Source organism: Lissotriton helveticus, chromosome 5_1, assembly GCF_964261635.1.
Source record: "Lissotriton helveticus chromosome 5_1, aLisHel1.1, whole genome shotgun sequence".
Classification (NCBI taxonomy): domain Eukaryota; kingdom Metazoa; phylum Chordata; class Amphibia; order Caudata; family Salamandridae; genus Lissotriton; species Lissotriton helveticus.
The window spans coordinates 1,335,608,434-1,335,680,522 of NC_136065.1; the positions used below are offsets into that span (position 1 = coordinate 1,335,608,434).

The 72,089-nt window shown below is 44.7% G+C and overlaps 1 pseudogene; it reads right to left on the minus strand.

Moving 5' to 3' along the window:
- Positions 1-37,021: 37,021 nt before the first annotated feature.
- Positions 37,022-37,955, minus strand: LOC144752658 (2',5'-phosphodiesterase 12 pseudogene; annotated as a pseudogene).
- Between the last annotated feature and the right edge of the window lie 34,134 nt (positions 37,956-72,089).

The following is a 72,089-nucleotide window of genomic DNA, read 5'->3' on the forward strand; positions in this document are numbered from 1 at the left end:
CTGCGCATCAGAGGTGGTGTCCGCCGTGTTGTACAATCCCCGGGTACTGCGGAGGATTGTTCTCACTCCCCCTGGTCGGCGTGGTAGGTTGGTCGCTCTGCCGGAAGTCTGATGCCGCCAAAGACCCTCCACTGGCCCATGGGCTCCTTCGTTTTGCCCCTTTGTGCTTCTCAGGCCTCCGTTATGGGGGCGAGGGGGGGGGGGGAACCCAAGCTGCACAGCGCCGAGCACCGTCCCCTGTGAACCCCCTCTCCAGGCGGCCCCCGCTCACCTGTTGGCTCGTGTGGCGCTCAGGGCTGGGTCGAAGCCCCGGATCCAACCCTCTCGGCAATGGAGGCTGGCCGTGAGGCTCTCCCGCAGCGGCGCACCCGGGTGGCCTTCACCTCTCACCTCCGCGGCCGCTGCTCACCGCCGCCGGGGTCCAAGGATCGTCCCACGCTGTGTGGGGTTCGTCGCTGGCGGAGACCGCGCCTCCCCTGTGCGCGCCGGCAGTGTGTTCTGCGGCACAGCCCTCCGTCCTTCAGTGCTCCGCCGTGGCAGCCATCTTGCGTGGCGCCCCTCCTCTCCAGCGGCCACAACGATCGGCTGCCGTTCTCGGCGCTGTGATGCCGCCGGCCGCCCAAACCTCGTCCAGGTGGTCTCCGCCGGTCACTCTATCGGCGCCGGGGCACACCCGGGCTCTCCGGCCCTTATTTCAGGATTCTGGTGGGGAAGAGGCACGGAGCTCCGAGCTCACGCCGCCATCTCCCTCGGCGCTCAAGCCACGCCCCCTTGTCTGTGTGAGCCATATCGGAATATTCCAGAATAGGTATAAAAATCTAGGTAGGACTATCATTTTCTGGAGTGCAATTCTATCCGCTAGTGATTAAGGTACGTTAATCCATCTTTCAACCTGTTCTTCCAGTTTGTTCATGGCTTTTCCATAATTTTCCCTGATTGGGTCACCATGGACCCAGATTCAGAGATATTTTACCGGTTCGGTATGCCATTGTAATGGATAGTCTAAATGAGCTGTGAGGGTCTCTAATGTTAGTGGAGCTACTACTGATTTATCCCAATTTATACTAAGCCCGGAGTATTTTTCGAATCTAATATATTCACTTATGAGTGGATTTAAATTGGTATCCGGATATCTGGTGTATATTACCATGTTGTCTGCATATAAAGAAATTCCGATAGGACGAAGGTTAAACTGTAGGGCCGCTTTCAGGTCCTTTAGTCTGAGTTTACAGGCTAGTGGTTCAAACGTGAGAGCAAATAGAATAGGGGACAAGGGCATCCTTGTCTCGTCCCGCGGCTTATCTCTATATGTTGTGAGTTGTTGCCATTTATTCGTACTCTGGCTCTGGGTTCAGTGTACAGCGAGAGATCCATTTTAGGAAAGGTGGTGGAAACCCCATTCTGGTCAGGACTGTAAACATGAACACCCACTCCACCGAATCGAAGGCTCTTGTCACATCCAGGAGGGAGGCTGCTGCAGGTAGTTCTGGGTTTAAGCTATGATACATTGCAAATATGGTGCATATGTTTTGTGTTGTGGATCTAGTGGGGATGAAGCCAACTTGGTCCGGCAGGACTAGGGATCACAGTAGTGGTTGTATCCTATTCGCTATTATCTTGGCTAAGATTTTGACATCAATGTTTATGAGTGATAATGGGTGCTATGAGTCGCATTTTTTCGGGTCTTTACCAGGTTTGGGAAGAGCTATTAGAAGGGTCTCACGCAGTGACAATGGAAGGAGGCCTTCCTCGTATGCTTCCTCATACATCTCAGCTAAGTGAGGCACCAGGAGGTCCCTGAATTCTTTATAAAATTCGCCCGACAGGCCATCCAGGCCAGGCGCTTTGTTGCTTGGCAGCGAATTAATCGCTTCTTTAAATTAATCTTCCGTTATATGGTGGCCAAAGTATTCCCGTTGCATGTCAGATAGCCATGCTAAGCCAATATAATCTTGATAATTGTGTATTTCTGGCTGGGAGGTTGTAGACTGCGTGGTATATAGATTAGAGTAGTAAGACATGAAGCTATCCAGGATGGAGGGAATGTCGTAAATTGGCATATCATGTTCATTCGTGAGTTGTGTTAAATGTGCTTCCGTGTGCATAGGTTTAATTTTATGCGATAATGCTCTACCTGGTTGTCCCCCTTCACCATAATTCCTAGCTGTGTATTTTCGTGATAAATATTTGATCTCAGTGTCAGCAAACTCATGGAATGTGTCTGTTTTGTGCCTTATGTCTGCCAAAATTGAGGTATCTATTGTAGCGGTGTATTCAGCCTCTAGATTTCAAATTTCCCTTTCCGCCATGGCCAGTTGCTGCTGTATATCCCTAAGTATTCCTGCATGTTTACTAATGCAATGTCTCCTTATAGTTACTTTGAATGCTTCCCAGAGCGTTCTTGAGCTTTTTACAGAGCCAGGGTTGTGTTGAAAGAAGTCTATGATCGCTTGATGTAATTCGCAGCAAAACACTTGATCTTGCAGTTCAGAGTGTTGGAGTCTCCATGTGAACTGTCTAAGGGTGTGAGTGGGGATGGCGAGCTCCAGGCGCACAGGGGAGTGATCTGACAATGTGTTAGGTAAGTGTTCCTCTGACTTAGTCCAAGTGCTAATTTCCTGGGTGGTAAACCAGTAATCCAATCTGGACCAGGAATTGTGCATCGATGAGGTACAGGTGCCCTCTTTGCGCCCTGGGTGCCTCAGCCTCCAGATGTCTATCAAGGGCCAGTCTTCCATGCCCTCCCTTAGAGATTTGGCTGAACGTCTGCCGTATTTGTCATTATCTGATAATCTGTCCAGTGTCGGATCCAGACAGGTATTAAAATCCCTCCCCACAGAATAGCTGTGGATTGTGAGTCTCGAAGTTTGGCCCAGATGTGGTCATAAAATGTTGGATCGTCTATGTTCGGACCGTATACCGTAACTATCATGAGAACGGTGCCCCCAAGGTTACCTTGTAAAATAACATATCTACCTTGGTCATCTGTGATCGTATTAATGAGTGTGAAAGAGGTGTTGCGTTTGATCAGTATCACCACCCCACAAGCATAGTTTGGATAAGAGGATACTATACGGAACATTGCCCACCTATGTCCAACTCTACACTCTCGGCGGAGTGTAAGGTGTGTTTTTTGGAGACAGACAACGTCTACTTTGTGCCTGTCCAAGTAGGCTAGCACTTTCCGGATTTTCTGCGGATTTTGGAGTCTCCTAACGTTCCAGGTCATGAAAGTCAGTGTACGAACATGTCTCAGGTCAGTCGCCATGTGGTATATAAAGGAGAGAAGAGTGCCACTGATAATGTAGCCATCTTGCAAGCACAGAATACAGAAGCAAACTATCCGTACATTTGTAGCTGCTAGGTGATTTTCTCATTTCCTCCCATACCCACCCCCTCCCACTCCACTGTGCCCTTGTCAGCGAAGACAATCCCTTGTGAGTGAACCATGACCCTATCCCCCCACCCTCCACATAGAACTAACAAAGAACTAAAAAGTTAAACAGGTGAGGTGCACACAAGTGGGCGGAAGCTGCTGAGTCCTTATCCCTTCACGAGATCTCTCGAAGGGGGGGGCGCCACTTAACAATATATCTATGCACCTTTACAGCGAACACCACTACATTCCTATGAACATTTACATTGACTACAATCGAGCTATCTAGATGAGAGCCGCCTTCAGCTCCATAACAAGGAAGTCTGTGCTGTATGATATGGTGTTGATATTTCCGATTTACTTATCTGTATGACGTATTCGTGTTGTGGCCTCAGTCCAGCCGAAGTGTCTCTGCTTGACATTAGCACAAGGTAACCACATACCTCGCTCTTCCCAAGGAGTGTCCAAATATCTGCAGTGTATTTGCTGCCAAACCACTAGTCTTAATTGGCAGGGTAAGAATGTTCTTCCCAGCAGGATCTTGGCCTATTATGATCTAGTCAAGTGCTGTCATTTCACATCAGACATATTTTCCCGATCTGGCAATCTTCTCTTGGTGATCTTCTGCACTTTCCTTGGGGTTTCCTCAGTTGCAGGTATTTTATGACATCTTTAGGTTCATTGAAGATCTTTGTTGACCCCTCGTTGGTGATTTTGAGTCTGGCAGGATACAGCATAGCGTAAGCAATTTGTAGATCCCGAAGTTTCTGTTTTGCCAGTCCGAATTTCTTGCTTGCCTCCTGGACAGATTGTATGAAGTCTGGATACAGGGCTATTTCCATGCCCTCATGTCGCAAAGTGCCCAGTTCATAAGCCTTATGCAGCGCCGCATCTCTATCCCTATAATTCAGTAGCTTAGCAATGATGGGTCTCGGCCTGGTGCCCAGCGGAGTCTTAGGAGCTAGGGATCTGTGTGCTCTTTCTATTATGCAGACGTCCGAGAAAATGTCTCTGCCCAGCAGCGTGATTAAAAGTTGTTCCACATATTTCTCCATGGGGCCCGTATTTGTAGTTTCCGCTATGCCCATTAAGCGAATATTGCTTCTTCTGGACCTCGCTTCTAAATCTTCGGCCTTAGCTGTTAACGCTATCAGTTATTTGTCCATTTTGGTTTGTTTGGTGTTAGCTTGGTTATTGGCATCTTCTACTTCTGAGATTCGCTGTTCAGCCATGTCGATCCTCTCAGTATGGCGATCTAGTCTCTCCGACATTCGATCCACTCTATGCGTCAAGGAGTCGATTTTGCCGTCTATTTTTGTCAATGCAGTTTGTATTGTGATGAACATCGACTGGATATTATCGTGCGTAACGCCACCGGTGGACGTCGCTGTAGGCGGAGGCGCTTGTTGATCATCTGTAGATTGTTCCGACTTTTTTTTGGACTGGTCAAAGTTTAGTTTTTGGTTGATTTTTATCAGCTTTGCCCATGGTAGCCCCAGAGCCTGTGCCCCGACGTGAGTGCTTATTATGGAGATGGGCGGCACTTTAAGGATGTTATCCTGTGGCGTGAACGGTCAGCATTTTCGTGTGCTCCACTGGGGTATTCTATGAGTGGTTGCACCATCAAGATTGCGGGCAGAGACGCTCCGTGGCTTGGATTTGTAGTGCGGCTTTCTCCTCACAAGACCGGCAGTGTTGTGTGCCACCCACTGAGCAGCTATGTGTCTCTTGCGGCTTGCTTGCTCACCAGTGTCGCCTTCGCAGGCGCCTTGAGACGTTGGGGTAAAATGCGGGTTGGAGCCTTTTGCAGGTTACCTTGGATAATTCAGTAGTTGCTGGGGAGATTCCGTGTCCTCTCGCAGGCGCCTGGTGTCAGATTCCCACAGCGCTACACGAGGCAGGGACCAAGAGCGGTGACCCTCTGATGGGTTTAGTGTCCTGGAGTGAGCAGATGCGCTTACAATGTAGTGGCCGCCTATGTCACCGGGTCCTCAGCGTCAGATCTTCTCCCTAGCTCGGGGACCGTGCTTAAGACCACAAAGGGGTCCCAACACCCGGCCTACCCTAAGCCAACAGGGGTCCGCTTCCTCCATCAATGTCGGTCCAGCCGGGCCCGGCCGCGTGATCTACTGGGCCGCGCCAATAACACCAGGGTATTTTGCCGTAAGTTGAAAGACATGCACCGAGCTCCCCTTCTCCTCCCCGGGCCTCGCGGTGCGCTCGGGTAGCACAGGCCCCCACCTCTGGCACAAATGAGTGCCGCTCGCGGCTTCCAATGGCTCGTCTCTGTCGCGCTGTACGTGCAGGCCCAGGCCGTGTCAGTGATCAGGAGGGGAGCCCGCAACAAAGCCTCTACGGGTGATTTCGGTGTGGTTACTTCAGTATGGCAGAGGGCGCAGGTGGTTTGGCGGCGTCCGGGGGCAGATCGGTATTCCGGTCGTGGTCTCTGTCACCGTACAGGATCCAGGGCTTCCTCCGCCCGAGCGACGTGCTGTGCGTCACGGCCTGCTGGTGTACTCTAGTCCGGTGCACGATCGGCTTTGTCCTGCTGTAGGCCTTACCGGCTTCCTTGCCTATTGTCACCAGTTCAAGGCACCAGATCACTCGGGAATTTCTGGTTTCCAAAGACGCTGTGGTTGTAGTCAAATATCAACACATCTGGCAGGTAAATTAGCTATTTGTCATGCAGGATAGACATTATTTATAAGGCATCCATGAGGAGCCCGCTCAAAGCGCTGCCATCTCATGGCTCGGCAAGCTCCACCCCCCTAGTCCCACTGAAAGAGTTACTTTTAAAAGGCCCAGTGTGACGATTTCTGTTCCTGGTGAATTGGGCTGTAAGGCGCAGGGAGAGCATCATGAATTGTAGTTGATGTAGCGAGAGGTGCAGGCTGGGCATCATGGACGGTCATCACTGTAGCATGAAGATCCTGTTGCTGGAGCTTTCCGTCGGTGGTCACCACGAGCTGTAAATGCTGTAGTGTGTTGTAGCATTACACTGGGCCCCTACATTTATTATCAATCTAGGTGCTATTATTTAATTACACTTCTTTACCTCTCTAGCTACCAGATTCAACCTCTTGGTCCTCTGATGGATCTTGTTCTGTGCTGATGGGGACAGGAATATTCAGAGGATGGACAATTATCCATTGAGGAACAGGAATGGGATCATTGTTATCACCATCCTATATTTCTTATAAGTCAAAAGGGTTCTTTAGTTCAAACCCATAGTTTTACCCTCAATGAAATGAGGAGACAAATCAACAGAAAGTTTGTTAATATTCAACTTTAGTGATTTGGGGACATCATCAAAGCAATAATAATATTCAGCCCTGATATCAGGTTAATTTAAAGTTTAATAATATAATTATCGAGCATATGAGAATAATTAAGAAAATATCCACCTCATTAGAGACAAATCATGGGTCAACTCCAGGTGTGAGTTGATTAGGGAAAGTAAGAAAAATCATATGGGCCTCATGAAGACCCTTTAGGAAGTTCAGGAAAAGTTCAGAGTGACCAGTTCTGGTTCTTCAAGTCTGCAACAACAAAGTCATAGTAGCTTATTGTGAAACCCTTCAACCGAAAGGTTCAGTTCAGCACTAGCACACCAGATGGTAGCAAATTGCAGTGTTGCGTCATAAGTAGCTGATATGCTCGGATATCCAAAATGAGCCGTCTCCAATCCAAGAATGGGTACCAACGCATTTATACTACCTAAGTTTCAGGGGTGACACCCCTTGGCATCACCAGAAATATCAGACAACTCTGTCCTATTGGTCAGTCTTGATGGGATTAGGGTGATGGATCAGGTAAAAAGAATACAATCCGGTAAAATCAAGTTAATCAATTATGGAGCTTCTTTAAGTCATGTAAGCTTTAGTTGTATTGAACAATGAGATGTTTCAGAGAAAAAGAGCAAAAAACGCTATGATTCATCGATACTCCTTTTCCAAGCAGCTGTTCTAGTATGTTACAGAAATTGTTGCAACTGTAGTTGAGCTGTACTGAGGATGTCAAAGGAAATATTTAGGAGTTGAAATACAAATGGTAACTTTGATGAATTTTCCCTCAGACTTCAGAACACTCAGTTCACAAGTTCACGTTACAATAGGAAAAGAGAGTAAGAAATTAGGCCAATATGAAATACAGCTCATACATAAGATATGTTGAATTAAAGATCTCACATTAATAATAAGTGACATTATTGATTTCATAAGTGAACAGATTATTAGACATTTCAATCAATTATAATAAATTCATATAAGTATAAGGTACTCCTAAAAAAATAATTTTGTGAGTGTCAACAGTACACATATAGGAAAATACATATAAATCTCTTTATGTGAATGTTATTCAACGCACACATATAAAAAAAGCATGTCAGAGGAAGTTTAATTTGAATACATCTTTAACACATCTTGTGTAGAACCCACTTTTCCTTGAGAATTTTCAGTGCACACGTTTTAACATGAATGGTTTAATATATTCTATTTTTCACATGTAACTTTTCATATTACGCATCTCAAAATCATTCATATTTGTTAATAATCGCATCTATAGAAATTTAACATAGCATATAGCATAAAGCATTCTCCCATCTGCATGCTTTTATGATGCGGTGTATGAATCAACTTTCGTATCAGGTTTCAAATAATATGGAATATCTGAGCACATATTTTTCATTATTTGCCTAACATTTGCCATAATCATTTTTTTGTCATAAATGTGTTAAGTAAAATCTCTGCTCTATAAATTCCCCCTTTGATGGCGAATCAAGCCATCACACTTTTATCTTTTATCTTTTCTGATCTCACCCCTACAAGGCTGATGTTTTCAAAAGCTTTAATCTAGATTTTTCTAGAGCCTTTAATTCATCATAAAAGCTACATTGTCTCTCCTCTAGTTCTATTTCAGTCTTCTTTCTTTTCAATCCTATTCTTTCTTTTTTTGGTTACACGTGTTTAAAAAATTAAATAAACTATATTAATGTTAGTATGCAGAATGCAATAGTTAGTAAGGGTGTTAATATTTTTTCCACTAGTTTACCTCCCAAGGTTGCAAACCATCTCACCACAGAGGAACACCCTTTCTCAATTGATGCCCATGCTCCATCAGCCTTAAGTTCACCAAAATCTTTTCCTAAATGGGTAATGTTGTTAATATACCCCTCTAAATATTTACTTTTGTCAGGGATATACGTACAACACTGTTGAACTTTCAGCATCCGGGACCCCACCCTCGTTTGCAAGAAGGACATCTAATGCAAGTTGATTTTGTAACACCATGGATCTGACATCAACCATTTCAGCATCTATAGCAGGAAATCTTCCAGCTGTATCAGCTGATAATTGATCAACTACAGTGGAAGGTTTTCGAATTATGTGAGAATTTAGAATCACCCCCAACTGATGGTATTATTGCACCAAATATATCCCCAATTACTTCAGCAGCATTATCTCCCCTTCTAAGCGTGTGTGTTTTAATTTTGGTTCCATCTGTTTCTCCCACATGAAATATTTTAGGAACTACTATTCCTAAATCAACAGCATCCATACCAAAGTTTTGGTAACCTGTAATAGCTATTTTTCCCACATGTATAATATATTCCAGGAAAAAAAGGATCTACTCCCCAAGGTACAATTTGGGCAGGCAGTTGTAATGCCCCAGTTACTTACCAGTAATCTGCATTACTCTGAGTATTGCCTTCCTTGCCACATGAGACACAAAGTGAGCTTCAGCTCCACATCAGAACCCTCCAAAGCAAAGGTCAGCATCCCATGCCTCCCACCCCTCCCAACATTGCCGACCCGCGTTACCCCTGAAAAGAGGAGAGTCGCCCCATCATACTACCTGTAGAACTACCAAGCCCCAAAAACAAATGAAGCCAACAGCACACCAGGGATGGAGGGATGGGTAATGAAGATTACCAGTAAGTAACCAGACATTACCTCCTCGTGAGTCTTCCTCACCACATGAGACACAAAGTGAGCATATACCCAAGCCAAGCGGCTTCATAGCAAACAAAGAAACCAACAACAAGGAGTAGAAGCAACAGATTCAGGTTTAATGCAGAATAGTAATATCAAATGGACTAAACCACATAGGATACATGACAAAAAAAAACCAATCATGAGCGAGGGTCAGGGAACTAAACAAAATGATCCAGGTGGACCCGCAAGATCAGAGGAGACTGCAGAAAGGAGCCCAGCTCCCCAATCCTACCAGCCAAAACGATTGCTACCAAGAACACTACCGCGAAGGTGTGAAAGTTGAAATCCACTGAACCCAAGGGTGCATAGGGAGCACCCTGAAGTGCCCGTAAGACCAACTGAAAATCCCAGGAAAGAGCAAGGCAAACAGCCAGAGGCCGCTGCAAAAAATAACTCTGAAACAAGCGAGCTACAAGAGGATTTGGCCCGTCCAGCACTGAATGGCGAAAAGCCCGCCATGCCGCCCATTGAGCCCACAGGGTGGAAGGAGCCAGCCCCAAGGAAAATCCCTCAGCAAGAAAATCGAAGACCTTTAGGAGATTCACAGACACAGGGTCACCCCCTTTAACCTACACAGTGAGAGAAGGACAACCAATAGCGGGAGAAAGAAAGCAGAATATAAGACCAGTGGGAACCTTGTAGCAAATCCACCACCTGCACATAACAACCCTGCTCCAGCAAGTTCACCCTCTCAAGAACCATGCCTGAAGGTGCAGCAGACGCAACACCCCCACCTGGAGTGGGGGTCCAATAAGGGGTAAGGAAGATCCAGAATTGCCCAGCACTTTTGGACAGTCAACTCGCTCAGAAGAGTCAGTCAAGTCAAGTCAAATTACTTTATTCGTATTTCATTTATGAAAAACATAAAAGCACAGATAAGATTACATTTCCTGGAAATAAATAAGGCAATACAATTTGATTACATTTAGGTCCCGAAGGGAAAAACTACAATCTTACTTAATTTACATCCTAATTGTCTTTCTTAGTCTGATCACACATTTTAAGTAGTTTGCTACAATCCCCACTGTCATTTCATCTTCCATACATTATAACTTTAAATATGCAGCTCTACATTGTCTTAACCCATGCTGCCTTAGAATCGGTAGTAGAGAAAATCATCTCAGCAGCGTGTAGAACCTACAGAAGAGAGTTACATGCAATGTTGATTGTACCGAAATACAGTCACAAGGACAAGGTACTAAAGTGCGTGACCAGTCATTCATCTTAGGAAATGTGGTAAGCCTGTGCATGATACCTAAGCAAAAGCAAGTCAAAAACACCAAGTCTTGGGTCCGTAACAGGTGAGACTTCTAGAGGTTGATCATGAACCCATGGATGGATAGGACTTTGCAGACCCTCTTGAAATTAAGACTCCCCTTAGAAAAAGAAGAGGCAGAGATCAGCCAGTCATCCAGATAAGGAAAATTCCTGATCCCCTCCCTGTGGAGGATCCCAACCAAGGGGGCCAATAACTTTGTGAAGACCCTTGGGGCAGCAGGCAAACCAAAGCAAAGTACCTGGAAATGAAAGTGGTGGCCCCAATGCAAAACTGGAGGAATTACTGGGAGGACGGGTACATGGATAACCCTGAGCGTAGTTTGCATAGTAGCGCTATGTGTAGCTACGCAAAGTGCACTTTGCACTACGAACTGGGTAGTGCACTGTGCAAAATGTTGTTCGCACTGATTGCACAGTGACAGATGCTTGTCCGCACTGTGCAATCAGTGCAAACCGCATCTTGCACAATGCAATCGGTCATTTTCTGCCACTCGAGTATATTTCTATTCGAGCGGCAGCTTTCTCAACGCAGACTGGTAGTTTCTCACCGTGAGCGATTGCGAGCATACGCCACCACTGGCAATGAGAAACCTGACCACCCCGGGTTGAGAATCTCAGCGGGAGGTTTATTTTCCACGCTCGCGATCGACAACTTGATGGAAACTTTGTGAAGACCCTTGCGACAGCGGGCAAACCAAAGCAAAGTACCTGGAACTGAAAGTGGCGGCCCCAAAGCAAAACCGGAGGAATCTCTGGGAGGATGGGTGGATGGGCACATGGATAGTTTGCGTATTAGCGCTACACGTAGCTACATGAAGTGCACTTCACACTACGTGAGCTACACGTAGCTTTGCGTAGCTACGCGAACTGGGTAGTGCACGGTGCAAAATGCTGTTCACACTGATTGCACAGTGTCAGATGCTTGTCTGCACTGTGCAATCAGTGCAAACCTCATCTTGCACAGTGCAATCAGTCGTTTTCTGCCACTCGAGTAGATTTCTACTCGAGCTGCAGCTTTCTCAACGCAGGCTGGTAGTTTCTCACCATGAGCGGTTGCGAGCATACGCCACAACTGGCAATGAGAAACCTCCCCGTGTTGAGAATCTCAGTGGGAGGTTTATTTTCCATTCTTGCGATTGTCAACTTGATGGAACACGTCCAATTCGTGTAGTGCAAAGTAGCGTAAACTTCGCAAACTACACGAGCGCAGCGTAGTACTTCACCAAGGGGTACACATGGAGGTAGGCATCAAGAAGATCCAGAGAAGCAATTTCCTCTCCCTGAACCAGCAGCAAGAGGATCTCTTGGAATTTGGGGAATGAACGAATTAAACCGCTTCAAATCCAGAACTGTACGAAAATCCCCAGACACCTTCCTCACCAGAAAAAGGATGGAATAGTCGCCCCTTCCCCTCTGAGAAGCAGGAACCGGCCAAATAGCCCCTTTTTCTGAGGAGGTCTTGAACACCGGCTAGCAGGGCCTCCCGCTTTCCTGACGTCGAAGGCAGCGGGGTGGAACGGAAAGCCTCCGTAAGAGAGGATCTGAACACAATAGTGAAGCCTTCCCAGAAAATGCGGAGGACCCACTGGTCCGAAACGGATGATTCCCACGCAGTGACAAAATTCCGCAGACGTCCACCCACCGAAACCTCGACAGGAGAGAACTGAGGATAGTCAGGATTTAAATGCGGGGGATAAGGCGGCAGGCTGAGATCGGGATTTGTTGAAGAAGGGGTGCCCTGGCTACAACTCCGACCTCAAAAGGGTAGGCTGCCCCTGGACGTAGAATTGGGAGTAAAGACACATTTAGGACCAAAGAAACAAGCCATGAGAGGAAAAGACAGGAGCCAAAAGCTTCCTGTCCTCTGCGGACTTCTTAACCATTCCCTTCAGGGAAGCGTCAAAATGTTTTGTTCCTGAAAAAGGAATTTTCATCAGGATAGCCTTTTAGGCAGCATCAGCCTTCCAGTGGCGGAGCTATACCTGGTCACGGGCTTAAATCACAGTGCCCCAGCCACGGTGGCGGCCCACAGGTGTGGTCGAAAGATATATATGACAAAAGTCTTATCTGTTGTTCCATAACTGTCAAGGTAGGAAGACTATCAGCCTCTGTTCCAGCAGCTCAGCCCAAGATTAGAAGTCCTTCAATAAAGACTGAACTGTGTATGACAAATAGGCGGAAGCTCGGATGGAAAAGTTGGCAGCCACATAAGAACGTTAGTCAGCAGCTTCCACTCTTTTGTTGACCGGGTCTGAAGGAGATGCATCCTCAGAAATGATGATTCCCTGAGAGGCCAGACGAGCTATGAGAGAGTCGACCTTTAAGGAGGGTGGGAAATCCTTTGCGAAGTGTTGGATGGCGTAGTGTTTGGACAGATAACACGGAAAAGCCTGTTTATCTATCTCTTGCCATTCATTATCAATAACCTTATTCACCAAAGAATGCAATGGTAGGGACTCGGGCTCCTTGCGCTGATACTGCATGAAGAAATCATCAGACAGTTAATCGATCGGGGGAAACGGGAACAGCATGTTATCCTTGATGTGCTGCAGGACATCACGCAATCCCTGGCCTGGCACATAACAACCCCTGAGGTCCTCCTCCTCACCATCCCCTTAATTGCCTGGAGGTGGGTCCAGTCTTTGTCTTTTGGGGCAAGCGGGACCCTGCTCCCCATCACGCTCCTCAAAAGCCACTGCCACAGCCGCCTGAATAATAGCCTGGAAGGCCTGCATAGATAGGGCCTCAGCGGGTGGCTGAAAGCTGGAACCTGCCACTACCGGAGGATCAGCCCCTGTTCCATGATGAACTGGTAATAACAGAATAAATGACAAGATGCCTGGAGATTAACCACTGCAGGCAACAATTTCATCAGTATGCCGAGGGACAGAAAACACCACTTTAAAATAGTGCCTTCTGTCGTAACCGTGAGGAGAATTGACAAAAACCTCATGGTCACCTTGTTTCTAGGCAACCCTGGGACCTGGCTAAGCTCGGCCTGCCCCCCCAGAGGCCGGATAGGCCCGGGCGGCGTGCCTTTGTAAAAGCCCCCAGATGTTGCCTTCAAGAGAGGCTGTGTTCTCCCCCCTCCTGCTGACGGAGTTAACTGGATTGGGTCGGGAGAGGAGGGGAGCTGAAGAACCGCAGGGCGACAGGACTCATTACCACCCTGTGAATCCCCGCTAATGGCGGGAACGGCCACCTGTGCCAGAAAGACTCAATTACCACTATGGGCCAGAGCCGAGACCCGAATGCGAACACCCTGTCTGGCCCCTGCTCCAAAGTGCCACTGGGGCCCTGGCACAGGTAATCAGGCACCGCATGGTCTGCACCGGCCATTATAGTTGAACCAGTGCCTATTAAGCCACAGGGGGAAGGAAGATCACATTCCTTCACGACTGAACGAGCGTCTCGCCCCTTATTAACTCTGGCTCGCTATAGCAGAGCCTAACCGAAACCCTCCATTAGGGGAAATGGGGGAGGGAAAGGGGAAGACCCCCACGTACACTTGCCTGCTAGGGCAGAGACTCCAACCAGGGGTCGTGAATCTTGCTTGAGCAGGACCCCGAACTTACCTCACAGCGCACTTGGAGAGTCCAGCGCAGAACGAAAAATACAGGTAGTGGGAGGGGCAGACTCTCCTCTAATTGGGATCAGGGGTGACGAGGGTCAGCCATGTTGAGAAGGGATGGGAGGCAGAGGATGCTGACTTTTGCTTTGGAGAGTTCTGGTGTGAAGCTGAAGCTGACTTTGTGTCTCATGTGGCGAGGAAGACTTACGAGGAGGTAATGACACCAGTAGATTTCTTACACTCTCTCAGTTGCAGATGAATGAATCCACGCTGCAACCACAACTGTCCAAAATCATGGACAAGACCAAAATCATACTGGCTGTCTGTGAAAATGGTAACCCTTAACTGTTCAGTAATGCTGCAAGCCCATGTCAGAGCTATTAACTCTGCAACCAGGGCAGAATACACTCCTTGCAGCCAAGAAGCTTCCACCACTCCCATTACAGTACAAGTGGCATATGCAGCTCTCATGTTTCCTTCTGCATCTCGCAAACATGACCCATCCACAACCAGGACATGATCTGATTCAGGTAATGGAACATGCAGAATGTTCGATTGAGTCTTTGTACACAACTCAGTCACATCCAGGCAATCATGATCTGCTTGATCAATCACATCTTCGTTTCCTGGCAAAAGCATCAGTGTTGCCGGATTTAAACTCGTGCACCACACTAGTGATACATTCTCAGCAACCAAAATCACCTGTTTATACTTCATCAATCTACTACTAGTGAGATGCTGCATTTGAGTATGAGTAAGCAAACTCTAAACAGAATGTGGCACATGCACTTTGGATGGATGACCCATCACAATGCTTTCATACTGTTCCTTTCTCACATATGTTGCTGCAACGACTTTTAGACATCCAGGTAAAGCTGCAGCTACAGGTTCTAAAGTAGCTGGACAATATGCAACAGGCCTGCATGCAGTACCATTCATCTGCAATAATACTTTGCGCTCATTGAGGAACAGAGTGAAACTTTTGTTAAAGTCTGGCATTCCCAATGCTGGAGCTCAAAAAAGACTCTCTCGCAGTTAATTAAAAGAGTGCATGCATTCGTTATTCCATGGAATTGGATCTCTGAATTGGCTTGGCTGTCAATGAAAAATTTTGAATCCATTGTCGACAATAGCCAACCATTCCCAGGAACATGCAAACTTCCTTTTATGTGCTAGGAGAATTCATCTACAGAATCGCAGTAATCCAATCCTCCGACACCATTCTGTCTCCCTTTTCAATGTGATGTCCCAAGTAAAAGACTCCTCTCCTGCAAAATTGTAATTTAGCTGGTGATACCTTATGTCCATTTACTGCCAAATGATTTAATAATGCAATGGTGTCACATATGCAACCTTCCTGTGTACCTGACGCTACTAACAAGTCGTCAATGTACAGATCCAACACAGAGTGATTTGGCATTACCAATGATTCTAGATTCTTTTTCAAAACCTGACTGAAAATAGAATGACTTTCTGTATACCCTTGTGCAACTCTGCACCTTACCAAGTCACGGTTTCTGAACTAGAAAGCAAATCAAAATTGGCTATCCGGGTACAATGGAATGGAAAAGAAAGCTTGACATAAATTAATGACAGAAAACCATTCAGCTTCACGTGGAATCTGGTATAGTATCACAGCTGGATTTGGCACAATTGGACACCATGGGATCACAATCTGGTTAACCCTGTGCAAATCCTGCATGATCCGATACTTTCCATTTGGTTTCTGAATTCCCATAATAGATTAATTGCATGGGCTTCCCATAATCTCTCAGAAAATTCTCTGTTCAATCAACGACTCAATTAGGGGTGTTATACGTGCAATTGTTTCTGGGCTCAAATTACATGGAGGAATTCTGCATTTGGTTTCAAGGTAATGTGGATTGATCATCCCAATATCCTTTCCTGTGAAATTCTAAACTTCAGGTAACACTGTGTATCTTATTACCAAAGGTAAATCATCTCTTGTCATTAGAGGAAATAAACCTTCAGCTTCTGCTTTTTGCTTTGCCATGTTGAATACAATGTCTTCGTCATTTGAAAGAAATTCAATTCCTTTTGGGGTACAATAAATGGAACAATTGAGTTTGCATAACAAATCTCGTCCCAATAGGTTTACCAGACTGGAATCACACATTATGAATGTGTGCAGGTCCGCAAACTACCCAATTTGCATGGTAACAAGTTTACTTACGGGATTTAACATTAATCAATTTGAGATTCCTACAACTTGGATTCTTTCTACTGACAGGGGTAGATTTGGAACTTCACAATTGATTGATTGATTGATTTATTTTAAACGTATATAGCGCATACTGTCACCCCACGGGTATCCTGGTGCTTCAGACTAATAAACAAAACCAGGATGGAACAGGTCACAACAGAAAGAGCAGGGAGAAGGGACACGGACTAAACCTTAGGAAAGAGCCAGGTTTTTAGGTTCCTGCGAAACTCTAGCAGGGAGCTTATCTGTCTAAGGCTCTGGGGAAGTACATTCCCCAACCGAGCACCAGCCACACTAAATGCCCTTCCTCCTAACCTAGACCGTTTGAATCTAGGAACCGTCAGTAGACCAGCACTAGAGGAACGGAGCTGCCTTGTAGGTCGATACCATGAAAACCTTTCCTGCATAGGAACAGGACCTAACTCATGCACTGCTTTAAAAACCAGGCAGAGGGATTTAAAATGAACCCTTTCCATTACAGGCAGCCAATGCAGCTCTCTCAAAGCCAATGTTGTAAAGGAGCCACGTTGCCTGCCAAGGGCCAATTTAGCTGCTGCAGACTGGATTTTTTGAAGACCCTGAAGAATGTATAATGGGGCCCCCAAATACAGGGAGTTACAATAGTCCAGCCTGCTTCCCACTGTACTGCTTACTACCAGTGATTGCTACTCTTTAGGCTGTAAAGGAAGTATTTTACACAGCATGCGTATTATGGCAAAACAGACACTGGCGGTCTTACTTGCCTGTGATTCCATCTGGAGATCATCATCAATCAGCGCCCCCAGATTGCGTACCTTACTAACTGGGATTAGTGGTTCCTCCTCTGGGGTAAGCCTAAATTCAGAAGGAAATTGTCTAGGCAGCCTACCAGAGGAGCAGTATACCACCTTGGTCTTTCACCGTTAAATTGTAGGGAATTCCTTCTAAGCCAGTCAATTGTCTGCCGCATGCATTGCTGGAACAAGTCCAGGGATACTGCATTATCACCTTCTAAAGAAAATGCCAGTTGCGTATCATCGCCATAGTTGACTAGGCAGACTCCGGAGGACTTTATGATGGGGAGCAGGGGCTGCAGATAAATATTAAATAGAATAGGACTGATCGCAGAACCCTGCGGCACCCCATGGATGACTAGTGTTTTACTAGAAAAGAATGGAGCTAGTGTTACCACCTGATGTCGTCCTGCTAAGTAAGATTGTAACCATTGCAGTGCCCGACCTTTCACTCCTATCTTCTTAAGTCTTTCCAGTAGCATGAGATGGTTCACCGCATCGAATGCGGCCGACATATCGAGAAGCACTAGAACAGTGGCATTCCCATTGTCGGCACGCATAAGCAGGTTATCCAGCATTGTGACCAGAGCCGTCTCCGTTCCATGACCTGGGCTGAAACCAAACTGATCTTTGTCAAGCAGGGAATTCTCCTCCAGAAAACACGACAATTCCCTACTGACTGTTTTTTCTAAGATTTTCACCGGGTAGGGTAGGAGTTGACTATGGACAATGGAATGGGTAGCACCAGTGACAACAAAGAATTAAACAGGTGTTTCTTTTACTTTGACATCCACATAGAGACCACACTGGTCTACCTCTATGGATTCGCCAAGCATGCATTCCACCTCCCCTCTCAGGCACTGTGACAAATCAGAATCCCTGTCATCAATCTGAATTAAGTATTGTGGGGTGAAATTTGAATTTGAATCAATCTGGTCATTGGTATAAAATCCCTTGTTTACATTATAATTTTGAACTTGGCCATTCATGTGTGGCATAGGGACTTGTAGCATGTTTAGGTTTACATTCTTCTATCTTTGAGTCTGTTGTTTCTGCATCATTTCAATTGTATGAGGTTGTACATTCCCACCCTGTGATATATGTTCAATTCATTTGGTTTAATGGAATAAACCGACACTTGCGCTTACAATGCCCGAACTTGCTGCAAATGTTACAAGCATTTGTCTTTTTCAACTTCTCTATAGGTGTCCCTCTACCTTGATTTGGCATACCCTGTTGTTGCACTCCTGCTACTCCTAGCACTCCCGAATTTGCTTGACCATTTCCCTGCACGACAACTGCACAATCTTCATCAACTTCCATGTAAACTTTCATTGCTGCTCTTATTTGAGCCAACATCAACTTCTCTTTCGATCTTTTGTGCTTAGAACCCAATTTGCTCCCCAATATTTTGTATATCGGAGAATTTCATCTAACGGTTTGCTCTGCCAACAAATCAAAGACTGTTGTATCATGGCACTTATTTTATGTTTCAATCCATACACACATTGTTACATAACATGCTCCATATCCTTTCCTGACACATTTTCCATTCCACTGTATTGTTTAAATGCATGCAAAAGTCGTTCATAATACGTATGTACTGTTTCCTTTAATTCCCTCATTGCTCTGTCAATCTTTAGCCAATCAATTTCTTTTGGAACAACCTTTCTTTTCAAATAGGTAATGGTTTTGTTATATTATTGTATTACCTCAGCTGATGGAGCACCAGTGCTGGGATCTCTAGCAGAGTCAGATTCAGGCCAATCTATAGCAATTTTATATTTAGTCCACTAATGCCTAGGGACTTCAATATCAAATAATGTATCCAAATCTTTAATCAAACCTTTGAAACCTTAACACATTTTTCAACCTATTAATACCTCTCAACAGGTTTTTCTCTTAGTTTTGGGAAATCCTTTGTAAAGGATAATATGTCTGGCCTTGTCCAAGGAATATGAACATAACCTCCTCAAGGCACCTCCATCACTGGAAGTATTTTAATTTCTGATTTTTCTACTTACCCTTCAAACATTGGATGCATGGGCAAAACATTAACATTGTTTCCTTCTTTGTAGCCCATCTGTCTTCCAATTCTCCAATTCGCTCCATTTCCAGAGTATAGATAATAACTCCTTAATCTGCAATCTTTTCCCTGACGGTTTTACATGTTTTAGGTCTTTGTCACTGAAATCTAATCGATGTCTTTTGTAATGTTTTTGATTTTTGTATGTCCCCCCAATATTTCTGTGCAACTTCAGCTAGCTTCTCAAGAGTAATTCTAGCTCGTCGAGTAATATCCCTACATATGAATAACAATTCATCATCCGGATAATGACTTATTCTACCAGGACTGTGTACCCAAAAGCATTTCTTCCAATTCTACTTTAAGCCTTGCTACATCAAGTAATTTGTCATTTCAATTTCTCAATGCAGTTGTACCTTGACATTTTGTGCCTTTATCAAATGTTGATGAAGCTATATCTCTAATCCAATCATCAAGTACCTGTGGGGTAGGACCTATCTGTCGGTCTACTACATCCTCTTGCGTCCCTCCACTAGCTCCCTCATTATGGGGTCTAAAATGTGTTTCAGAATCTTGAGTTCCCATTTGTAAGGACCTTCCTGCCATGGCTTGTGTTCCTCCTTTGGGGGTCTCTATATTTCTCTCAGTTGTACCTGGTAATGGGGTCAGTCTCATTTGATGGTGTGATACATTAGGTTGAACTGTTTGTGTACTAACTCCTGAGTCATTTCCTCGAGGGAATTATCACAATTTGGATTTATCGGATTGGCATTCATTTGTTCCGTACTCGATCTTTGTGGAATAATATTTGTTCCTCCTGTTCCAGTGGGAATAGTCAACAAACGTACCTGCTGTCCTTCACTTCCTGATTGATATAGAGGAACATCCGGTCCTATGGTTACTGGACCTGAAAGAGCATCAGGAGCATTCGATATCATGATGTTATTAAGCCCTGCTACTCTAAGCATTTGTTCTTCAGTCAAAAAAGGATTATGTATATTTGAACTGGTGAGCATTGAAGATGCATCTGGTAAAGTTCTTACAAAAGGATTTAACCCTGTTTGAGATTGATCTTCATTATATTGAGGAGGTCAATTTAGCTATAATTCATTTAAAAATTCATCATCTATTTAATTCTCACTCTCATCAGTTAATGCTAATTTCTGAGAATTTTCAAGACTTTTTTTCTTCTTTAAATTTTTCTCGTTGATCCTTTACTGCAATCAATATGGGATACATTTGTGTTCCCTCCACTATATCTGTTCTCCATGCTTTCTGTTGGGCATTCCATCTAGCCTCCACATACCTATGTATGGTTTTCTTAGATCTTCCCTGCTATTTCTGTTTCTCTTTCTGATGGATAACATGTTCCCATTCTCCGAGGGCTTCAAACTGCATAGGTCCAGGTCCTGGAGGTGGTTTAATATCGTCTAGCTGTCTCCTTAAATATTTGAGAATTTGTATATTAAATGCTCTATATCATGGAAAAGCTAAAGGTTCATCATTCTCTGCATACTTTATCCAATTCTCTAACCATGTACAAGTATGATAACCTTTCTCTTGGGTCATATACAAATCAGGTGTTCTTTCAGGTGGTATTGGTACCCCCTTTCTATTAGGCATGAGCACATCTCCCTGTATAATGTTTTTATATTCTTCAAAATTTTAATTTCTCTTAATACATTTCCCAATTGTCCTTTGTAAATATTTCTAGTAAATACTTCCTTGTTGTCATCCAAGCTTCCAATTTCTGCGTAGCTCTCTATGACGCTATCAACCAATCCCGGCGCGGTTTCACGCTAACCAACCAATCACTGCGCAAAATTCTATGAGCATATTCAATTGACATTGTTTTAGCACAAACTGTTACAAAGCAGTATTATTAGAAAATGTTTTTCTCAAATAAACTTGTCTGCTGCACTAAAAGAAAATATTGATCTTCACTTACTCAAAAGAGACATTTAATCATACACTCCAAGTGAAATCTCGACCAGCGCGACTCCACCTAAATCCTTAAGATTGTTCTCTGTGCACTTGAGAAAAATCCTAACGATTAAAACTTCACACTCTCACAAAATTTGCTTCTCTGGTGGTACTGCCGACAACATCTCATGCAAGGCACCTTCGAATCATAGCAGACAAACTTACTCAGCGTATGCCACACAGAGAACACCCTTAGTTGTATATCCCGGGATTTTAGGCCACTTAGGACCTGATAACAACTTTAATCCAACAACTGCAATAGAGAAATCTTATTCAAGCATAAGTGCTAAACAATATTTTTCAATTAACTTCTGCAAATTATATTCTGAGCAACTTCAAGGAGCAAACCCTATTAATACTCACACCATGTTTCGCCATTCTCGTTGTCTTCTCCAGAAGTGCTACCTGGTGAACTCTTTCTCTGAACTTGAGTTTAAGATAAAACTTTAGAGACCTCAATATTCCTCCCCCTTATTATAGACCGTAAACCATGCGTCACACTACCAGAAAAACTGTTGTAGCGTTACACTGTTCCTCTAAATTTATTGTTATCTATCTTGGTGTTATTATTTTATTAAATGTATTTACCTCTCTAGTACCAGTTTCAACCTCTTGGTCCTCCGATGGATATTTTTCTGTACTGATAGGGACTGGAATGTTCGGTGAATGGACAATTATCCAATGAGGACCAGGAATGGGATAATTGTCATCACCAACCTATATTTCTTATACGTGAAAACGTTTTCTAAACTCTTCAATTAGTTCAGACCAATAAATTTACGCTCAATGAAATGAGGAGACAGATTCAATAGAAATTTAGTTACAATTTGAGTTTAGTGGTTTTGGGACGTCATCAAAGCAATAATAACATTCAGCCCTAATATCAGGTTAAATAAAGGTTTCATACTCTGAGAATAATCAATGAAATGGGGAAAAAGGGTTCATCAAGACTGCAACAACAAAGTCGCAGTAGTGTATCGTGAAACCCTTCAGCCAAATGGTTCAGTTCTGCACTAGCACACCAGTCGGTAGCAAATTACAACATTGCATCGTAAGTATCTTATATCCTTAGATGTCCAAAATGAGCAGTCTCCAATCCAAGAATGGGTGCCTCCGCACCGGTCCCAAAATCTGAGCCATTATACTCCATAAGTTTCCAGGGTGACACCCCTTGGCATCACCAGAAATGTCAGACCACTCTGTTGTATTGGTCAGTCTTGATGGGATGAGTGTGATGTAGCAGGTAAAAAGAATACAATCCGGAAAAATCAAGTAACTCAATTACATAGCTACCTTCAGTCATGTAATCTGAACAATGAAATGCTTCATAGAAAAAAGGGAAAACGCTATGAATTGCTGATACTCTATTCCCAAGCAGCTGTTCTAATGTTACAGAAATTGCTCGAACTTGAGTTGAACTGTACTGAGGATGAGGATGCTGCACTCTGCGTGTGCAATCAGGAAATACCAGGATATGAGCTGACTAAAAGTGTGAGGGGCCTGGTAGCGGGCTGAGTGAGAAACCCCATCTCTATCTTTGAAGTTCAGTATCTTCGCAATGATTGGGTGTTGGGGGACCGCCGCCAAGCATCTGTGGGCCCATACCATCATAAAACCGAGGAAAGGTGCCCCTCAGGGACCCATGACAAGATCCATTTCTTGAAAAAGTCCTCAGGAGCTGCTCACACAACCCCTTCAGTGAAGCCCGCAAACCGGAGGTTGTGCCACCAGCCACGGCTTTCCATGTCGTCAGCCCAGATCTTCAGGATGCTATGTTCAGGCGAGTCACCTCCACCTTCAAGGTTGATACAGAGTCCTCTAGGTCTGATATCCGGCACTCGGTGATGCGCTCTGAGACTTTGTCGAGATCCTGGCATAGAAGTATGACATCCATACCACCCTCCCCAATCCTGGACTGCAGCGCAGAATGGGTCCTGGATGGCAAGAAGAATGTTGGTAGTGTTAGGCTGTTCTGCTTGTGATGGGGAAGGGGCTTCAGCAGAGTCTTGTTTGGCCAGAGTTGCCTTCAGAGCTGTGAATGTGTCGATCATCAATTGCACCTAAGCAGAGTGGGAGCCCCCTCGCCTCATTATGGAACTGGGACACAGTTCAGTTGCAAAGGCCCGTCCTGGAGTCCCCCGAGCTGACTCTTGGGAGAGACGCAAAACACAGCGAAGAAGAGCAGCCAAAGCATGATGTAGTGGCCGAGGATAAGGAGGAGAGGAGAAGAGCCCTAACCCGCTTGTGCACGGGGAGTTCCCCTCCCTGGCAGCACAAGCAGTCGGATCCCCCCGCCAGGCACAACAAATGGTGTCTTGTGGAGCAAAGTCCCGCTGGGGCAGTTGGGGTGACCCGTGGGCCCTAGCCTTCCAGGGAGAGAAGAGCAGCACTGCTTAATCCTTAGAGCTCACAGCAACCGGTTCTAGTCCCATCACAGGGGTCTTCCAACATGTGGGGTGTGGAAAAGCAGAGTAGAGCCCACTCAGGCTGTTCTGACTACTGCAAGTCCCCCGGGCTGGCTCAGTGCCGTGCACCACCATTTGCCTTGTACTCTGGAGGTCTCACCCTCAGAGGATTATCGCCTAGGTTGTGCCATATACAGGGGCCCACAGAACCGAGCCTCTCAGGAGGCTGTTCCTCGCCACTCAGCCACCAACAGTCAATCCTGGATGGGGCCATAGTAGTGAGTGCTGCACCCGTTCGTTGGTACAGGCCATGCTTCTAACCACACCCCGGAGCACAGGGAGTCAAATGCCAGGGTCCCGCGAATTGGCGCCTCCTCTCTGCGCACCATGGGTATCACAGCATTCCGAGGCCACGAAGGTTGGGCACAAGTACAGGATACAGAAGTCGCTCTCAGTCACTGCCAAGGCCCTCCAAGTAGCACTTCAAGCCAAGTATCATTCACCCCATCGAGGTGGCCAGGAGGAGTGAAGGACGGCGTCCTGGGGTCCTTGGGTGAATGTAGAGGTGAGACGGTCACCGGGCAAAACAGCTAGTCAGAGCCAGCAGCAGCATGGGGATGGAGTCTCATTTGGAGAACAATGATCTCACAGAGAGACACCCGTCAGGCCATGCACATCTAGTTTTTTCCATTTTGATTGTTGTTGCTCTAAGTGCACTGCCTAAACAACATCTTCAGAAATTCTGGGCCCGATTCACAGAACTAACTTAAGACAAAATCCTAAATGTACTACTTTTGGTATTCACAGAATGCACTTACTACTTTTGGTATTCACAGAATGCACTTACTACTTTTGACATTCAAAGAATGGATTTCCGACTACTAATTTTATGTCCGCACTTGGGCCAGAGATTCCGGCCCGGAGGCGGAGATTCCGGCCCAAAAGTGAGACTTCCGGCCCAGAGGTGGGACTTCTGGCCCGGAGGTGGGGATTTCGGCCAGTGGAGGAGATTTAGCCATGGCTGAAATGTGCGGATGTAAAGTTAGTAGTCGTAAATCCATTCTGTGAATATCAAAAGTAGTAAGTGCATTCTGTGAATACCAAAAGTAGTACGTTTAGGATTTTGTCTTAAGTTAGTTCTGTGAATCGGGCCCAGAGTTCTTCAAAAAACACACTTATAATTTTGAACTGGTGTTGTCCTCAATTGCTAAATCTTATATGAAAATATTCAGTTGATTAATATACTAATTGCTTGCTGGCCTGTTAATTTGCAATTTGATTCTATATAGATTCTGAAATTTTGAGTCAATGCTTCTTGCTGGATAGGCTGAGCCCTCTTCTATGATCTGTCTCTGTTTTTGAATATTATCATTAATTTTCAGCGCATATTACTTTTTGCCTGATCAGGAATATTATTAACTTGTTGTTGGTACTATATTCATGAAGCCTGTGAGGTTTTCATGGGTCTGAAAAGCCACTACCCCGATCCCTAGCAAGTTACATATTGTTTTATCCCTGCTTTAAAATAACTTTGATAGATTCTTTATTATGTCGGTTCTGGCAGGACTAAGATTCCCTAGCATTTCTTAAGCACTTTTTATAATTGGTTCTGACCATGCTATATTATGCTGATAACATATTCCAAGAGACTAATGGTTGTTTCATGGTGCCACCTAAGAAATCCACTAATGCAGATGCTGTTGACCGAAGGGCACACCCAGCAAAGACCATAAATCATGTGTCGGGTGAGGATAGGGCTAAGATAAAAGATGGTCCACAAAGGAAACAGCTCCTATTTTGGCGATGCATGTCACCTCCTAGGTGGTGCCAGCATTTGAGCTTTACACACACCCAGCCTTGGTAGTTAAAGGCTGTACCCCACACCCGTTTGTGTATTAACAGTTTCTAGGTGCACACACTGTTCTGTACTATTACTGTATCTGGAAATATTCTCTGTAGTCAGTTCACTGCCTGATGGAACACCATTCCTATGTATAGACCACATAAGTGTGAGAAAGTTCCTCTTTTGACATGGTTAGCCACCTTGTTAGTGCCTGAAAAATGATGTGTTTTCGACTGTAGTGCAAAAAGGTCCCTGCCAACCTCTGTGCCAGTACTACTTCCCTAAAACTGTTCCACAATTTGCCCTTCAGGTCTCCTGTAAGCCCCTAGTAAATGGTATCTGGGTTCCCTAGGGCTTTGGGGCTGAAGAGGCTCCCCTGGGGACCCCTCGCCTAGGCCATCTAGACTGCCACTGAAACATGCATGCCATGGTGCAGACAAAAACTACAAAGTCGACATGGCACACTACCTGTGTGCAATGCCAACCAGCACTGCCTAAGGTATAGGTAAGTGACCCCTCTAGCAGTCCCTACAAGCCCTATATCTCAGGTGTGGGCATATCTGCATGAGCAGATATCCCCTACAATTTTGAGGTGTATTCCTTAATATTGCAGGTGGCAGGTAAAGCCATAGAGAGTACATAGGCTTGTAACTCCTCAACTTGAGTTCCACAGCCCCATGCTAGCCTCCCTGAACACAGTAGTATTTGGTACCAAACTACTCCTGTGCCAGTGTGGGAATTAGTGCTTCATGTACTCAGTGGGCACCTCAGAGGTGTTCCCTGCAAACCTAACAATCCTGGTGTGGTTTTAGGCTGGCTCTAGGCAGCCTGCCACCACCAGACAATTTCTGGATCTCTGGGTTGAGAGCCCCTGCTCTCTGGGACCAGAAACAAAGCACATCCTGGGTGGAGGTGCCACACCTTCTCACCCAGGATGGGCCAGTGATCAAGAGGAAAGCTTCAAAGGTTTGCCACCTTTGTAAGGCAACCCCCAGCCTCTGCTACTAGCAGCAGATGGCAGCCGCTGGTTTAAACCCCCAATTCTGGTGGGAAAACACAGAATTGGAGGCATGCCCACCTTTGCCAACTCCACCATATTTATCAGTGCCCACCATCTTGAAGATGGTGGTACTTATCCAATCAGGGCTAGGGCTGTGCCCCTCCCACAGGATGGTGAGAATATAGTGGGTGTAATCACCCCAAGTAAGAAACCCATTCGTCCCTACCTGCTACTCCCCTGTAACAACCCCAAAGCTAGTATTTAGGGGGCTTCCCAGACCCTGAAACTAGTTCCTGCCGACCTAATAAGAAGGACGAAGAAAACACCGTGCAGAGAAGAAAGCCGACACCCACTGACCTGGCCTCATACCTACCGCCTGTCTGCAGCTTCAAACACCCTGTGAAAATAACGACACCTATCCTTCAGCCAGCGACCTCCACAACCCCTGGGAGGACTGCCTGCCTTTGAGAAAGAGCAGAACCCTGAGGAGAGCAGCTCTGTTCACAAGAAACCAACACAAAGGACCCTGGTGCACTCTGGATCCTTGATCACTGACCACTCTGGCCTGTGCCCAGGTGGCCCACCAATCCACAAAAGGTTCCTCAGCAATCCCGAGCCCAAGTCCAGTGTTGGCTGACCCCTCGTGGACTCCATGATGGTGCCTGCAGTGTTAATCTGAAGGCTCCCCCTGGCAACACCCTGCTCCGGTAAGAGAAACCCACCGTCAACGGACCCTACCATACCCAAAACCCTTTGGCCTTGTAGAGCTCAAACAGTGTTCCCTTGACCTACTGCAACTCAACTTAAGTCTGCTGTTGCTAGTTTCCTCATACAGCCTCTAGTTTGTCACCTGCAGCCTGTTTCCAAATCCAAGTTTCACCATTTACTTGCATTGGGCGCCCAACACCGTGTTTTACACCCGTCCACCCCTATGCTGCTGGTGGTGGTGTATGTCTGGTGCTGCCTTGTGGCCCCATGCTAATTTCAACCTCTGAAGCGTGACCCCAGCAGCTGCTTTACCTACCTGCAAGCAGCCTGTCTTCAAGCACCTCCAGTCTCCAGTAGGTAACATTGGACCTAATCTCCAACTTTGGCCTCTGCACCCAGCCAACCCTGTGCCACTGGTGGTGCAGTGTTTGTGCTTACCTGAAACTTGCCCTCTGCTGACCCTGAAACCCAAAGACTGGAACTGTAAGTATGTTACTTACCTGCATTATTGTTTTTTTCCATGTGGTAACATTGCAAAGACTGAAAATTGCACTGTGTCTACTTTTGAAACTGAAAATAACTTTTATTTAAAATCATACATATGTTTTTGCTAAATTTTGAAGTAAATCTTGAGCAAATCGTATTTTTATAAAAAATTGGCGTGGATCTTCTTTTTGAGTCGTGTGTCATTTATTAGTCATTGTGTGCACAACAAATATCTTACATTCCCCTGTTAGGCCTAAGGGTGCTCGCCCACAATACCACAAATAGAGCACTTTGGGTTTCTATAGACCCCACTGGGGGAATCACTGGACTCTGTGAACGATATTACGACCTAGTGGTATACCATGTTTAGAGCCAGCTTCCTACCGGTAGTCAAATCACTGGCTGAGGGAACACCATTCCTATGGATAGACCACATAAGTAGTTTTCTGTCGTGCCTCCTGCACAGGGTGAGAGGGGCCAACAAAATGTGCCCTTGCAAAAGTTCACAGTGGACACGAGAGCTCAGAGAATAAGCACAAAGACGAGATGAGCCTACATCACTAAAATACATTAAAATACCCTGTTGACCTATATGGGATAGGGGAAGGGTGTGGGGAGGGGGCGGTGATGGAGACAGGCAAAGGCCATTGATGGAAGCTTAGATTCTCACTTCCTGCAACCTCTGCTCAGGTCCGTTTTTCTCCTCCATCTCATATCCTATTCCCCTTTTTCAAAGCTTCCTTTCCCCTCCTTAACTTTGGCTTCATTATAAAAACGGTTCTAATGTAAAGTGCTCTAATGCCCTTGGGACAAGTTAGCGCTATAAACCTGCAAAAAGGTAGCTCTTCCACCAAGTATCGACTCTGTTTCAACAATCCAACCATCCAACATGAAAGTTACCCACATCATTTTCACAAGGTTTGCCTGGTAAAAGATCTTGTGCACAAAAATACTTTGGATGCCCAATTTGTGCCCGATTTATAATTCTGTGTAATACCATTTCAGGTGCAACCTCGTCCACCCGAAAATTAAATTGAGCTCCATCCGGAACCAGGGCCTAATAAGGACAAAATAACGTTTGGTATTCAAAGTGGTTAGAAACGGGAGAATTGTGGTTGAAGCCCTATTTAGAAAAAAAAGGTGCTGATTTTGTTAGCATTGACTCTCATTGTTTGTTTACCATGCTCTGTACCCTTTTCCTACCTCTAGTCCTCCAAGACACTGGGCTAAGAAATGCTCTGCCCCTCCATTCTCATGCTGCTTACATCGCTAAGGTAAACTTTCTTCTGAAAGAGGCCTTCCCTACTCCTCTTTAATTGTTCTCCATAGCCATTTTAATGACGTTTTATGGTCTCATACATTAGTTATTGCAATATAATATGACCTCCGTTCAGCCATATACCTACATCACCGAAATTGTAGCTGCCCCCAGTTCATCTGGAGTAGGTGACATCTTCAAAGAGACTCTGAACTACAACAATTGTAAAATAATGACGCATACAAACAAAAATAAAAAAAATAAAAACACTGCAATTGTTTCATTATTATTCAAAGGAGTAAAACCCGTAAGAAAAAAATCAAAGTAGATTGCCGCTCATTTCACACTCCGTTTACATCCAACTCTAGCATCTTTCCCTACAGTGAGCTGGAAAAGAAAACGGTCAGTTTCTGTGACAAATTCATTCACATTTCTGCATGTGAGTTTTTTCGGTCTCGCCTACTATACAGCGCATGTCGAGAGTCTTATCTTAGTCTGTCAGATGCCCTCTGACAGTGATGAGTTTTTGGATACCGAGACAGTAGCCTCCTTACTCCACATTCATTTTGAGTTTTTTAGGCTCTGTTTCGATTTTCTTATTGATGTGTGACACTTTGTCACAGTTGAAGTTCAGCACTGTGATGAGCTGCGAGTAGCGGTCTAGTGGGTTTGCAGAAATCTCAGCAAGTTTTATCCCAGAGTCTTGTCTTTGTCTTTCAAGATGCCTTCTGGCGGTGATGAGTTTTGGATGCCTGCCGAGGCGATAGCCTTCTGACAGTGATGAGTTTTAGATTCCTGCCGAGGCGGTAGCCTTCTGATAGTGATGAGTGTTGGATGCCTGCCGAGGTGGTAGCCTTCTGACAGTGATGAGTTTTAGATGCCTGCGGAGGCAGTAGCCTTCTGGCAGTGACGAGTTATGAGTTTTGGATGCCGAGTCGCAATTACAGTTTCTCATGGTCAGCGCTGTGATGCCCCGCGGGTAGCGGTCAAATGGGTTTGCAGAAATGTCAGCAAGTTTCCTGATCAGAGGGTTTTCTTTTTGATCCAATCCTTTGTAAAAATATCTTGCTGAGTTTACAGAGATGGTCGGCTAACATTTCAACGCCTAGGTCTCTGTGGAGGTCTGCTATTCTTGTGAAGATAGAACCTGCTGCAATCCGTAAGGCCTTGCTCTGTAGTCTCTGTTGGTCCTTCTGATACTGTGGGCAGCAGCCACTCCAAACTGGTGAAGCATACGTCATTGTTGGTCGAATTATTGTGGTGCTTGCCCATACCTTGCTCTGCATAGGCATTGACTTGGTCCTCAGGAGTGGGTACAATGTGACCAGTTATGTTGTTGCTTTCTTGCAAGTCTTCTCCATGTGGTTTTTCCAGTTGAGTTTGGAGTCTAGAGTCACCATCAGGTAGGAGAGGCTGTTTTCCCATTTGATCTCCTCTCCATTGAGGAGGATCTGGGGATGCTTCCTGTTCAGCTTTCTGGTGAATAATGTTGCTGTGGTTTTGCTTGTGTTTAGGGTGATCTGCCTGTACCATTTGGAGTCTGCTGAGCAATGTGTCAAGGCTCTTAGCCACTTCCTTTTCGCTGAAGGATTGGGAGATGACTGCAACATCATTGGCGTAAAGAGCAAGATCAGTCTTGTTTAAGTCCATGGGGATATCGTAGGTGAATATATTAAAGAGGAATGGTCCAAGAATTGATCCCTGAGGCACTACAGCAAGAATAGGGCGTGATGTTGAACATTCTTCTTGTACCGCCACATGAAAGGTTCATTCTGAAAAGTAGCTAAACAGCAGCTTGACCTGGTAGCTTGGAAACTTGAGCTTGATAAGCTTGAAAAGCAGTCCGTTGTGCCATACTCGGTCGAATGATTTGGCTACATCCAGGAAGACTACTCCAGTAGACTTGTTGATGTAGAATCCATGGCTAATGATGTCCAGAACTCTGAGAAGTTGGTGATTTGTGGAGTGATCTTTCCGGAACCCAAACTGTTCTTTGGTGAGGAGGTTTTCGCTTGTCGCAAAGTCCATGAGACGTGTGAGGATAACTTTCTCAAAGAGCTTCGATAGGCTAGATAACAGATTTATGGGGCAGTAATTTGCAGCATCTCATAGTGGTTTCCCAGCATTAGGGAAAACGATGACTCTTGCTTCTTTTCAGGCATTAAGGAAGTACTGGTGCTGCATACACGCATTGAAGATCTCAGCAAGATGATCCACTGTGGCATCTGTGAGCATCTTGATGGCCTGGGTGGCTATTCTGTCCTTGCCTGGTGCTTTGCCGTATTTCAATGTCTTTGCCAGGGTCAGTACTTCGTCCGTTGAGCATTCCCCAATGGTTGCAGCTTCTGTTTCTGGGGGGTGCTCCAGGTGGTGCTTAGCATCCTCTTGCTCGACTTCTGCTGCCAGTTTGCTGGCCTGTTTAGGCCTGAAGGATGCCTCCGGCGTGTCATCGAAGACCTCAGCCTTATCCCTGTTGCTGCATGCTAGATGAGCCTTTCCTTGTATCAGTGGGTTTGGTTCCTTCTTCCCAGTCAAGCGTCGGGTCATTCTCCAGAGAGAGTTGTCAGAGTCCTACAAGTTAGCCACACCTGCCTCCCATTTCTCACCTCTGTGCCCGTTTATTTGCATCTTCAGCGGTCTTATCAGCTCATTGTTTTTCTTCAGCAGGTCAGGGGTGCGATTCCTTTGCCACTCTCTCTGGGCTCTGTTCTTGTCAGCTTTCGACTTCTTGATGCTGTACAGCACATGTTGTGAGACTATTATCCATGTATAGTGGGCTTAGAACCCGCAAATTGCTTTCCATTGCTTGGCTTCATTGTCACTAATAGGTGCTGGAAGTAGGTAGGTATGTGTGTGGTGGGGTGCTGAAGCACACCCCACATAAACATGTTGGAGTTCAGAATGGGAATGAGCAATAAAGATGCCTTTACATTTTGTTTTTATCTTTTCATATTTGCTATGTGTTCAAAGACAGTGGGCAAAGGACAAGCTATGTCTTCTCTCAAATTGCTGCTTATTTGTTTAAAATGTAGGTTGGTGTTTAATTTTCTTCCTCTGACTGCAACTTTTAGGGATTTTGTAAAATGAACTATCTGACAATCTTGCGTTTTTCTGCAATAAACAACATTTAAATACTTGTCAATCAAATGTAAAATAGTTCAAAATATATCAGTTGGTAAAACAAAAAGGAAGCACGTTTTTGTAATTCTGAAATGTGATGGAAAAAATATTTTAATAGGATGAAAACAAATAATGGCACTTTACTTTGAGATAATAGATGTTTGCTAAAACCCAATTTCCAAACATTATCGTTCCTGTGCTGCATCATTTTATTAGTAAAACTGCATGCATGTGCAAATGTTGTTACTATGTTAACAGCAAATATGCAGACTGTAAATGACAGTGTGCTACCACACTATTCTTTAGTAATGTATTTGCAACAATGTGCTCCAAAATGCAAAACCGACTATATACCACACTCTTACCATGCTCCTGCTGCATGGGCATGACTCATTTGCTATACTTATTGTGTTGTGAAGTTAAGATTTTTCAAAACCCCTATGAGATAAATAATGCAACATTGGTGTCAGGTCCTCACTCCAAAAATTGTTCCAGCTCCACTGTTGTCACCCACCTTCATTTGTTTGCTTCCTTATCTTGTGAGGGCTTTATTTGCGGTTTGTGCATTTGTCCCCGCCCTGTAGCATGGATGCATTACTTGTGTCCTCCCACTGCTTACTTTACAGGTGCTACTTTTTCGTTTTTTGTTTTAAGCACTCTTAGAAAGTGCATGATTTTTCTGCTGTCTATCTTGTGTATGTTCCCTCACAAGCACGATGTATTACCCTTTCTCTGAATGATGTCATTGACCCCGTTCGCGGCGCACTTCTCCTCATTTGCTTCTCCTGCCCCCCTATTTTATTGCTCATGTGCTTCTCTCCCAGCTACATGTTGCATGCCCTTCACATGCCCTCCATGTCGGTTCCCCACCCATGTTGCATCCTATGTTTCCAATAATGGTTGGATTGGTAAATACAGGACACTCTGTAGGTGGGCGCATGGTTCGTGCATGTGCTAGGGTGACCAACTGGCATGGGTGCAAATTCAGGATGGTGAGTGTAAAAATTCAGGACAGGAGGTCAAAATTCAGGACAGGCGGTCAAAATTCAGGACAAAACTTCGGGACAAAGGATAAGTTTTGCAGACACATTAGAGGAGGTCGCACAATAGTATATAAGTAAGCCCATCCATATCCAAACATATTCAACAATGTGCAAACCTATCCATCATGTATCCTACCATCCATCATTTCACTCATCCATCCCTCCATCCACCCTTTCATTCATCCATCCATCCACCCTTTCATTCATCCATCCATCCAACCTTTCACTCTATCCATCTGTACACTCACCCATCCACTCTTCCACCTATCCATCCATCCATTCACTCATCCTTCAAGCCATTTACCCTTTCATCCATCCAGCCATCCTTTCACTTACTCATCCATCCACAGTCACTCATCCTTCCACCCAGTCACCCTTTCAGTCATCCATCCATCCCCCCTTTCTCTCCCCATCGACCCACTTAGCCAAAGTTCCTTCCATCCAACCATCCACCCATCCATCTGCTCATGAATACATCCATTGACCCTAGCACTCATCCATCCTTTCTCTCATCCTTCCACCCTTTCAATCCTTCACTCATCTGTCCATCCTTTTGTCCATCTACCCACCCTTTCACTCACTCAATCATCCTTATGTCCATCCTTTCACTCATCCGTCCATTCATTAACCCTTTCACTTATCAATTTATCAACCCATCCATCATTTCACTCATCCATCCACCCATTCACTCACACATCATCCAACCTTTCACTCATTCGTCCATCCTTACACTCATCCATTCTTCCTTTAACCCATCCATCTACCCATCCACACATACATTCTCTATTTATCTTTTCTCTCATCCATCCTTCTGCTCACTCATCCATCCATCCTTTCTCTCATTATCCATCCACCCTTTAATTTATCCATTCAACCTTTGACTAATCCATCCATCCAGCCGTCCCTTCACTTACTAACTAGCCCACTTTTTCACATTAATTATGAGCTGAGCCTATGTCTGCAGAGTTACTGACAGAAGAAGCCCATCCAGAATTTCACCCTTGCTGTAGTTCCTAAAACAAGGGGTGGGGTGGGGTGGGGGAGAGTTCACTATGCCCCTGTACATAGGCAATCTGAAAAAGTGGAAGTTGTGAGTCATGCATGATGCACAGTGGCAGGCCATGAGGTGACTGTGACATGGTGGTGTTTCCAGGGCTTTAAGTGGGATGAAAATACTGGGGGTCTCTCAAAAGGGGGTGTTCGATGTAAATATGGGTGTGGCTTAAAACACCTAAGCTAAAAATCTGTGCTTAGTATAGTGTACAGCCCGACTGGTATTTTGCCTCTTCTGTCATTGTATCCAGATATATAACACAACGGGTCACGTTACACCTGTAACAAACCGGACCTATTGCCTTTATCAATGGTTGTTAGTTGCATAAAATACAAAAGCAGCAACCATGACTTTGTTGAATATAATATTGAAAATGCATCAGTTCTAAAATGATGATACTGTAAAAGAACTCTAGTCCCTTCTTGTTAACTCTTTCACCAGCGTCTTTTCTTAAACTGGATTTTTACCTAGCAGCATTTGCGTTTTTGCACATTTCTTCCATCGGACAGAATGCCCTCCCCTAGATGGAGGCTGGGGGAGGCCTACCATCACATGCTTTGCATCCCAGACTGGCCCATTGTCATTCTGTATGTGGCAATCAGCCAGCATACAGAATGACAAATGGCAGGGTGGGTCTGCTCTTGTTCTCCAAGGAGGAGTGCAAGGCGGCCCCATCAGGGAATTGAGGCTACATGTAGGGGAACAGTGCTGTTCTCTGCAATGCCCAAAATTATGGACAAAAGGCTTCCATTAAAGGGATCATCATGGACAACGGATGTGAGATCTAAATTACGGACGGTCCATGAAATTTACGGACAGTTGGTCACTCTAGCATGTGCCTGCAAAATTACTTTTCTAGCCACGTTGCAATGGATAAGCTCGCAAAGGCAAAACCTATTGGCTTTGCTAATGCTCGTTTTCACTGGCAGGGTCATTCTGATAGGAAAAACTATAAGTCCAATCACCTTTTCCTTGGCACAAGATCGGCAAGTGCCAGTTTTCTGCTTAATATAAACGCCCCCTCTCTGGTATGTAGGAGCAAGTTGGCAGAGACAGACACTTAATTCTGATGCGTGTGAGGTATTTTACTGAAGAGTGGAGTGCATGCATCAACAGGTTGCCCATGCAACAAGTCCAAAACTGCCCGCTTGGCATCCTCTGCTCCTTTTCATAATAATGCCTCATTGACTTCACCTATCCAAGTCAAGCAGAGATACACTTATACAAGTAACCTTTATTAATTGTCTCGGCCTGGGTGGGGCTTTTGGCATCAGAGCAAGTCCTCTCTCAAACCATCCACTTCATTAACACTCTTAAGGGTGGGTCACTGTACTAGACTGTCACCCCTGTAGATGATGTAAACAGTGGTCCAGCTTCTGCTCCTGGTGCAAGGTGGTAATACGGGCGGGATAAAATGTCATCTAATAATCTCTGCCAATTATCCATTTGAAAACTCTCTACATTATGATTTGTTTTGCCTTTGACTGGTGCCAGCGTCTGAATCTTGTTTCCAAATACTAGTCAGTCGGGTTATTTGCAAAGCTCAGCTTCTGAGAATCAGCTTAGTGACAGCTGCTGGAGCTGATGGCATGCCAGGAAGCACACAAAGTGTCACTGCAATTCGAATTCTAAATATGACGAGGACAGGCAAACAGCAGAATCTCATATAACATTTTTAGGTGTAGCATTGTTCAAGATGTTAAGTTTTAAATATATATATATTCACTGAAAAAAACAAAGGTTACAAGGATGTTATAGTCAGGCATTTTAGCATTTAGAAAATCTTAGAATTTACTCCAAAAAACCAAAGGTTACAGGGACGTTATAGTTAGGAATTGGAATTTTAAGAGAACTTAGAACTTCCTTGGAAAAAAATGTTACAGAGACGTTATAGTTAGGCTCAGGGGTCATTCAAAACCAGAGAATTTCAGCTGTTATAGTTAGCGAGCTAACTATAACTCGTGCCCCCGCAATGCACCTCTTATGACCTCACATATAACATCACTCATAACATGGTCAGTGACATAACTGATGACATCTCAAATGTCCCCTTACCTGGGCCATTTTGGGCCCCAGGGCCATATAGGGCTCCATAAGGGGGCCATGCCCCCCCTCTTTTTTAAGTAAGCTCCAGCGAGGTGTTGGTCCCCGGGCCCGAGGTCCTCAACAGACCCCCTTCATTTTTGTTTTTGTGCCCTGGCGAGGTGGTGGTCCCCAGGACTACGGAGGAGACTGTATGGCGTCCCCCATTGTTTTTTCAATAATGCATGTACCCTGGGGAGGTGGCAGTCCCTAGGGCGCATGGGCTGCCACAAGGGCGACCCCCGCATAAATATAGGAAGATGCCCTGGGGAGATGGTGGCTTTAGGTATTCTAGAAGGAGGTACCTGTGTGCACCCCCCTCCTACTTATTTACATGTACCCCTGGGACCTGGCCCACCCAGGGGCCTATATTTTAAATGAAGCATGTGAAACTTTAATCCGGAGTTGCGGATCCAAAGCTACTCCAGATGAAAATATTAAAAAAATGCTTTTTGGGCCCTGGGTGTTCCCACCACCCTCAAGAGGCCTAGGGAGTCAGGGTGTTTCTTCCCTGCTCACTTCTCTTTTTTTAATGTTTTTTCTTGTGACTCAGTTCAACACGGTTGGCTGACAACACTTTCCCTTATCAAGTGTTGGCAGTCAATCAGAACTCTGGCACGAAATCTGGAGGGATCACAGATCCACTGTGGCCTCAGTTGTTTAACTCAAATATTTGTACATTTCCTAGCAACTACTGAACGGATTGACACCATTTAACAACAAGCATTTGCAATGCAAATTGGTCTTGCAATTGTGAGATTTAGAGCTACTGGCGTTGTAAATTACAATATCTTTTACCTATGTGTTTTGGTTTGTAGTGGGAGGAAACAAAAACAAGCAGAAAGCATCCAGGACTGGGCAGAGACTATCCGTGAAGACATGGCAGTCCGCCTCTTGCAGAAAGAGCAGGACTGCGTTGTAGCCACTGAGCTCCTTGCACAGTAAGGTCTCCCTGTAGTCCATTTCCTGGGCATAGGGTGCACCGTAGGGGTAGAGCATGACCCAGGAGGGCTTGGTCTGCATGTATGTGTCTGCCAAGATGTCGTAGGAGACTGTGCGGAGGAGCGACTCAGCGCTCGCCCGCTGTGTGCAAGGGGCCACTGTTCAAAGCCGCACACCCCGGGCCCAGCCTCCACCATGCAGCTGGCCTCTATCTCCCAGGTGGTGCCGTACTGCAGGGGTCCACACTACCCGGGGTGCAGTGCAGCTTCAGCCGCAGCCCGATGTCCACGTTGGTCGGTGTGTTGACCCGCTGGCTACCAATGGGGGCCAATCTCCTGGCTCCTCTGGTGCCTCCTTGAACAAGCTGAAAATTGAGGCCTCCTGCTGCCCAAACTTTATGTGCAGAGCAGGCCAGAAGGGGAAGCCGGCTATAATGTGGTGGGGAAGCTGCACCTGGCGGAAGGAGGGCGGGTTGTGCTCCACCGTATAGCGTGCATCACCCATGTGCAGAATGGCGCCAAGCCTCGGCATTGAGCACCTCATTGGGCAGCAGTTGCTCCTGGCAGTAGAGGCACACAGATTACTCTGCAGGAGAGGCAGATGGGGAGGCCTTTCCACCGCGCTTGCATTGCTTGGCCTTAATGCTCTGGGCTGCCTTCACAGCGTTGGTTGCTACGCAACCCAGCGGCTCCGACTGGTCCTCTTGCGTGTGCTTTTGAGTGCCATCAAGAGTGAAGGAGAGGGTCAGCTTTGGCTCCTAAGGCACACAGCATACTACAGCCTTCTCCATCCCGCGAGGTGTGCTACAGGTGCTGGAGCAGGTGTAGGACCGGAGCAGGTAACCCGGGATACACCGCAATAGCTTCCAGGTCGAGGGCCTCAGCATCAACCAGGCGCCCAGTATAATACCGGGCGGTGTAGATTCTAGCTAACGGGACACGTCAGGAAAGCCATTCATTACATGCTTCCGGGAATCACAGTTCACACCGGCATAGACACAGAAAAAAGACAAAATCTACACCAGTGGGAACGACAAGTCGGCTGGTGATATCCTATGACCAAGACCAGTTTGGTACGGTGTCAGCCTGCCTTCTGTTCACTTTCAATATGGAGAAATAGAAATAGCCAGGATATGTAGATTGCTTTGAAAGCGAAGCACAATTTCGTTGAAGAAAAAAGAATATATATATTTCTATATTCACTGAAAAAACCATGGCTTTTACAGATGTTATAGTTATGAATTAGCATTTAAAAAACCTTAGAAATTCATTGAAAAAACCATAGGTTTCAGGGACGTTATAGTTAGTTGGACATTTGACTCGTATAAAACCAGAGAAATTCGCCTGTTATAGTTAGTTGAGCTAACTATAACTTGCGTGCCTGCAATGCACTGCTGATGATGTCACATATTACATCACTCATGACATGGTCAGTGACATCACTGATGACATCACTGATGAAATCTCAAATGACATCACTCATGACATCACTCATAACATCATCCAGTGAATGTGTGTTTCTATAAAATGTAAATCTATACTACTATTATAAAGAGAGAACTTTGAACCTTTGAGGCGGGTAAACTCGGGAACCACAGCGCCAATCCAAACACCCGATACATTGTTGTAATTGTCAGGGTCTGCAGATGGACATAGGCTATATAAAAAAATAAAATATACGTTCTTTAAAATATTTACGATTAAAAAAAAAGTAGTCCCTTGGAAGTAGCGCCGGCCGCGACGTGCGTGCTGACATCAGGAGCAGCGGACAGGAGCGCGAGGAGGAGCGGCGGACATGAGCGCGGGGAGGAGCAGCGGACAGGCGGGGAGGAGCAGTGAGGAGCGGCGGACAGGCGGTGAGGAGCGGCGGACAGGCGGTGAGGACCGGTGAGGAGCGGCAGACAGGCGGGGAGGAGCGGTGGCTGAGGTAGGTGAAGCGGCCCGTATGCGGCTCATTGGGGGCCCTGAAAGTGGCGGGTGCGCTCCGGGGGACCCACGGACAACGTCGGGGCGGGCAGGTGCCCTGAAGCCTGAGACAACGTCGGGACGGGCGGGGGCCCAGAAGCCTGATTGCTCCCGGACAACGTCGGGACGGGCTGCTAGTATGTTTTATATATATCTGCCAAGGTGTAGAAGAATGAATGCATTTACAAAGGCCTAAAGGAATTATTTCATAGGTGCGTGACTTACTGTATAAGTGAGTGATTGAACATATCTTACTGAATGCATGGGTTAGTGAAAGTCAGTATTAGTCTTTCCATTGGTGTGTAAACAACTGCATGGGTTGCTAAATAGCTACATGAGTGTCTATATAGGTTACTTGATTTGTTGTCTGACTATCTGTATGGGTCCCGGAGTGTCTGTGTGTGGGTGTATGAGTCTGTGCATAGATGTCTGAGTAGGTGATTCACTGGTTGTATGGATTAAAAACTCCATCTGGGAGGGGCTGTATGGGTGACTTAATGTGTGTATGGGTAGATTGGTGAGTGAATGAATGTCTAAGTGATATATCTGTGACTAACTACATATGTTTTAATGTTCTATATGTGAATGTTGGAGTATATAAATGAGTACACATGAGACTAAGTTATTTGAAGAGTGTGGGTATAAATACGTGTCTGCTACTATCAGTAATTGTATAAGGCAGTAAATATGTGTTAGTATCTGTATAAATAAGTGATGTGATATGTCTAAAAATAACGAAGTTGGTGTGTATAACTGCATACATGAGTAAATGGGTATTTGATTGATTCTTTGCATTACTGACTAGGTGTGTGAGTAACTCTATGGATGAGTGGCAGAGTGTGACTGCATGTATATGTATGAGTGCATATTATAGTCCTGTACTGATGAGTAACTACATGTATAAGTGACTGGATGTGTGTGTAGACCTAGGAAACAGTGAGTGCTACATAGTATATGCCATTCTTCTGTGTATGGTTTCAAAAATAGTAGTCTGCATTTTAGAATGGGTGTATCAAAGTTTATATTAGGGCATCAGTATGTGAATCAGATTGTCTTCATAGTTTCTGTGCACATTTTCCCAATACGCCAGATAATGTATCAGAAATTTTGCTTCAAAAGCATCTAGTATGAATTCCTTAAAGTATCTTTACACTAACCCTGGGCGTAGTGTGCGTAGTGGGGCTACGCGAAGCTACGCAAAGTGGGCGAGAAACTACGCCCACCTGCGCCCTCCGCGTAGCCCCACTACGCGCCGCATGCCCCCCTCCCCAACATACCTAATTTATTTAAATGGGCACATAAAAATAAATAAAATGCACTTACCTTGTCCGCGGCGTCCCGGGGCTCCCTCTGCTCGTTCACGATGCCGTCTGCTAACCAATGCGCATGCGCGGGCGGCCGCGCATGTGCATTTCTCGCGAGAAATGGCCATTTAATTAAATTAGGTATGTTCGGGAGGGCGGGAGGGAGGCGGGCAACTTCGCTAAGCCCAAGGAGTGGGCGTAGTGTTGCCTGCTTTGCCTACTTTGCAAAGGGCAAAGTAGGCAACACTACGCCCACTTCGTGGGCGTAGCGAAGTTGCCCGCCCAGGTTTACTTTACACCTTCCCATGAAGCCTAATGGTGTATCTAAAATCTTTGTTTCAGAAATATCCAGTATGAGTTGGGTAATTCATAAGGCAATCTCGGTTTCATTTCCAAGTGTGTATCGTTACAGTGACTCCAACCATTATTACACTTTAAATAAACTGTATAATGTCCACTTGTAGTAGTACTTCCAGCGTGTAAAACAATAGCAACTGTTGCAAAAGTTCTTCCAGAAATAGATACTTGATTAGCAACAACATTTTTAATTTTGGATTCCACTTTTCTTCTATTTGGTCTACAGCGCTGCAGCATTATAATCAAATATTTTCCATATCTTTGTAGGCATAATGTAGATAGCATTCTTGATTTACAACAAGAACACATCATCTCATGATCAGGTTCTTTTACTAATTTGGAAAATGGTACAGATTTGCAGTCAGGTATTGTTAAATATAGAAATCGTTCTCTGTCAACTATAGTGCTTGAAGTTAATGAACACTGTTCATATTTATGTTCCCATTTGTAACTGAGTCCAAATAAACTCTCAATCTGAATTCCTTTATCTTCTTGTACTCCAAGTATAACCATCACAAATTCTTGTGCATCTTGCTGTATATTAGCACTGAACGTTAAAGATCCAGTACCTGTATCCAACAGTTAGCGAATACCAGAAGCAGAATGGATCTTACTTCTATCAGTTCTCAATCTATATAAATAAAAATGTAAATGTTTGTTTGTTCAAAATCGTAAATCTCCGAAAGTTCTTCACCGATTGCTTTGAAACTTTGACACAACGTTGGATTCGGATACGCGCATGTTTTTATATACACAACATTGGATTCGAATATGCGCGTGTCGAATACACACGTGCTTTTAATCGAAAGCCCGAACAGACAAATAAAAATGTCAATGTTTGTTTGTTCAAAATCTTAAATCTCTGAAAGTTCTTCACCGATTGCTTTGAAATTTTGACACAACTTTGGATTCAATGAAGCGCGTGTTTATATATACACAACATTGGATTCGAATACGCGCGTGTCCTAAACGCACGTATTTTTAATCGAAAGGATGAACAGACCCTATCGATATGGTTGCTGCGCAACAACTACAAGGGATGCATAGAGACAATAGTCTACATATATTAGGATGGGCAGTTGGTGTCAGGATGGCAGACCGGGAATTGGGTGGAGGGAGGGGGGAGGAGTTGGTTCACTTTGCAACATTAAGAAAGGACTCATAGAGACAATAGTCTACATATATTAGGATATATTAGGATGGACAGTTGGTGTCAAGATGGCAGACCGGGAAGTGGGTGGAGGGAGGGGGAGGAGTGGGTTCACTTTGCAACATTAGCGCGTGTTTATATATACACAAAGCTGGATTCGAATACGCGCATGTCCAATATGCACGTTTCCAATATGCGCGTGTTTTTAATCGAAAGGCTGAACAGACCCTATTGATTTGGTTGCTGCACAACAAATACAAGGGACGCGTAGGGACAATAGTCTACATATATTAGGATGGACAGTTGGTGTCAGGATGGCAGACCGGGAAGTGGGTGGAGAGAGTGGGGAGGAGTTGGTTCACTTTGCAACAGGAAGAAAGGACACATAGAGACAATAGTCTACATATAGTAGGATGGACAGTTGGTGTCAGGATGGCGGACCGGCAAGGGGGTGGAGGGAGGGGGAGGAGTTGGTTCACTTTGCAACGTTATCGCATGTTTATATATACACAATGTTGGATTCGAATAAGCGCGTGTACAATACACACGTGTTTTGAATCGAAAGGCCGAACAGACCCTATCGATTTGCTTGCAGGGCAACAACTACAAGGGACGTATGAAGACAATAGTCACAAAAACATATTGTAAACCCACAAGCATTGTGAAATTAAACATATTAGAAATGTGCGCTTACTCTTTTCTTTCTCTTCCATTTAACCAGACTGAGCCACAGCAACGCGAGGCCGGGAACAGCTAGTTCTTTAAATCAGGGCCGGACTGGCTACCGGGCAGTTGTGTGTGCTGCTGAGCTGGGGGCTAATTTCTCTGTGGTGTGGGCTTATTTCGTTGATGGGGACGTGCGTGCGCTTTGAAATAAAAAAAGCAAAACGAATTTCGTTTTGTACACACAGGTCCCCATCAACGAAATCAGCCCCCAGCTCGGCAGCACACACAACTGCCCGGTAGCCAGTCCGGCCCTGCTTTAAATAAAGTATAAAGTGCCGAACATAATGTTTTTTCCTAACTTTCCATAATTTCACCATAAACATCTTCAAGATAAAATATAATGTTTAGAATAACATTACCATAGCAGATGAAACCAGAAGCATTTACTAATTGGCATCCAACAACATCATCACTTGTTTGTATTTTCTGCTTCTTTACATCTTTTCTTTTCTCTTGATTTTCTTTCTGCTTTTCAACTATAGTTAATTCTTGAACATGTTTGCATTTTGAACACACAACACATTTCTCATAAATATGATATTCACCTAAACAGGGAGCATAAAGCCTTCTCAAACGATTATATTCTCTTACACAATTAACATCAGCACTAACCTTGTTCTCGTCAAAATCAATTAAATACAAACCAGACAACGTTCTAACTTGAGATAATGAAACATATACCATTCCCTCTTTAAACACAGTTCTTCCTACATTTACCAAAGCATTATCTACACTTATACCTTGTGATTTATCAATAGTTATTGCATATGCTAAACAGAAGGGGAACTGTTTTCTACGAACATATAAGTCTTTTACAAGCAAAAAACATGCGGCAGTAGGTGAAATCGGTTTTACCTCTGCAATCTGATCAAATTTAACTTTCAATAATTCAATTTCATTTCTATTTTGATATTTCAAAAATTCAACAACTTTCCCCATTGCTCCATTCACTAAACCTTCTTCTACATTCAGATTATGCTTCAAAATTACCCAACAGTTTAAACATACATCAAAAAAAATTCTAAGCTAGCAGTTTTTGATACATACTTTTCCAAAGAATCCAATTTAGTCTGTAGTTTTTCTGATTTTATCAATAGCTTCAATGTGAACTATTTCTTGATTTTCCAATTTCATAAGTTCTCTATTAAATGTATAACACTCTTCCACTGTAGGCATTAAGCAAACTATAGACTTTTTTCTTTCATTTTCTTGTACATTACTTCTGCCAGTGTTTTTCATTTGTAAACAAGTTCTTTAGTAGACGACTTTGAAAAGCTTGTTTACCATATTTGCTTAGATCACCAATTCTTACATCTTTTAGAATATTTGCATAATCTTCATCTCTTGCGTGTCGCATATTCGTAGTGAGTTCTTTATATTCAAAATGTAACCAAAGATTCACATTTCCAATACTTCCCAAAGATTTCTTAGTGTCATCTTGTAGAAGAGTTTTGAAAACTGGTTCTCCTTTTACAGGGGTTAGTTGTAGCAGATCTCCAAATACATTTACATGTTTTCCCCTGAAGAGAATGTCGTAATCTGTTTTTAATACCTGTTGCATTCTTAAGTGTACAAAAGCAAGCATTAAGTTTGAGACTAAAAGTTTCATTTTCTTCAGCACTCTTGACACTTCATAAGAAGCTTCTCCAGACAACTTCTGATATTTTAATGTATTATCATGCTCAACTGGTAACATCAATAATCTATGCAAAGTATCTCCTTTTACATTGTGTGCAGCTAATCCAGTTGGAGCTGTTACCACACAAGATAAATGTGAACCAGTAGTTTTTTGATGATAACTGGTCAAAACTTTAATTAAAAAACTTTTACCAGTCCCAGCTTGACCACTGATGTATATCAGAAGAGGTTTAAAATATGAACACACACATTCTTTTTTTTATGCAACAAACCAAGTTCTATCTGTTCTCTCTCACTTGCACATATTTTTCTTTCTGTTTAACATTTACTTATTCTGCTAAGTTTTACAATGTACTATTCTCCTCGTGTGCTTGTTGCATTGCAATTTCGACTTCATGCATAGCATTCGCTGCTTTATTTACCAGCATTGGTTGTCCAAGAGGATCTTGACTACATGGACCACTACTTTGACAATCTTGAGAACTTTCATAAGCTATTTCAGCTGTAATAGTCTTTTCCTATTCAACTTCATCATTCAACATTTTTAAATATGTAGGGAAAATTGTAAATCCAATGCTATCTTTACATGCATTAAAAGAATCTTCGTAGCAGTAATTCACTTCCGCTATGCCATGGTTTAAACAGTTGCAGAAGTACTAAATAGTAAAATTCCCGCTTATCTGGAGTTTCCCAACTAAGTTTCTTGTGGTTTATAAGACTACCCTTTGCATGTTTTACTAAACAACCATGACATACAACTACTGCAAACTTTCCTTCTTTTAAATTCTGTTTCACAATTCTTTTGAAGCTGTAATTTTGAAGTACTTCATACAGACATAGTTGTTCCAGATGTCGACTCCTTTTGGGATAGTATGTGTCCAACATATTAGTTTTAAGAATGTCTGTACTGTCTGGCTCATTTGCTGCTAATTGTTCAATTTCTTTCAATGATTTTAACACTCTATTTCATTTGCAGGCAAGACCTAAACTTACCCAAATGATTCCTCGTGACTTGGAACATAAACTTGAAGAGCACAAGCGGTCTGAACATTCATAGGATCAAATTCCTCAGTGGGAAAGCATTTTCAAAGTAAAGCTGTACAATTTTTTGCTAAGGCTTCTCTCTTGTGCAATTTCTTCCCACATTTGTTTCATGTCAGTTTTTTCTGATTTTGTTATGTACGATGTAACATAACATGCAACAGCAATTGAGTTATCTGCAACATATTGGATGTCCATGTTCGCATTCCACATTTTTAAAATGACTGGATTGTAGTCATTGCTATACTTTGACACTTCTGTTCTTTTTAAGTTGTAAGGATTCTTTGGAGATTTCCAAGTTATTGTGGGCATTACTGAAGAAAAAAAAGAATGTACTCTTCCTTTAGAAATGACTGGACGGGGAAACCGACATTTGGTGTAACATTTTCCAGTAGACTTGTATTTTCTTCTACCATACTTTCCACAACGATGGCTTTGGAAACGTAAAACTTGCTGTCTCAAGCTTCTATCTCCTCCTCCTCTTGGAATCTCACGTCACATACTGTTCAACGAAAGACAATACTATTTCATCAGAATCATTTCCAAATGTAGGTGCATCCTTGATCCATAGTAGCATATGTGTATGAGGTGCACCTCTTGCTTGATACTCCTTTCGCCAAAAGAAATCTGTAACTTCTCCAAGAGGTGGATTTTTTTTATTGCATATAAATGACATCATAGCTTATGTTTATGAGATTTATCAAGCGCTCAAATACCCATGGGTGTCTCGGCACTAAGGATAGCGGGCTTATAGCTTGAAACCCATGATGAAAATATCCGCACACATTTACAGGATCCAATGAACACAGTTCACCAGGTGTCTTTATTTCAAAAAAAATTTATATTGGAATTCACTTCTCTTAGAAACTCAAGCAAATCTTCCCATGCATACTCTGCACAGCTCTAAGTGTGACAAACCATGTTGGTGTACCTAAGTTTTGTAACATACACTTGAGTCCTCCATGGCGACGATACCAATACTCATTTGTTCCATGTTGACATGCCATCAAATTGATTATCTGTGCTTCTAAATTTTCATCTGTTTCTTGAACTTTCTCCACAAATTCTTTTGCAGAAAGAAGTGATTGATGAACTTAAGTTTTAAGTATGTGGTTCACTGCATACAACAGAGACGACAGATCACTTTCAAACAAAAGGTGAAATATGTATGGAATGCACTGTCTAAATGTAGGATCTTCAGAATATAATCTTGTTGACCGATATTCTGAAGCTGGAATCCGTACAGGTCAGTCATCATATCATCCACCTTCTCTAGTAGGAAACAGCTGTGGAAAACAACGAGCTTCCAAGCTTTTCTCCCATATACTCATTGGAGTTCCCTGTGCTTTTTTCATTTGAAATAAGTCAATGCTACTTCCTATTACTTCTTTTGAATGCAAAGGACATATTGTGTACTGTTCATAAATCTCTTCAGTCCTTGACTTGTCCACTTTGTCTATTTGACCACTTGAAATTTCAGATTCATCTTCTAAACTTATTACCTGTTCATCCACATTTATATTTTTGTAATTAATATTATTCTCTATAAAATATAAGGTAGCCTTTTCAACTTTATTAACATCCACAAATTCTTGCCATATTTTTTGACTCTTTGTTGGTACACCATTCACTAAAATAACTACTGCCTCATTTTCCTCTTTCTCTCCTGCAAATGTTTCAATATTTTTCTTAAAATGCAAAGGTAAGTACACCACTCTTCCTTTCAGCCCTCTTTGCAAGTCTGTTAGTGGCAGTTTACCTGTTTTAGGCTCCATCCAAATTATAGTTTGAAAAGGGTTAAAAACAGATTGAATTAGAACTGGCTCATATGTATTCAATTTGGCCAGTTCCTCCGGAATAGCTACTAATTCTAAGTTATAATGTACTGCTCTAGCAGGCATTTTGCTCTCTTCTAATTTGTTGTTACAATATTTACAGATACGTTGATCACTACCTAACAAAAATCGACCTTCCACAAACAAGTACGTTGAAAATTCTTCCCACTTACCAAATATAAATCAACATTCCTGCTATAACTTTTATAATGAGTACGTCGACAACAAACACAAGCATAGTTTGGTATTTCAGAGCACACTACATTAAACTTTCCAATTTCTTCTTCAAACTGATCAGTGCTAATCACTTTCCCATCTCCTCCAACATCTGTAATTGTCAAACTTTCACTTTCTATGGACAGCTCTTCTGAACCAAAATCGCATTTCAATATCATCACACTTTTTGTGAACATGTGATAAAGAACCATATAAAAGACATGTGTTCAGTTCACTTAAACATAATGCAGGACTTTTTAAATAGTACAGTTTCCTTACAAACTTCCGCATTTCTGAATGGTGTACTGCTAACATCCTCAAGTGATAAAAAACACTTTTACAAACTTTTCTTTAAAAACAAGCCAGGGAATGCCCATACTTCTCAGTATATTTTCTTACATTACATTGATCTAGTCCTTGTAACAAATTAATCTTCTGTTTAATACATTTCTGTGTATATTCTCGTAGCAAATTTCGCATTATATCAATGAATTCTTCTCGAATACCACAAATAATACTACAACCCCACTTATACACCGGAGCTTGTGGATATTTCCCTTGCACTTCTTCAGCTATTAACTCTTCTGCACTTTTACCAACCATTTCCTCCTTTGGAAGAGGACAATCATCCTGAACTTTGCAGCAACGACCTCCAGTATCAACTGCAAATGGTAAACTATTTTCCGGGAAGTAACTTTCCTCATTAAAAAAAGGCTCACTAGTAGAAGTATGTCTCCAATGTCCACTAAAGATTTTGCAAAAGTTGGTTCTGTTCACAAGTCTCTTTTTTCTACTTTTGTCTTTCAACACTTTGACTATTTCATCCAACAGTTTGATTCTCTTCAAAATCAGAATGAATAACTTCTGTTTTAAATTGAAAGCAGTATCAACTATACTTTCAATACGCTGCTTCTCTTTGAATTGCAACACTTTCCTTTTATATTTGAAGCATGTTTTCATTAAATTCTGAATCACTCTAGATCGAAAAAGTCTCTGACGAATTTCTTGAAATTGCTTTTGTCTCCGAGTAACAAATACTATTTCTTTATCATGTTTCCTTTTCCTGGTATTTGAAATTGAACTCTGCTTGACCTCACTTAAAAATGTCTTCTTTTTGCTTCGTGTGATTTTTTTTCTTTAAATGTTCTTAATATTTTTTTCAGAAATTGTCTTCTGCTTTTAGTGGAACAAACTGTTTCTGTACTACTCGCATTTTTTTCTAATTGAAGATATTTCCTTATGGTTAAATATATATTTTTCTTCTCTTTTCTTTTTTTGCACTTCTTCTAGGCATTTGCAAATTTTAATCGAAATGAAATTATTTTCTGAAAAACAAAAAATATATTCAATTATTTTTCACATTTGTTCACTATTTTAAAATAATAACATACAATTACAAAACTTCTACTAACGACCCAGTGATGCAATGTGATGGAGCATGACAGAGGAGCACTAGGATGACAAATAGTGCCATAGAACATAAAGCAAGTATTTATTTAAATATTTACATACACATTTACAATTTATATGTAACTGCACTACCTCGTAATTTTCACCTCCCAGCCACACCTCACCACCCCACAGCACTCTCTCTGCAACCCTCCGCAGACAACTTTATAGATGGTATTTTTGAAAATTGTGATCTATGTACTTAGGATGATATTATCAACCAAACGGCACACACAAAAATTACCATTATTAGCCTAACAATTTTATCTAAGACTTTGCAAACACAACACTGCACCCATGGCTTTAAGTGGGGGGGGGGTCTATCGGGGTCTGAGCACCAGCACTTTATTTTTGGGGGCTTCAAAACAGGGTTTTTATGGGCCTCGTAAAGCTAATCTGTTTTCTTTTTTTATTGCACTGCAGTGAGACTGTGAGAGCATGCACATTGCTCACTACTGAGAAGTGCAAACATCATGCCAGGTGACTCTCATTGTAGGACATGATGAATCTTTTAAAGAGAGTTGTTTATCTCTCAGGATTTCCCTTCTCTTTTTGCAACGCAGGAGCAACTTCATCGTGGGGTGATTAGCAGACAGATCACCAGGCGCGCAACACCCATTGCGCCGGACTCTCTGAGACAGCTTCCTGGGCGCACACACAGAACCGCACCCAAGTACTTCACAGGTCTTCAAAAGACCATTTTTTTGTAAATGAGACTCTGTTCTTTTTCACCCCTTTTTACAGCCCCAACATCCCCACTCTGGCTATTGCCGAAAGAATTAGGATCCCCGAAATTTTGCTCTGATTGCACCTCTGGAAACGACCACAAGCAGGCAACTCCAGCACGACCCTGCTCTGACCTTACACTGTCTTGTTTTAGTGCGAGAAAAACACACGCTTGTCTGGGTCACTTAGTTCTCACACCCCCTCTTTAATATGAAGATAAAAGCTTTGCAATTACTTTTATATTCCTATACTGTGGTTTACATGGAAATATAGAACTGCAGGTTCTCTCTGGTATACTTTCTCAAATGTAAGAAGTACAAGTATTCAGTATCTGTCAGTCACTGGCACTTTAAAGCAGTGTTCCTATATACAACTCGACAAAACGTTATGTTTCTAAATTAACGTCTTACACATTTCTTTCTCTAGATGTACCTTTGTTTAAACACCACCAGAGAAGGGTGGTGAAGTATGCTCCACAAAGAGCAACTCAAAACTGTGTTGTTCTTTATAAGAAACATCTGGCTGTCAATCCTTATCGCCAGTCTTTTCAAACCCTTTAGAGGCTAGGTGGATGAGTATAATATGTCGTATCTAGGATCAGGCGGAGGGTGCACGGATATAGTAACGTATAGTTGAATAAAGGGCAAGTGGATGCATGGCCAGATGGATGAATGGATAGGTGAATGGATGGATGTATCAATGGATGGATGGATGTATCAATGGATGGATGGATGGAAGGATGAATGAATGCATGGACCAGTACTTAGGATAGACGGGTGGGCTGATAGATGTTTAGGATTGGTTCTAGGACAGATGTATCTATGGATATATAGGCGTATGGCTGCATGAATGGCACAGTGCTTGCCATAGGCGTGTGGGCTCATCGAGGCTTAAGATAAGTGCAGGAATAGATGTATGTAGGTATATAAGTAGAAATGTATGCATCAATTAAAATATGGTTGGATGGCGCAGTGCTTAGGAAGGATGGATGCTGGGCTTTAACTGGGCTGGGTCTGAGGACCAGTAAAAGACAACAGGAGTATTTATTTTGTTTATTTATTTGTTTATTTGCGTGCTTGTAGAGCGCTAGAATAAACTCCCAGGGGAGTATCTCCGCGCTGTATGACTGCCGAACCTGCAGGAGATCGAGTTACATGACTGCAATCTAGTTCTGAAACTATATGGTTAGACCTGGAACAAGAACGTCTTCAGCTTTTTCCTGAAGGCCAGATGATTTTCAAGCTGCCTAAGCTGGAGAGGGAGGCCATTCCATATCTTCGGTCCCCTTACCGACAGAGCCTTACCCCCTTGCCTTGCCCGCTTGATCCTAGGAATCGTAAGAAGCAACTGATCACTGGACCGTAGAGCACGGGAAGGGACATACGGCACAAACTTGTCTGCCAGATAAGAGGGACCCAAACCATGAAGTCCTTTGTGTACCGTACAACAGATCTTAAAGATGACTCTCTGACGGATGGAAAGCCAATGAAGCCTGGCAAGAAGTGGTTTTGATGGTGTTCTGGGAGGGGCATTTACAACCAGCCTAGCTGCAGTGTTCTGCACGACCTGTAACCTATCCAGATCCTCCTCATTAGCTGACAACAAGAGGCCATTACAGTAGTCGAGACGACTGATAACCAGCGCCTGGACCAGGGTCTTTCTAATGGTGTCTGGAAGCAGTGGAAAAACTCTGCGCAGCAATCCTATGGTTCGAAAACAAGACCCAACAAGGTTGGTAACATGCTGCTTCAGGCTGAGTTCTTGTTCCAGACGGACCCCTAGGTTCTTGACTATCTGCTTAGGCTCAGGGACTGGGCCTAGATTAAGCATGGGCGTAAAATCCGCTCCGCTCGCGGATTTTTCGGATTTTCGGCAAATCCGCAATCCGCGAACGCTCGCGAATTTGTCGAAAATCCGTGAATCCGCTCGCGGCGGATTTTTTGCTTGGTTGCGGCGCGCGGCGTGGTGCACGGCGTTCACTTTCCGTCATTTTAGCGTTTGCCGAGTTGTTTTTCTTTGCGAGTGACGCGCCATTTTAGATCTTGCTGCGTGTTCCCGCGGGAGTTTGTCGCCCGCGAATACGTACTCGCGGCTTGCCACCTTGCACAGCACACCTCGCGAGAGTTCGCAATTGCGAACACGTAGTTGCGGCGGAAAGGAACAATCTCGCACTTGCGAAATAGAGATTTTGCAATTTCGCACAAGAAAATCACCAGCAAACAGGATAAACCTTCAGAAAATTATGATTTTTATCAGAATCACTCCTCAGGTTGACATTTGCATGGCTTTTTTTTTTTGCAAGGAGTCCATTTTGGGGGGGGGGAGGAAGGAAGTGCCCCACAGTCTCCAACTTCCTGTTCCTGTCCAGCAGGCTCCTCCCAGTGCTTTGTCCATCTCCTGGTCACTTTCATTTGGATCTGGAGCTGGAAGGATTACTTTTTGTGGGTGCTGCTGGATATTTGGATTTGAGGCCTTTTTGACTGTCTTTGGATCACTTTTGGATTAGAAATCAACTTTCACAAGTAAGTTTGTTTGGGGCATTACAGTTGCTGCAAGTACAATTTTGGAACTTTTTCAGAAAATTAAATAAATTATATTGTGGGTAGCCACAGTATCCAGTAGGACCAGGGTTGGTTATGGGTGCATGATACAACTGTTTTGTTGAATTTAAACACCATTGAGGCCATGGATGGGCTGGGATTGTGCAGATTTTATTGTTTTTTGTCGTTTTTTTGGGCCTGCTGGTGTGGCCCTTTGCCCAGGGGTGGTGAGTGTTGCATGGGCCTAGTCTTTCTGTGGGGTGTCTTCTTGAATTTAAACATAATTGAGGCCATGGATGGGCTGGGATTGTGCTTATTTTATTGTTTTTTTGTCGTTTTTGGGGGGCTGCTGGTGTGGCCTTTTGCTTGCCCAGGGGTGGTGGTGGTGCATGGACTGAGTGTGCCTGTGGTGTTGTCTCACTCTCTTTGATGTAAACATCATGGATGGCATTGGATTGTGGTGATTTCTGGCTGTTTTTCTGTTTTTTGGGGGTGTACTGTTGATGTGGTCTGGCCATGTGGGTGGTGGTGGTGGCCATCTTGAGTGCTGGCTGGTACAGGCAACATGTGCTTGGGGTGTAAGGGGGCCATTTTGAGGAGAGGCAGTGTCTGAGGCCTGCACTTATTTTGCCTACTTTTCATCCCTTATGCCCAGGGGTAGTGAGTGTTGCATGGGCCTAGTGTTTCTGAGGGGTGTCTTCTTGAATTTAAACACCATTGAGGCCATGGATGGGCTGGGACTGTGCAGATTTTATTGTTTTTTGTCGTTTTTTTGGGCCTGCTGGTGTGGCCCTTTGCCCAGGGGTGGTGAGTGTTGCATGGGCCTAGTCTTTCTGTGGGGTGTCTTCTTGAATTTAAACACCATTGAGGCCATGGATGGGCTGGGATTGTGCAGATTTTATTGGTTTTTGTCGTTTTTTTGGGCCTGCTGGTGTGGCCCTTTGCCCAGGGGTGGTGAGTGTTGCATGGGCCTAGTCTTTCTGTGGGGTGTCTTCTTGAATTTAAACATAATTGAGGCCATGGATGGGCTGGGATTGTGCTTATTTTATTGTTTTTTGTCGTTTTTGGGGGGCTGCTGGTGTGGCCTTTTGCTTTCCCAGGGGTGGTGGTGGTGCATGGCCTGAGTGTGCCTGTGGTGTGGTCTCACTCTCTTTGATGTAAACATCATGGATGGCATTGGATTGTGGTGATTTCTGGCTGTTTTTCTGTTTTTTGGGGGTGTACTGTTGATGTGGACTGGCCATGTGGGTGGTGGTGGTGGCCATCTTGAGTGCTGGCTAGTACAGGCAACATGTGCTTGGGGTGTAAGGGGGCCATTTTGAGGAGAGGCAGTGTCTGAGGCCTGCACTTATTTTGCCTACTTTTCATCCCTTATGCCCAGGGGTAGTGAGTGTTGCATGGGCCTAGTGTTTCTGAGGGGTGTCTTCTTGAATTTAAACACCATTGAGGCCATGGATGGGCTGGGATTGTGCAGATTTTATTGTTTTTAGTCGTTTTTCTGGGCCTGCTGGTGTGGCCCTTTGCCCAGGGGTGGTGAGTGTTGCATGGGCCTAGTCTTTCTGTGGGGTGTCTTCTTGAATTTAAACATAATTGAGGCCATGGATGGGTTGGGATTGTGCTTATTTTATTGTTTTTTGTCGTTTTTGGGGGGCTGCTGGTGTGGCCTTTTGCTTGCCCAGGGGTGGGGTGCATGGACTGAGTGTGCCTGTGGTGTGGTCTCACTCTCTTTGATGTAAACATCATGGATGGCATTGGATTGTGGTGATTTCTGGCTGTTTTTCTGTTTTTTGGGGGTGTACTGTTGATGTGGACTGGCCATGTGGGTGGTGGTGGTGGCCATCTTGAGTGCTGGCTGGTACAGGCAACATGTGCTTGGGGTGTAAGGGGGCCATTTTGAGGAGAGGCAGTGTCTGAGGCCTGCACTTATTTTGCCTACTTTTCATCCCTTATGCCCAGGGGTAGTGAGTGTTGCATGGGCCTAGTGTTTCTGAGGGGTGTCTTCTTGAATTTAAACACCATTGAGGCCATGGATGGGCTGGGACTGTGCAGATTTTATTGTTTTTTGTCGTTTTTTTGGGCCTGCTGGTGTGGCCCTTTGCCCAGGGGTGGTGAGTGTTGCATGGGCCTAGTCTTTCTGTGGGGTGTCTTCTTGAATTTAAACACCATTGAGGCCATGGATGGGCTGGGATTGTGCAGATTTTATTGGTTTTTGTCGTTTTTTTGGGCCTGCTGGTGTGGCCCTTTGCCCAGGGGTGGTGAGTGTTGCATGGGCCTAGTCTTTCTGTGGGGTGTCTTCTTGAATTTAAACATAATTGAGGCCATGGATGGGCTGGGATTGTGCTTATTTTATTGTTTTTTGTCGTTTTTGGGGGGCTGCTGGTGTGGCCTTTTGCTTTCCCAGGGGTGGTGGTGGTGCATGGACTGAGTGTGCCTGTGGTGTGGTCTCACTCTCTTTGATGTAAACATCATGGATGGCATTGGATTGTGGTGATTTCTGGCTGTTTTTCTGTTTTTTGGGGGTGTACTGTTGATGTGGACTGGCCATGTGGGTGGTGGTGGTGGCCATCTTGAGTGCTGGCTAGTACAGGCAACATGTGCTTGGGGTGTAAGGGGGCCATTTTGAGGAGAGGCAGTGTCTGAGGCCTGCACTTATTTTGCCTACTTTTCATCCCTTATGCCCAGGGGTAGTGAGTGTTGCATGGGCCTAGTGTTTCTGAGGGGTGTCTTCTTGAATTTAAACACCATTGAGGCCATGGATGGGCTGGGATTGTGCAGATTTTATTGTTTTTAGTCGTTTTTCTGGGCCTGCTGGTGTGGCCCTTTGCCCAGGGGTGGTGAGTGTTGCATGGGCCTAGTCTTTCTGTGGGGTGTCTTCTTGAATTTAAACATAATTGAGGCCATGGATGGGTTGGGATTGTGCTTATTTTATTGTTTTTTGTCGTTTTTGGGGGGCTGCTGGTGTGGCCTTTTGCTTGCCCAGGGGTGGGGTGCATGGACTGAGTGTGCCTGTGGTGTGGTCTCACTCTCTTTGATGTAAACATCATGGATGGCATTGGATTGTGGTGATTTCTGGCTGTTTTTCTGTTTTTTGGGGGTGTACTGTTGATGTGGACTGGCCATGTGGGTGGTGGTGGTGGCCATCTTGAGTGCTGGCTGGTACAGGCAACATGTGCTTGGGGTGTAAGGGGGCCATTTTGAGGAGAGGCAGTGTCTGAGGCCTGCACTTATTTTGCCTACTTTTCATCCCTTATGCCCAGGGGTAGTGAGTGTTGCATGGGCCTAGTGTTTCTGAGGGGTGTCTTCTTGAATTTAAACACCATTGAGGCCATGGATGGGCTGGGATTGTGCAGATTTTATTGTTTTTTGTCGTTTTTTTGGGCCTGCTGGTGTGGCCCTTTGCCCAGGGGTGGTGAGTGTTGCATGGGCCTAGTCTTTCTGTGGGGTGTCTTCTTGAATTTAAACACCATTGAGGCCATGGATGGGCTGGGATTGTGCAGATTTTATTGGTTTTTGTCGTTTTTTTGGGCCTGCTGGTGTGGCCCTTTGCCCAGGGGTGGTGAGTGTTGCATGGGCCTAGTCTTTCTGTGGGATGTCTTCTTGAATTTAAACATAATTGAGGCCATGGATGGGCTGGGATTGTGCTTATTTTATTGTTTTTTGTCGTTTTTGGGGGGCTGCTGGTGTGGCCTTTTGCTTGCCCAGGGGTGGTGGTGGTGCATGGACTGAGTGTGCCTGTGGTGTTGTCTCACTCTCTTTGATGTAAACATCATGGATGGCATTGGATTGTGGTGATTTCTGGCTGTTTTTCTGTTTTTTGGGGGTGTACTGTTGATGTGGACTGGCCATGTGGGTGGTGGTGGTGGCCATCTTGAGTGCTGGCTGGTACAGGCAACATGTGCTTGGGGTGTAAGGGGGCCATTTTGAGGAGAGGCAGTGTCTGAGGCCTGCACTTATTTTGCCTACTTTTCATCCCTTATGCCCAGGGGTAGTGAGTGTTGCATACTTGCATGTCCCTAGTCTTTCTGTGGGGTGTCTTCAATGTAAACATCATGGATGGCATGGGATTGTGCTCATTTTTCTGTGTTTTGTCGATTTTTTGGGGTGTATAACTGAACTGATGTTCCTCTGTCTTCCATTGCTTTTAGGTGCACAAGAAGACTCAATAGAACCACCAGTGCCAGGAAGAAGTCCTGCAGCGGTGTGTGCAGCATAATGTCACGCGACGTCACGTCTGGACACAGAACCCTCTGCAACTCGTGCAACTGCTGCCTGCTGACCTGCTCTGAAGAAGATGGCCCCAAAAAAAGTAACCCGTAGCTCCTCTAGCAAGAAAGGTGCCAGTAAGGAGCAGAAGAAGCAAGTTACCAAGGACACTGGTGTGCCGCCCGCCCCTTTTTTTGTGAGTAAAAAAAAAAGTATGCCTGCAGCAGCTGCAGCGGGATCTGCTGGGGACCAAGCTGGCAGCAGCACCCCCGCTCCATTGGGCTCAGTGCCACCACCACCACCACGCCAACTTAAGTCCAAGCCCTTGAGTGCTGCAGAGGCAGCCAGTATACTTCTTCAATCACCATCGACCAGTGATGTTGGCTCATCGCAAGAAAGCAGCAGCAATGTCCCTCAATCAACACAGGTTGTTGTAGCTCATCTGACGAGTGTTGAACAACCACAGCGGCAACAACAATCACATGTGCAAGTACAAGCCCAAGTACATGTGGAAGGAGAGGCAGCGCAAGGAGATGCGCAAGCAGAGGTGCATGGAGGGTCACAACAAGTGCCCACAATAGTTGTTCCTCCCGAAGTAGGGGCACATCAGGAAATCGACAATCAAGGCGAGGTATCATTTGAGGAAGCCACTCCTCCTGATGATCCTTCATTGTCTTCCACACCCCTAGCAAGGAAAAGATCAAGGGTGGTGTCTACATCCTCTTCAAGCACACCTCCTTCTGATGATACGGATCAAACTTGGGAACAAACAAAGGTAGTTAAGCGTAAAAGGAAGCTCGTCCAAAGTCTCAGAGTTATGGAGTGTGATGAGTCTCAACAAGAAGTGGCGGATACTGCTGCTGATGAAGACTCTGCCAACGACGACCCAGTCATCATAAAGGTCACTGCAGCCCCAGCGGGCATGCAGCAAACAGACATTTTGACCCTAGCCTGAAGAGCTGCTGAGCGTGATGATGATGTTGTCGATGAGGAGGCAGTGGAAACACCACAATCATTGGAGTTAAGTAGTACACCAACTCGTCCCGCTTCCATATTTCTTTCTGGCAAGAAGAGACCTCCGTCAACCTCGACCTTAATTAGTGGCGGTGAAAGTGCAAAACGTACAAAAGTTGGGCAATCCACATCCTCCACTTCATCTGGCATTAGCTTCATGACCACCACCACCAGTATCGCCGCCTCCTCCATGTCCCACAGACACTTCAAGTCCCCAGTTTGGGACTTCTTTACTGTTTGTCCAAAAAATCCAAAGTTTGCCATTTGTACCCTTTGTAAGCTTGCAGTTAGTCGTGGTAAGTCAGGTACCAACTATGGTACCGGCGGCCAGAGAGGTCATCTTGAGAGAAAGCACACTGTCAAATGGTTTGCGCACCTAGATGCGATCAAGAAAGGCCAAATTCAAGGAAACGTTGATGTTTCATCTGATGATGACGAGCAGGAAGAAGACGTGTCAAACACTTCCCTTACACCCAGTACCCCTGTCAGCAGCACACCCAATGTGAGGCACACTAAGAGTGTTGGAGCGAGTGAGACACCAACGCACAAAAGTTCACCAGCGAGCAAAATTGGGTCAACGAAGTCATTATCAGCCCGTAAATGCTTGGTCCAGGGCAACATTAGAACAATGCTTACTTCAGACGTGCCATATGAACGCAACCACCCACTGACGCGTCTGTATAACACTAAGCTGGCTAAAATGCTAGCTGTGGACCTTCTACCTTTTTCTTTTGTAGAAGCGGTAGGTTTTCTTGAATTAGTGGCAACGCTCTGCCCTAAATGGAAGGTTCCGAGCCGGTTCTATTTTGCCAGAGTTGCGGTTCCAGCACTACATGAAGATGTGCTGCAGGCGATTGGGGCAGCTTTGCAGAAGAGTGCTGTTCACACAATACATCTGACAACAGACATGTGGACCAGTGGCCCAGGCGATGATTACATGTGCATCACTGCACACTGGGTCTCTTTTTCAGGTGTTATAGCAAAGCTAAACGCAGGTGTTGACCCGGACCAAGTTTTCAAAGCTGCTCGGAAACATGCAACACTAGCCATGTTTGGCTTGGAGAAAAGTCACACAGCAGAAAACCTTTTGGAAGAGTTTGACAAAAAGGTCTTGACAATGCTATCCCCCCTAAAACGCAAGATTGGTTATGTTTCCACGGATAATGGCGCCAATGTAGTTAAGGCCATGTCGAAGGGTGACCATGTTAGAGTGCCGTGTTTGGCGCACTGTATCAACCTGGTAGTTCAAAAATTCTTGAGTGATAAAGAGAGTCCAGCGTTCGAGGTAATGGCCACCTGCCGCAAAATGTGCAACCATTTCAGCCATTCTTTTAAGGCCCGGAAGCATCTGCGGAGACTGCTACTTGAACGTGGAATGCCAGTGAAAGCACTCATCCAGGAGGTGGCAACACGTTGGAACTCAACCTTCTACATGCTTGAGCGTCTGTATGAGCAGTATACGGTACTCAATCACTATTTCTTGACAGAGGCTACATCTCAGAAGGAGGACCTGCGGATGAGTAAGGCGCAATGGGCCATAGTTAAAAGCCTGACAGACATGCTTCGTCCTTTTGAGTTCTTCACGCGTGCAGTCAGCCAGGAGGACTGTAATTTGGGAAAAGCTATCCCATTGTTGTGCATACTGGAGCACCAACTGATGGCGGTTTCTTCTGAGTTTCAAAAAGATGAAAAAAAAAAAACCCATTTCATTTTGTCTGAGAAATTATTACATCGCCTACGTGGTGATGAACGTCTTAAAAACATCAACTCAGATCAGCATTACATTTGTGATACTATTCTGGATCCACGCTACAAAAAGGCGCTGGCAGACAACGCATTCTTTCCTTTCGCTGATGCAGATGTTCAAAAGTACAAACATTGGTTAGCCTGGTCAGCCAAGAGGTTTGAAAAAGAACGGCAGGTTATTGAAGGAGAAGCCAGTACATCAGCATCAGCATCAGCAGGCCATCCGCAGTCAAAAGAATCCACTTCTGCACCTGTGGCTGGGGCACAAGTGACCTCTCAGCCGTTAAAGACACCGGCAACTGGATCATCTGCACCACACACAATGACAACACTAACAGTGGCTGGGGAGGAGGATTGGCTAAGTTTGATGGGGTATGGTTCTCGAAAAAATGTCACAGCCAGCACAGCAAAAAGTAAGCAAAGTGGAGGAACAGTTGATGACCTTGAGTCGATGGTGCAGGACTATCTGAATGACTCAACAGTGGTCTTTCTTAATGAGGAGCCATTGCAGTATTGGCATGGCAAAAAACAATTGTGGCCACAGCTCTACAACCTGGCTATAAACTATTTGTCTTGCCCACTTGCAAGTGTGTCTTCTGAACGTGTTTTCAGTGCTGCTGGTGGCATTGTAACTCCCAAACGGAGCCGCCTCTCGCCCAAAAATGTGGAGCGGCTGACAATGATCAAGATGAATCAGCACCTCATACCACCAGATTACAAAGTACGAGAAAGCACGCCGCATGAAGACGAGGAGGACAGCAACGTAGATGAGGGGATTTTTTCTCTGTTCGGTGCCACTGACCTCATCCAGCCTGAATTCGCAGAGTATGATGACGAAATCTTGTTCTTATTCCCTGACACCGAGCCCTGAAAATGAGACAATCAATCAAGAACTTTCTTTTTCGTCCTTATTCACTTTTATTCCTGTGTGCTTTGTGTCTCTCTTTCTTTGTTTTGCACAGTTAATTTAATTCAAACTTTAATCACCTAATCCCAAAAACAAGACCATCATCAGAACTGTCTTCACTTGTTTGCTTATTGATTTGAAGGTGCCGCAGTCTACATTCCTCAGGTTCACAAGTTCTGAAGAACATGCTCCTCTATCCTCCTCCTCCAGACTGCGATTTCCCTCCAAGCAGAGTGCTGGATTACGCACAATGAAGAAAGACTCAGCACTTGTGGGGGTGTTGTACTTCTTTGCGGGTGAGTTGACGGTTTTGGGCCCATTGCTGTGAAGCTCTAATAATGGACAAAAGTGTTTTGGACCAAATATGAGGTGGAAATTTCTTGCCGTTTTTGCTGACTTGCTTGCCTTTGAGGTGCTCTTTGGCGGGGTTCCGGGGGTTTGTGTGTAATTTTTGGTGTCTGTCGAAGCACTGCTGCGACAGTCTAATCTTGATTGCATTTGCTTTTCAGGAAATCCGTGGTGGAAAACAGGAGTTATGATGATTGATGATGATGACGACCTAGCTGCACAGCGCCGCGTTTGGACCGAAGGCCGAGAGACATTGTAAGTATGAGATTTAGCTTTTCCGCTGTTTGGGGGTGTTGTGTCGGGTGTTTTTTTGCGGGTGGGTTGGCGGGTCTTGCCTGGGGCATTCCTGGGAAGGTCTAATACCGGATACAAGTGTTTTGGACAAAATCCATAAGGAACAGCCTTTTTTTTGCCATTTCTTCAGACATCTTGCTCAATGTAGCGTTTTGGGGGGCTTCCTGCTGTTCGTGGGTGGGTTGCGGCCGGGGTCTCTGTCGAAGCACTGCTGCGACAGTCTAATCTTGATTGCATTTGCTTTTCAGGAAATCCGTGGTGGAAAACAGGAGTTATGATGATTGATGATGACCTAGCTGCACAGCGCGTTACTTTGGACCGAAGGCCGAGAGATATTGTAAGTATGAGATTTAGCTTTTTCGCTGTTTGGGGGTGTTGTCGCGTGTTTTTTTGCGGGTGGGTTGGCGGGTCTTGGCTGGGGCATTCCTGGGAAGGTCTAATGCCGGATAGAAGTGTTTTGGACAAAATCCTTAAGGAAAAGCCTTTTTTTTGCCATTTCTTCAGACATCTTGCTCAATGTAGCGTTTTGGGGGGCTTCCTGCTGTTCGTGGGTGGGTTGCGGCCGGGGTCTCTGTCGAAGCACTGCTGCGACAGTCTAATCTTGATTGCATTTGCTTTTCAGGAAATCCGTGGTGGAAAACAGGAGTTATGATGATTGATGATGACCTAGCTGCACAGCGCGTTACTTTGGACCGAAGGCCGAGAGATATTGTAAGTATGAGATTTAGCTTTTTCGCTGTTTGGGGGTGTTGTCGCGTGTTTTTTTGCGGGTGGGTTGGCGGGTCTTGCCTGGGGCATTCCTGGGAAGGTCTAATACCGGCTAGAAGTTTGTTGGACAAAATCCATAAGGAAACACCAGTTTTGGCACTTTTTGTAAGTTAGGGTTCGTTAGGGTTAGCCCTAGCAGCAGGATTGCATGTGTTTAGGGGGGTTCTATTGCAACGCGGTTCTGTTGTTGTAGAGCACTGTTGGAGCGATGCTGGCTATGGATACTTTTGCTTGCAGGCAAGTGGTTTGAATACAATCCACGGTCTGTATTTGGGTCTACTGTTACTTTCAAAGTACGTTTTGTAACCATTTTTCTGCTAGGCATCGTTTTTGGAGATATGATTGGGTTCTTCTACATTTTTGCGACTGGCTTTAGTAAGGGTCTTGGTGGGAGCATTGCTGGGAAGGTCAAATTTTGTTCTAAAACACAGTAGTACACCCACCTTGAGGGGAAAGATCCGCTATAATATTTTGGCCATACTTATTGATCCTTAAAAAGGTGACTCAGACAGAGCACGCAATTTCAAAAATATTGTACTGTCTATTAGGGAAATCAAAGTGTCACTTTTTGAACCACACAGCGTACATACCTTTTATTTATTTATCAGTGGTATTGTAATAGCACTTCCTGTTTTCCGTTCAATAATTACAGGCCGGGTTTCAGTCAACATCCGCCAGGCAGGCAGTGGACAGGGTGTCTCTTCTGTCAGTGGTCACCACCACATTGATGGACGAAGCGTCAGCTGGAATGGAGGAGTGCCGCCAATAAGAGGAATTGTTTGCTGCATGCAACTTACTTACCAATTTCAACAGGACAACTCCAACAACATACGCAATACAGATACATTATCCATTGTTGTCTTTTATTCTATGAGTGTGACTGCATGTGCTTACCTTTAGTTTGTAACCAAAGATTGTCTGTAAACTCTGTATCTTCAATTATTGTTTGTCCATGCTCTGCTTTTTTTTTCTTCTCTCAACAAAACCTACCCAAAAAGAAACCCCCATTCCCATCCATTTTACAAACCCTAACCCTCTTCCCCCGGGCTGTGTTGTTTTGCTTGATGTCTGACTAAAATGACATCAATAATTCCACACACTTGCTGGGGAGGATAAGGTGATAGCAGCAACAGGCTGGTGAAGGAATACGAGGATATCTTCTAGACTTACTCAGCTTCAGTACTATATCTTCTAGTAGTAGTAGCCAATGTCAAATAAATTCAACGCAAGTACTAGTTATACTTGCAATACTTTACCATTTGTTAGGCTACATTATGGCACTGTTCTAGTGTACTGTCACCTGCTATTTTCTCGATCGTACCGTAACCGTTGTAATGCTACAGTAAGGAGTACAAACAAGGTTTCGTTTTCTTTTTTTCCATAGGCATGCAACTGCCACTGTGTCACACCACTAGTACCACCGCAATGAGGAAATGTCACCCGCCCAGGAATGACAACGTTAATCCCCATTTCACCTGGAGCCAGCCCTGGGCCTAGCCCTAATTTCTAACACAAATTACAGGTAAGATAAGCGTTTGGTGGGAGGTAGTATAATGGAGTATTATTTCGGAGTAGACAAGAGATTGACGGTTGTACTACTAAAGTCCTACGACTGTTCAGGAAAACAAAGTTACTGTTACACCCCCGCCCCCCACCCACCAGACTGAAAAGCAGTAAAAAACAGGTATGGTCAGATAAAGTTGAAAAATATATTTATTTATCCCTAACAAAATAATCTCCCTCACCCACCCTAACCCCAACGATTGTCTCTGAAACGTCCCAAAACGATCCCAACTCCCAAATCCCACCCCCCAAAAGTCTATAAAAAAAGGGCAAGGGACACTCCACTACTGGAGGGTGCTGGTGCTGGTGCATGATGCGGCATGGGCATCATACTCCTTGCGGAGGGTGGCAAGCTCGGAGCGGAGGCCCTTAACCAAGGTCTTATACCTCAGGACCTCCTGCTCCAGGTTGGACATGCGGACTCGTAGGCGGCGTTGGCGTTCCTTGCAGCTCCTGTGGGGGGCAGCTGGTATTTCGGTTGCTTGGCGGTGGCGGTCGGCTTTCTTAGCCCGGCTCGGTCCCGCTGGCTTAGTCACGGAGGAGGATGCAGTGGTCACAGTCGAAGATGTTGCCCCGCTCGACTGCGTGTCCTCCTCCTCCTCCAGGGCCACCAGCCGCCGATACTCGGCGACTGTGGCCTCCAGCCTCCGTTGCCGGGCCAATCTAGCCTGCTCCCTCCTTGTTGTTGATTTGGAAGGAGCAACTATATGAAGAAAGAAAGACATAGTCTGTAACCAATGCTCCTTATTAATAACACAAAGTGATTGAGCCGAAAGTTGGGTCACAGAGTACAAGTAGCAAATTGAAAGCACAGTACATAACTATTGAGGACAGTATCTATGTAACCTCCCACTTCTGCATCCTTGCTCTAACAGTAGTGGTAGTTTAATGAACTAATTCTACGACCACTATGGACTTCCATTACAGTCGACTATGACAGTACACCAGTCTTATTCTTCTTCTTCTCTCTTGTTTAGGGAAATGGGTACGTTATCTTATGCAAGCCGGCAGAATGACATGGACACAGCACAGTGAAGTTGCACCCGAGAAAAAAAGTTGCACACCATGATGATGGAGAGTGAGACAGACTTGCGTTACTGTACCGGTCCAGTACATGCAGGTGGTGAAGCTATTACTTTTCTATTACGGGTGGCACTGAGAATACTCTGTTACAAGGGCTACTGCTTAATTAATTTACCTTTCACCCTACAGTGCAAATGAGTACTAGAAAAGGAAACTGAAGAAGCTAACTAATTTGATTATCTATCACTTCACATGGGACGTATTTAATGACAGATGAGATGACTTTAGGTGCTTTGCTTAATATTGAGTGAACAGTGATACACCCACACATGAATGACGTACTACAAGTAAACTAAAGTTATTAAGAGAGGTACGGAGTGTCCACCGTAATAACCAGATATATGCTGTGAATGCAAACGCAATACAAAGTACTGCTACTATTCATGGTAGTATTGGACACATTTACAATTTCTTTTCCTTGCCTTCCCTGCACTGGGACGGACGTGCGGGTGCGGTGGTACATGCTCTTCAAGGTAACACTTACTTCACCTGGCGACCATCTACTCTCTCTAGATACACATGTGCTATGTAAGAGTCAGAGAATACCATGCTCCAGGCATCCATTCAGTCAAAGTATACGCACACATACAGTTTCTGTTTCACCCACCCAGGCTGCTGTCCTTCCACCCATCCTTGCTTCATCATTGACCCAGCCATGCACCATACCATATTCTTTCCTTCCCAGCCACCTCTGGGTCCAAGCAAACACATATCGTTCTTCTTTGCCAGCCATCATACAAGTTCGCGTCCCACTTACTTACACCCTTCTTTCGCTTTTCGTTCATCCCATCCATCACGTTCGTCTAAGAACTTATTGGGATTCTTCTCACCAAAAACTTCACAGCTAAGTCGAAGTACATTTCGAGGAGGCTACTACCTGGTTGATTTGTAATTGTAATACACCCGTGCAGAAAGCACACTATGCAGTCTTCAATCTCAATAAGTAAGGAATATATAGCTTACCTGTTTCCGCCACCACCGTTTGATCCCCCACAGGAACGGCCACCAGCTCTTCTAACGCCGCCTCCTCCCCAGAGGCCTCCGAGTCCAAGTCCAACACAGCCACCTCCACGCTGGCCCCGTCACCAGATGTTACACCTACAAAGTACATTTAAGAATGTTAGAATACACCACTCACTACTATATAATATTTGGTCTAGGAGAAATGTTAAAAAAACAGAATACAATGTAATAATTTGTGACTGTCTACTCCATAGTAAAAATGTCCCATTTTCCATGGAAGGCTGTTGTCTTGCTGCACTTTTATGCACAACTGATGAATGCTTGCTTTTGATTTTTAACACGCACCACTTTTTCTCCTAACAGACAGAAGCTTGACTCCTGAGTCCTAAGAACACGACCAGGATCAAGTTCAAACTAGGTGAGAGTTCGGCTCGACCACAAGAAATGTGTCCAATTAATCGTCAGCACTAACCACTTTTCCGTTTACAGTTAAATAGTTTTATGACAAAGTAGATTTTAATAAATGTGTTTACTTTTAATAAAGCTTTTACACTTAAATAGACTCTGTGGTTTTTGTTCCTCTAGACTAGAGTGGATGAGCTAAAGGTTTTGGAATTTTTGCAAGCATGAGTGCCTCTGACACTTCTTGACTGTGCTGTGACTCCGTACTACTCTCTTGTCCTGCGTACGATAATCTAGAGATCATTGGGGATCTATAATCGGTGACTTCGGGAGCTGAATGACTCTGCCACACTATCTAGTCAGTAAGGAGACAGTGCATAGAGGTATTGCTGAATATAATGGGAGTCCAATGGAATTGCCAAATGTCCAATCTTAGTTAGCTACACAGACAGACTAATAAGAATAGTCTAGTAATACCACAGGGAGTCATATTCGAGGCAGGATAAGAATTTATATCCAGTCTACAAGAAGATCAAAGACGATTTAGAAAAAATCGAATGAGGAACGCTAGGAAAAAATAGGTACTGTTTATTAAAATGTAAACTTACTGGGGCCAGCAAAGGAGCCCTCGCCTGCCCGATCCTGGCCTGCATCCTCAGCACCCTCCTCCTGTGTCCTCTTGCCCTTGGGGGGAGCTGATGTACAACATGAAAGAAAGAAAAACCAGAAAACATGGATGAGATTTTTCAACCAAATCAAACATTTGAAAAGAACAATAACAACATATTTTGGAAAAATAGCAAATAGATAGACAACTATTCCACGGGATCTATCTCATGTGGTATACTACGTTATTCGTATTGCCTGATTTGCGGAACGTTGACTTAGAAAGTTCCTATGTAACTCAAAAAACAGACTACTAAAGAGGTTTGCCTAGGCCTGGCACTGCAGGCAGCAGTGCGCAACACGTGACAGACAAAGTCCATCCTGCTTGCAGATCAGTGAATACTCAAACTATCAATCCACCCGCCACCACCGCCACTATTTCTTCTGATAGCCATGTGACTGTCTAAAGGAAGGACTGGACTTCAGTCTGTTGGGGCTGATTTATAAGTCCCTTGCGGAAGTTGCGGCTGATTTTCCTCCATTGTTGCGTGCCTTTTCTGACGCAGCGGCAGAACAAAAGACTCGCCATGGTGTTGGTGCGGCGTATATATTAAAAAAAAAAACACATATGGGCATATGGGCGATGCATCACGTTGTAAAGCCCTGCGCCATCAGGGGGCGTTCCGGCGCAAGGGAGGGCGTACCTGCGCAGGAACGAATCCTAAAAGTGGCTGAGGGAAATCTACAAGATGTCAATCAGTCACTTTTAGGACAATGATGCATGACTCAAACCCTGCGCGCTTGAAGCCGACGTACGGCTTGATGCAGCATTGGGGAGATAGGGTACCCCAGAGCATTGCTGGAGCTGCGCCATCGTTGGCACGCAACTCCAGCAATGCGCTGCCTTTACGGCACAGATGCGTAAGGCTTCTGTGACATTTTGGGCCAATGGGTGGTGGTGGCATGGCACACAATTACTGCCGCATCCCTGCTACTTTGCAGGGATGCGCCGGTAATTGAAAATATGACCCTTACTGTCTAGCATTACGCAGTTCTTTTCTTTACAGTACACTCATACATAATTTCTCAGGCCAATGAAATGCTTCTGAACACAACATACAAAACAAAGAAGCATAGTAGCAAGCAAGGCTACTGAGAAGGAGAGCAGTGCACCTGAAAATGAAATGCATAGAAGATTTTGAAATATAATTTACCTCAATGTAATCGGCAGCATTATTGCTCTTGGTAAAGAACAAAGATTTGCAAATAACAGAGCAGGATAAAACAGAGTAGTAAATGTACTACTACTACTACTCACCAAGCCCGGGGACCTCTACGCCGAGCGCGTCCAGCAAGTCCCGCTCCCGGTCCATGACATCGGTCCAGCGGTGGGTGGCCTGGTTATATGTGCGCCGGACCCCAGAGATCTTGTACATGGCCCGGCACACCTTCTCCCACCGCTGGCGGCGCTCCCGGATGCCATAGCCGGTCGCGATCTTGCCGCCTCCCAGGATCGTCTTGGGGAGGCGGCGCTGGACGTGGAAGATCAGTGCCGCCACTTCCTCCGCGCTGAAGATCTCCCTCGGGACCACTTGCTCCCCCCTTAAACGCCCGCACGGGAGCCGGGCACGGGGTGCGGGACCCTTCCCCTTCTCAGGGTGCTTCCCGGCTCCCTTTACCATGGTCTGGGCAGAAATAAACTTAAATGATAAAGAAGAAATAGAATAGTGAAGAAGAAAAGAAAAGAGTTTAAAAAAGTAGTTTAAAAGTAACTAAAAGCTGCAGAAAACACAAAAATATAGAGCTAGAAAAATAGAGGGTTAGATAATAAGTAAAATTAGATCAAAAAAACTTCAAACAAGCAAAGGATGGCAGAGATTGAGAGAGGATAGAGAAAGCATGCCCAGAACCATAGCAATGAATGAGAAACAAGATGGCCGCGCCCGTTCACGACCGCGTGGGTAAGTTCGCGCGAGATTTTCCTTGCGAGTACGCGCGAAATTGTACTAGCGAGCAGCACACTTTGCGAGATTACACATAGCGGGCGGAAACGGAATTACGTCACGCCAACAAGATGGCCGCGCCCGTGTACGACCGATAGGGTAACTTGGCAAACGTATAGCTAGAAGCGCCTCGCGAACACGCGCAAGATCACGCGAACATACACGTCGCAACAAAAACAATTTTGTATTCGCACGTATTCGCGGCTTCCGAAATCGATCTCGCACGGATTCGCGCCCCAAAAAACGCGCGAAATTGCAGAAAAAACGATTTTAGCTAAACTGAAAGCAATGAGCAGGTGCAAAAGTTCAAACTTAACATTAGTAACATTCAAGGTAGTGCTTCCTGATGGGCCCCTCCAGAGTTTGCAACTATTCTATGACCCTGCTATGACCCAAACAGCAGGCTCATAGAATAGCACCATAAAGGTCCTGTGAAAAAAAAAATTCACTGCAACAAAAAGCAAATTACAGATAAGGAAGGAAGCAGGTGCCAGCCAGACTGGAACTTTCAAAATTACTGACACATTAATGAAACACAAATTAATTGATGGCAGTTGAAGAAGGGCAGGTGTGCTTGCTTTTTTCAACCACCATAATCTACAGTGATAAATAAACCTAATAGGTGCCAGTGAGGATGTACTAGAGGGTGGCATGGGTGTCCCAGAGGGTGGCAGTGGTGAAACAGAGGGTGCTGTGAACCTGTGATGATAAACCAGACGTAGAAACAACATAGTCGCGGCCGTTGCAAGCCGAAAAGTAAGTTCGCAATTGCGAACTTGTCCCAAAATCGGCGCGAACACGCGCCAACACAAAAAACGGAAAAATCCGCAAATCCGCTAGAGTTCGCGGATCTTCGCGGATTGCGAATCCGTAAATACGCAAGTTCGCGGATTGCCAATCCGCAAAATCCGCCCATGCTTAGCCTAGATCTAAAGGCCACCAGTCAGGAGCCCAGCAGATCTTAGCCTCACCGAAGAGCATAACCTCTGTCTTTGAAACATTGCACTGCAACATGTTCAAAGACATCCATTGGGAAACTGCTCTCTTCCCCTCAGAGAAAGAATGTAATACCTCTGGAGTTAGGTGGTCAAAGGGAAAGAGCAGCTGGGTATCGTCAGCATATGACACTGGACAAAAACCAAAGGCTCTCAGGATATTCGCCAGGGGGGCCACATAGATGTTGAATAATGTAGGGCTCAAACAAGAGCCCTGTGGCACCCCCTTAGTAATCCTGGTCTCCTTGGATCGAAAATCTCCCATGGTGACACATTGGGTTCGATCCAAAAGAAAGCTCTTTAGCCAAGCCAGTGCCATGCCCCCTAGTCCACTCTCAGTCAGACGCTCGACCAAAATTTCATGTGAGATGGTATCAAAAGCTGCCGATAAATCTAGCAGCACCAGGACAGCTGATGTTCCTTTGTCCTGGAGCATGCGTAGATCATCGGTAATCGACAGCAATGCTGTTTCAGTGCTGTATTTTGGTCTAAAGCCTGACTGAGATGGATCTAGTGCACCAGTGTGTTCCTGGTGATTAGACAAGTGCTTATTGACGTGCTTTTCTATGAGCTTTCCCATGAATGGTAAAAGGGAAATGGGTCTCAAATTGGTCATGTCAGCCCACGCAGTGGCGGTGTTCTTGCGGATGGGTCGCACTTGGGCTCTCTTCCACTCTAATGGGACACAGCCTGTGTCCAAAGAGAGGTTGACCAAACTTTGGATTTCTGGTGCTAATATGCTCCTCACTGAAATCATCACTCTCGGTGGAAGCTGATCCATAGGACTCCCACTTTTTATAGTTGTAATGAGTCCCTCCACTTCAGCCAGAGTGATGTTAGGAAAATTTGTCAAAGTGGAGGCGAGGACCTTTTTACTCGCTGGGACCACAGTGGGAAAGATAACATGTCCAATGGAAGCTATGGAGGCATGAATCTTTTCATAGATGGTTTCGATCTTGTTCGTGAAGAAGCAAGAAATATCATTACAAAGTTGTTGAGATGAAGTGTCAACACTCTCACATGCTGCCGGCTTCAGGAAGGAGTTCAGTATCTGGTAAAGCATCCTCGGCGCATTTCCTACCGCCTCTAGTTGTGAGGTGATATGTTGTTTACGGGCTGTTCGAATAGCTTTATGATATAATTTTAGCGCCCTCTGATACTCCACTTTATCTGACTCCGAATGGGATGTACGCCAGGTTTTCTCTAACTTTCTAGTTCTCCGTTTCATGGACCTCAAGTCCTCTGAGAACCACACCTCCTGATTTTTCGTCGGGCGGGTCTTAAAGGTCTTCATTGGAGCTATATGCTCAATGGCAATGGTTACTGCCTTTTCATATTTTCCTAGTGCCACATCAATATCGCTAGTTGTGACATGATCTTGAATAGAGAAGGCATCCCTCAAAGATTCGTTGGTTATCTTGTGCCATTGTCTCCGTTTCATAGGAATCTGAGTGGATCTTTTAGGAGTAGGTCCTATCTCAGGGATGAAGAATCCTATCGTAAAATGGTCAGTCCATACATTTACAATAGGAGCAGAACACTCAATTCCAGGAAACCTGGACAGGATGAGATCCAAAGTATGTCCGGCCCTATGGGTGGGTCCTTTATTGCGGAGCAAGAATCCCAATGAAAAAAGATCATTCAAAAAATCCTGGGTTTCTTTTTCCTCCTTTAACTCTGCGTGTATATTAAAATCACCCAATAGTAAGAAATCTTTATCGCCATTAACATGGGGGGCCAATAATTCCAATAACATATTGGAAAAATTGTTCATAGGTCCAGGAGGCCGATAGATCAGAGCACCATTCATAAAACATTTCGGCGAGGTACTGATTTTAAAAACCAGCATCTCAATCTTTGCAGAGCAATATTGCTCAAGAATGGAGACCATAATACTATCTTTATGCACGATGGCTAGGCCACCTCCCTTTTTTATGGGTCTGTCCTGACAGATAATTTTATATCCCTCCGGTATTCCCAGGGTAATAGTAGGTGCAGTGTGGGGCTTTAGCCAAGTTTCGGTGAAGAAACATAGGTCAGGTTCTGCCTCTGAGATGAGATCCCAGATCTGCATGTAATGTTTAGGCAGTGATCTAACGTTACATAGCAGACATTTATTATGGGAACCGGTGTTAGTAGAAACCGGGGGAGGGGGCATAGCAAATAACTCCATCCGAGGCGGAGCATCCATACTCTGAAAACGACAATTTTTACAAGAAAAGGGTCCTTCCAAGAATAGACCCTTATAGCACACAGAATCACCGTGAAAGGATGTTTGTACATGGCGAAGTGCGGCAGCAGAGTATGTAATCTTATGCTTACAGTTGTCACTTACAGGTGCAGGGATCACCATCCTGAGCCTAGGCCCCTAGCCCCGTCCTGTCACGGACTGGCACAGACTGGCTTCTCTTTGGCGCCTCTTCGGCGCGTCAAAGGCGCTCCCGCTGCGCGTCACCGCTGCGCTACAAACCAAAGTCTTTGTAGGTTAGGAGGGTTGGGAGACCAGACCCACACCCTGACAAAATGGCCGCCCGTCGTGGAACGACCAGGAAGTGCCAGCGCTATTCCCCCTCCACATCAATCAGCAATGAAAGCTGCGGTGGACCGGGGAGTCAGCGCGCCTCAAATGTGAGTGCAAAATGCTAAGCTAACCGTTTGGGAACAACGTGCTTAAAAGTGCAAATGCATACAAGAAATAAAACCAGCGTTTTTTAAAAAGCGAGTGATGAGCAAATCGGTTATTAAACAATAGTACAATTCAATAATTGCCAAATTAAAATGTTTCAGAGCAGAGCTTCACACAACACGCTCCCACCACAATGTTAACAATCATTAGGGGGCGCGAGGAGGATAGGCTCTTTAGTAGTCAGGGAGGGCTGGGAGACTAGACCCACACCCTGACAAAATGGCCGCCCGTCGTGGAACGACCAGGAAGTGCCAGCGCTATTCCTCCCTCCACATCAATCAGCAATGAAAGCTGCGGTGGACCGGGGAGTCAGCGCGCCTCAAATGTGAGTGCAAAATGCTAAGCTAACCGTTTGGGAACAACGTGCTTAAAAGTGCAAATGCATACAAGAAATAAA